General features: G+C 37.0%; 3 protein-coding genes and 1 pseudogene across 3 annotated transcripts; all 4 read right to left on the reverse strand.

Moving 5' to 3' along the window:
- Positions 1 to 13,647: 13,647 nt before the first annotated feature.
- On the reverse strand, positions 13,648 to 14,631 carry LOC147357937 (olfactory receptor 52N4-like). The gene has a single exon (XM_086338166.1). The coding sequence runs from the start codon at positions 14,629 to 14,631 to the stop codon at positions 13,648 to 13,650; it is 984 nt and encodes a 327-aa protein (XP_086194292.1).
- A 14,769-nt stretch (positions 14,632 to 29,400) lies between these two features.
- LOC147357938 (olfactory receptor 52N4) lies at positions 29,401 to 30,366 on the reverse strand. The gene has a single exon (XM_086341995.1). The coding sequence runs from the start codon at positions 30,364 to 30,366 to the stop codon at positions 29,401 to 29,403; it is 966 nt and encodes a 321-aa protein (XP_086198121.1).
- A 15,176-nt stretch (positions 30,367 to 45,542) lies between these two features.
- LOC147357939 (olfactory receptor 56B1-like) lies at positions 45,543 to 46,518 on the reverse strand (annotated as a pseudogene).
- A 16,046-nt stretch (positions 46,519 to 62,564) lies between these two features.
- Positions 62,565 to 63,530, reverse strand: LOC147357940 (olfactory receptor 52N4-like). Its single transcript, XM_086341996.1, has one exon. It carries the CDS (start codon positions 63,528 to 63,530, stop codon positions 62,565 to 62,567), a length of 966 nt encoding a protein of 321 aa, XP_086198122.1.
- Between the last annotated feature and the right edge of the window lie 8,559 nt (positions 63,531 to 72,089).

The raw sequence follows: 72,089 nt of genomic DNA on the forward strand, positions 1-72,089 counted from the left end.
TGGAATTCTATCACCTCCACTAGCTTTGCTGATAGTGATGCTTCCTAAGGCCCATTTGACTTCACATCCAAGATGTCTGGCTCTAGGTGAGTCATCACACCATCGTGGTTATCTGGGGTCGTGAAGATCTTTTTTGTATAGTTCTTCTGAGTATTCTTGCCACCTCTTCTTAATATCTTCTGCTTCTGTTAGGTCCATTCCATTTATGTCCTTCATTGAGCCCATCTTTGCATGAAATGTTCCCTTGGTATCTCTAATTTTCTTGAAGAGAGCTCTAGTCTTTCCCATTCTGTTGTTTTCCTCTATTTCTTTGCATTGATCGCTGAGGAAAGCTTTCTTATCTCTCCTTGCTATTCTTTCGAACTCTGCATTCAAATGGATTCTACTTTGTTTTTTGCTCCTCTTTTTTCTCAGCTATTTGTAAGGTTTCCTCAGACATCCATTTTTGCTTTTTTGCATTTTTTCCCCTTGGGAATGTTCTTGCTCCCTGTCTCTTGTAAAATGTCAGGAACCTCCATCCATAGTTCTTCAGGCACTCTGTCTATCAGATCTAGTCCCTTAAATCTATTTATCACTTCCACTGTATAATTGTATGGGATTTGACTTAGGTCATACCTGAATGGTCTGGTGGTTTTCCCTACTTTCTTCAATTTAAGTCTGACAGCTCCTGGTCTTGTTTTTGCTGACTGTATAGAGCTTCTCCACTTTTGGCTGCAAAGAATATAATCATTCTGATTTCGGTGTTGACATCTAGTGATTTCCATGTGAAGAGTCCTCTTGTATTGTTGAGGGCAACATAACCAGGAGGGGAAGAAAAAAACAAAAAACAAAAAAACCACAGAATACTTGCCTAACTACACTCACAGCAGAGAAGTAGCCCAGATGCTCACATCCACCACTAGCTAGAGGGGGCTGGACAGGGAGGCTCGAGTTGCATGTTTAGGGTAAGAACCGGGCCTGAATGCCCTTAGGACAATCTGAGGGAGCTAGCATGAGTTAGCAACCCAAACTGTCGGATAGCCAGAGATAGAAAAAATAAAATAAAAAAGAGAGACAGAGAACTTTCCCAAGGAAAGTTCTAACCTAAGGTGCATCCTGGCATGCTCACAGAACAAAGGATTGAGTGAATAGCAAAGGAGAGCTAGCCAGCTGCGGACTGGACCCTCCCCCTACCGGATGCAAAGAAGCAGGCATGCGACAGCTCAGAAGGTAAGGGGCAATCCCGGCCCCAGAGACCAGCATCCTCCACCAAACTGCGAGCAGGCTCCCAGTTGCTAACCATCTTTCTGGGATCCTGGATGGTTGACATCTGCCAGGAGGGTCACAGCCAGAGATCAGTTCCCCAGAGGAGACACACGGCACACCTGAGATGGGGCTCTCATGGTGCACCCTGAAAACAAAGCAGCTGGGACTAGCATGATAAATGCCCACCAAACCAAACAAAAGAGGGGGAGATAAGGAGTCTACCTGAAAAAAAATTCAGGATAATGGGATAATGATAGCAAAGATGATCCAAAATCTTGAAAACAAAATGGAGTTACAGGTAAGTAGACTAGAGACAAGGATTGAGAAGATGCAAAAAATGTTTAACAAGGACTTAGAGAAAATAAAAAAAAAAGTCAATCAGTAATGAATAATGCAATAACTGAGTTTAAAAGCAGTCTGGAGGGAAGCAACAGTAGAGTAACTGAAGTAGAAGATAAGATAAGCAAGGTGGAAGATAGAACGATGCAAATAAATGAAGGAGAAAAGAAAAAAGAATTAAAAGAAATGCAGACAACCTCCAAGACCTCTGGGACAATGTTAAACTCCTCAACATTGGAATCATAGGAGTCCCAGAAGAAGAAGACAAAAAGAAAAGGCATGAGAAAACACTTGAGGAGATAATAGTTGAAAACTTCCCTAAAATGGGGAAGGAAATAGCCACCCAAATCCAAGAAACCCAGAGAGTCCCAAAAAGGATAAACCCAAGGCAAAACACCCCAAGACACATATTAATCAAGTTAATGAAGATCAAACTCAAAAAAGCATAGATTAAAAGCAGCAAGGGAAAGCAACAAAAAACCCACAAGGTGATCCCCACAAGGATAACAGCTGATCTTTCAATAGAAACCCTTTAAGCCAGAAGGGTATTGCAGGACATATTTAAAGTGATGAAAGAGAAGAACCTACAACCCAGATTACTATACCCAGCAAAGATCTCATTCAAATATGAAGGAGAAATCAAAAGTTTTACAGACAACCAAAAGCTGAGAGAATTCATCACCACCAAACCAGCTCTTCAACAAATGCTAAAGGATCTTCTCTAGACAGTAAACACAGAAAAGGTTTATAAACTCGAACCTAAATCAACAAATTAAATGGCAATGGGATCACACTTATCAATAATTACCTTAAATGTAAATGGCTTGAATGCCCCAATCAAGAGACAAAGATTGGCTAGATTGAACAAATACAAGACCCCTATATATGCTGTGTATAAGTACCCACCTCAAGCCAAGGGACACATACAGACTGAAAGTGAAGGGCTGGAAAAAGATATTTCATGCAAACGCAACCCAAAAGAAAGCAGGAGTAGCAATACTCATATCAGATAAAATAGACTTTGAAATAAAGGCCATGAAAAGAGACAAAGAAGGACACTACATAATGATCAAAGGCTCAACCCAAGAAGAAGATAAAACAATCATAAATATATATGCACCCAACATAGGAACACCACAACATGTAAGGCAAATGCTGACAAGTATGAAAGGGGAAATTAACAGTAACACAATAATAGTGGGAGACTTTAATACCCCACTCACACCTCTGGATAGATCAACCAAAGAGAAAATTAGCAAGGAAACACAAACTTTAAATGATACAATAGACCAGTTAGGCCTATTGATATCTAGACATTTCACCTAAAAACAATGAATTTCAGCTTTTTCTCAAGTGCACACGGAACATTCTCCAGGATAGATCACATCCTGGGCCATAAATCTAGCTTGGGTAAATTTTAAAAAATTGAAACCATTTCAAGCATCTTTTCTGAGCACAATGCAGTAAGATTAGATGTCAGTTACAGGAAAAAAGCTTTTAAAAATACAAACATATGCGGCCAAACAACATGCTTCTGAATAACCAACAAATCACAGAAGAAATCAAAAAAGAAATCAAAATATGCAAAGAAACAAAGGAAAATGAAAACACTACAACCCCAAACCTATGGGATTCAGTAAGAACAGAGCTAAGGGAAAAGTTCATAGCAATACAAGCCTACCTCAAGAAACAAAAGAAAAATCAAATAAATGGCTGAACTTTACACCTAAAGCAACTAGGGGGAAAAAAAAAAAAAGAAATGAAGAACCCCAGGGTTAGTAGCAGGAAAGAAATCATAAAAATTAGGGCAGAAATAAATGAAGAAGAAAACAAATGAGACTATAGCAAAAATCAACAAAAACTAAAAGCTGGTTCTTTGAGAAGATAAATGAAATAGACAAACCATTAGCCAGATTAGTCAAGGAAAACAAAGATGAGAATCAAATCTACAAAATTAGAAATGAAAATGGAGAAATCATAACAGACAACATGGTAATACAAAGGATCATAAGAGACTACTATCAGCAATTATATGACAATAAAATGGACAACTTGGAAGAAATGGACAAATTATTAGAAAAGTATAACCTTCCAAAACTGAACCAAGAAGAAATAGAAAATCTTAACAGACTTACCACAAACACGGAAATCAAAACTGTAATCAAAAATATTTCAACAAACAAAAGCCCAGGACCAGATGGCTTCACAGCTGAATTCTACCAAAAATTTACAGAAGAGCTAATACCTATCCTACTCAAACTCTTCCAGAAAACTGCAGAGGAAGGTAAACTGCCTAACTCATTCTCTGAGGCCACCATCACCCTAATACCAAAACCTGACAAAGATGCCACAAAAAAAGAAAACTATAGGCCAATATCACTGATGAACATAGATGTAAAATTCCTCAACAAAATTCTAGCAAACAGAATCCACAACATATTTAAAAGACCATACATTATGACTGAGTGGGCTTTATTCCAGGGATGCAAGATTCTTCAGTATTCACAAATCAATCAGTGTGATACACCCCATTAACAAATTGAAAGATGAAAACCATATGTTTATCTCAATAGATTCAGAGACAGCCTTTGACAAAATTCAACATTCATTTATGATAAAAAAAAAAAAAACCCTCCAGAAAGCGGGCATAGAAGGAATACACCTCAACATAATAAAAGCCATATATGACAAACCCACAGCAAGCATTATCCTCAATGGTGAAAAATAGAAAGCATTTCCCCTAAAGTCAGGAACAAGACAAGGGTGCCCACTCTCACCACTACTATTCATCATAGTTTTGGAATTTTTAGCCACAGCAATCAGAGAAGAAAAAGAAGTAAAAACAATCCAGATTGGAAAAGAAGAAGTAAAACTCTCATTGTTTGCAGATGGCATGATCCTCTACATAGATAACCCTAAAGACTCCACCAGAAAATTACTAGAGCTAATCAATGAATATAGTAAAGTTGCAGGATATAAAATTAACACACAGAAATCCCTTGCATTCCTATACACAAACAATGAGAAAACAGAAAGAGAAATTAAGAAAACAATTATATTTACCATTGTGATGAAAATAAAATCAGATCAGATCAGATCAGTCGTGTCCGACTCTTTGTGACCCCATGAATCAAAGCACCCCAGGCCTTCCTGTCCATTACCAGCTCCTGGAGTTCACTCAGACTCACGTCCATCGAGTCAGTGATGCCATCCAGCCATCTCATCCTCTGTCGTCCCCTTCTCCTCTTGCCCCCAATCCCTCCTAGCATCAGAGTCTTTTCCAATGAGTCAACTCTTCACATGAGGTGGCCAAAGTACTGGAGTTTCAGCTTTAACATCATTCCTTCCAAAGAAATCCCAGGGCTGATCTCCTTCAGAATGGACTCATTGGATTTCCTTGAAAATAAAATACTTAGGAATAAATCTACCTAAAGAAACAAAAGACCTACATATAGAAAACTATAAAACACTGGTGAAAGAAAGCAAAGATGACACAAATAGATGGAGAAATATACCATGTTCATGGATCGGAAGAATCAGTATAGTGAAAATGAGTATACTACTCAAAGCAATGTATAGATTCAATGCATACCTATCAAGCTACCAACGGTATTTTTCACAGAGCTAGAACAAATAATCTCACAATTTGTATGAAAATACAAAAAACCTCAAACAGCCAAAGCAATCTTAAGAAAGAAGAATGGAACTGGAGGAATCAACCTGCCTGACTTCAGGCTATATTACAAAGCTACAGTAATCAATACAGTATGGTACTGGCACAAAGACAGAAATATAGATCAATGGAACAAAACAGAAAGCCCAGAGATAAATCCATGCACCTATGGACACCTCACTTTTGACAAAGGAGGCAAGAATATACAATGGAGAAAAGAGGATCTCTTTAACAAGTAGCGCTGAGAAAAGAGGTCAACCACTTGTAAAAGAATGAAACTAGAACACTTTCTAACACCATACACAAAAATAAACTCAAAATGGATTAAAGATCTAAATTTAAGACCAGAAACTATAAAACTCCTAGAGGAAAACATAGGCAAAACACTCTCTGACATAAATCACAGCAAGATCCTCTCTGACCCACCTCCCAGAGTAATGGAAACAAAAGCAAAAATAAACAAATGGGACCTAGTTAAACTTAAAAGCTTTTGCACAACTAAGAAAACTGTAAGCAAGGTGAAAAGACAGACTTCAGAATTGGGGAAAATAATAGCAAATGAAGCAACTGACAAAGTAATAGTGAAGTCACTCAGTCATGTCCAACTCTTTGCAACCCCATGGACTGTAGCCTATCATGCTCCTCCCTCCATGGGATTTTCAAGGCAAGAGTACTGGAGTTGGCTGCCATTACCTTTTCCAGAGTATCTTCCCAACCGAGGTGTTGAACCCAGGTCTCCTGCATTGTAGGCAGATGCTTTACCATTTGAGCCACCAGGGAAGTAAGTGACAAAGAATTAATCTCAAAAATATACAAGCAGCTCATGCAGCTCAATTCCAGAAAAATAAACCACCCAATTAAAAAATGGGCCAAAGAACTAAACAGACATTTCTCCAAAGAAGACATACAGATAGCTAACAAACACATGAAAAAATGCTCAACATCACTCATCATCAGAGAAATGAAAATCAAAACCACAATGAGGTACCATCTCACGCCGGTCAGAATGACTGCTATCAAAAGTCTACAAATAATAAATGCTGGAGAGGGTGTGGAGAAAAGGGAACCCTCTTACAGTGTTGGTGGGAATTCAAACTAGTACACCACTATGGAAAACAGTGTGGAAATTCCTTAAAAAACTGGAAATAGAACTGCCATACAACCCAGCAATCTCACTGCTGGGCATACACATGGAGGAAACCAGAACTGAAAGAGACACGTGTATCCTAATGCTCATTGCAACATTGTTTACAATAGCTAGGACATGGGAGCAACCTAGATGTCCATTGGCAGATGGATGGATAAGGAAGTATTGGTACATATACACAATGGAATATACTCAGCTATAAAAAAGAACACATTTGAGTCAGTTCTAATGAGATGGGTGAAACTGGAGCCTATTATACAGAGTGAAGTAAGTCAGAAAGAAAAACACTAATACAGTATATTAATGCATATATTTGGAATTTAGAAAGATGATAATGATGACCCTACATGCAAGACAGCAAAAGTGACACAGATGTAAAGAACAGAGTTTTGGACCCTGTGGGAAAAGGCAAGGGTGGGATGATTTGAGAGAATAGCATTGAAACATGTATATTACCATATGTGTAATAGATTGCCAGTCCAGGTTTGAAGCATGAGACAGGGCGCTCAGGGCCGGTGCACTGGATGACCCTGAGGGATGGGATATGGAAAGAGGGGGGAGGGAATTTCAGGATGGGAGACAAATGTACACCCAAGGCTGATTCATGTTAATGTATGGCAAAAACCACTACAATATTGTAAACTAATTCGACTATAATTAAATAAATTAATTTAAAAAATTTAAACACAGAATTACCATCAGTTCAGTTCAGTTCAGTCACTCAGTTGTGTCCGGCTCTTTGCAACACCATGAATCACAGCACACTAGGCATCCCTGTCCATCACCAACTCCTGGAGTTCACTCAGACTCACGTCCATTGAGTCAGGGATGCCATCCAGCCATCCAATCCTCTGTCGTTCCCTTCTCCTCCTGTCCCCAATCCCTCCCAGCATCAGAGTCTTTTCCAATGAGTCAACCCTTCCCATGAGGTGGTCAAAGTACTGCAGTTTCAGCTTTAGCATCATTCCTTCCCAAGAAATCCCAGGGCTGATCTCCTTCAGAATGGACTGGTTGGATCTCCTTGCAGTCCAAGGGACTCTCAAGAGTCTTCTCCAACACCACAGTTCAAAGGCAGCAGTTCTTCGGTGCTCAGCCTTCTTCACAGTCCAACTCTCACATCCATACATGACCACAGGAAAAACCATAGCCTTGACTAGATGGACCTTTGTTGGCAAAGTAATGTCTCTGCTTTTGAATATGCTATCTAGGTTGGACATAACTTTCCTTCCAAGGAGTAAGCGTCTTTTAATTTCATGGCTGCAGTCACCATCTGCAGTGATTTTGGAGCCCAGAAAAATAAAGTCTGACACTGTTTCCCCATCTATTTCCCATGAAGTGATGGGACCAGATGCCATGATCTTCATTTTCTGAATGTTGAGCTTTAAGCCAACTTTTTCATTCTCCACTTTCACTTTCATCAAGAGGTTTTTAGTTCCTCCTCACTTCTGCCATAAGGGTGGTGTCATCTGAATATCTGTGGTTATTGATATTTCTCCCAGCAGTCTTGATTCCAGTTTGTGTTTCTTCCAGTCCAGCATTTCTCATGATGTACTCTGCATCTAAGTTAAATAAGCAGGGTGACAATATACAGCCTTGACGTAACTCCTTTTCCTATTTGGAACCAGTCTGTTGTTCCATGTCCAGTTCTAACTGTTGCTTCTTGACCTGCATACAGATTTCTCAAGAGGCAGGTCAGGTGGTCTGGTATTCCCATCTCTTTCAGAATTTTCCACAGTTTATTGTGATCTACACAGTCAAAGGCTTTGGCATAGTCAATAAAGCAGAAATAGATGTTTTTCCAGAACTCTTGCTTTTTCCATGATCCAGTGGATGTTGGCAATTTGATCTCTGGTTCCTCTGCCTTTTCTAAAACCAGCCTGAACATCAGGAAGTTCACAGTTCACATATTGCTGAAGCCTGGCTTGGAGAATTTTGAGCATTACTTTACTAGCATGTGAGATGAGTACAATTGTGCAGTAGTTTGAGCATTCTTTGGCATTGCCTTTCTTTGGGATTGGAATGAAAACTGACTTTTCCAGTCCTGTGGCCACTGCTGAGTTTTCCAAATTTGCTGGCATATTGAGTACAGCACTTTCACAGCATCATCTTTCAGGATTTGATATAGCTCAACTGGAATTCCATCACCTCCACTAGCTTTGTTCGTAGTGATGCTTTCTAAGGTCCACTTGACTTCACATTCCAGGATGTCTGGCTCTAGGTCAGTGATCATACCATCGTGATTATCTGGGTTGTGAAGATCTTTTTTGTACAGTTCTTCCGTGTATTCTTGCCACCTCTTCTTAATATCTTCTGCTTCTCTTAGGTCCATACCATTTTTGTCCTTTATCGAGCCCATCTTTGCATGAAATGTTCCCTTGGTATCTCTGATTTTCTTGAAGAGATCTCTAGTCTTTCCCATTCTGTTGTTTTCCTTTATTTCTTTGCATTGATTGCTGAGGAAGGCTTTCTTATCTCTTGCTATCCTTTGAAACTCTGCATTCAATGCTTATATCTTTCCTTTTCTCCTTTGCTTTTCGCTTCTCTTCTTTTCATAGCTATTTGTAAGGCCTCCCCAGAATTACCATATGATTTAACACTTCCGCTGTGAGATATTGTTTTATTGTTCAGTCGCTCAGTCATGTCTGACTCTTTGCAACACGATGGACTGTAGCATGCCAGGCTTTCCTGTCTTTCACCATCTCCTGGAGCTTGCTCAAACTCATGTCCATTGAGTCAGTGATACCATCCAATCATCTCATCTTCTGTTGTCACCTTCTCCTCCTGCTTGAAAACAAATATTCCCAAAAAATGTATATAAATTTTTATAGCAGAACTTCTCAAAGAGATGCAGTTTGTCTCTCACATTTAACCACTGTCCCCAGCTTCTGTATCTGCTTCTACCCTATGGGATGACTCTTCAGGGCAGGCTGGACCCTTGTGGTTTTTCTGCCTATATGGGGGCACAGATGTGAGTTGTTGTAGAGTGGCTATTGTAGGAAGTCTTGGCTACTTCTGGGGTCCCACTTGGGTAAGTGTCAGCAATGGCCAACACCACCTCACCCAGACTCCGCCCCAGGAATGAGTTGCATCTGCAGCCTGGTCCAATCTTTTCTCTGGTTCTGGCCACCTCAGATTCAGCACCATGTTGCAGCTCAAAATGAGTCAGTCCAGACAGTTCACCAGGCCTGGGACTGGAGAACATGACAAGGCAGTTGCAAAAATCCCAATGGCTGCTAGGACAGACTTTCTGCCCTTCCTGGGGACAAACGTGTAGGCACATGCTTTTCAGGAGCAGAGTCCAGGCTTCTCCAGCCTTTCTACCTATTTCAGTCATTCTCTTATCCAGCCAAGAGGGTTTGTCTCCTCAGCATAGGACCCCAACAAATGACACTGGGAAAACTGGATATTCTCATTTACAAAAAATAAAATTGGACCATTACCTTATTCCATATACAAAAATTACTTTAAAATTAGTTAAATACTGAAACATAAGAACTGAAAAATAAGACATAGGGAACACTCTTCATGATAATTATGTTTGAAAATGGTTTCTTAAATATTACAACAAATAAAATTTAAAAAAAATTACAACAAAAACACAGACAACAAAGCAAAATCTAGAAAAATGGACTATATTAAATCTAAAAACTTGTCTGCAACAAAGAAAACAATAGAGTAAAAAGGAAATCCATGGAATGTGATAAGTTCTGTTATTTGCAAAGCATATATTGATAGGGGATTAATATCAGAATATATGAAGAACACTTTCATCTCAACAAAAAAAGACAATCTAATTTTAAAATTGTTAAAAAAAAAAAACCTTGAAAAACGTTTCTCCAGAGAAGATATACAAATAAACAGCAAGCACACAAAAATATGCTCAACATCATTGATTGTTGTTGTTCAGTCGCCAAGTCACGTCCAACTCTCTGCAACCCCATGTACTGCAGCAGGCCAGGTTTCCCTGTCCTTCAATATCTCCCTGAGTTTTCTCAAACTCATGTCCATTGAGTCAGTGGTGCCATCCAACCATCTCATCTTCTGTCCCTTCCTTCTCCTCTTGCCCTCAATTTTCCCCAGCAACAGAGTCTTTTGGAGTAAATTGGCTCTTTGCATCAGGTGGCCAAAATATTGGAACTTCAGCTTCATTATCAATCCTTCCAATGAATATTTAAGGCTGATTTCCTTTAGAATTGACTGATTTAATCTCCTTTCTGTCCAAGGGACGCTCAAGAGTCTTCCCCAGCACTGGAGTTTGAAAGCATCAGTTCTTGATTAGGAAAATACAAATCCAAACCACAATATGATACCACTTCACACATGGTATAGTGGCCAATATAAAAAACTAACAAACGTAAAATAACTAGTGCTGGTGAAGATGTGGAGAAATTGATACCCTCATGTATTCTTGTTGAAATGTAAAAGGGTGTGGCATCCATGGCAAAAGAAGAGATTTCCTCCAAAAGTTAACAATAGGATTAATATGTAATTCAGTAATCACAGTTCTGGATGTATATCCAAAAGAAGTAAAAACAAGATCTTGAAGAGATATTTGCACAGCAATGTTCATTTCATCACTATTAACATTAGCCAAAAAGTGGAAGCAAGCTAAATGTCAGTAGACCACTGAAAGAATAAATAAAATATGGTATATACATACAATAGGATGTTATTCAATCTTAAAAAAGGAAGAAATCATATCATATGTCACAACATGAATGAACCATGAGGACATTATGCTGTGTGAAAAAAGATAGTCATAAAAAGACACACAAGAATTATACATATATGAGGCATCTATAATGATGAGACTCATAGAAACAGAAAGTAGAATGTTGGTACAAAGAGATGAGAAGAGAAAGAAATGGAAAAACTGCTGTTCACTCTGTAAAGAGTTTCTTCTTTGTAAGAAGAACAAGTACTAGAGTTCTGCTCTACAGCATTGTAAATACATTCAACTCTGCTTAAATGTACCCGTAAAAATGGTTTATATGGTAAATCTTATGTTGTGTGTATTTACTACCCTTAAAATAATTTGTTTAACAACCAAACTGTTAGAAAGGGAAAATAGAATGGTGGTTACCAGAGATGTGGAGAAGGAATAAAAGGGAATAGTTCAATAGGTATATAGTGTTGGTGTTGCAAGATAAAAGAAAGTTCTAGAGATATGTATACAGCAATGTGCATATAGTCAATACTACTGTGTGTGTACGTGTGTGTGTGTGATCAGTTGTGTCCAACTCTTTGCAACCTCATGGACTGTAGCCTGCCAGGCTCATCTATCTATGGAATTTTTCAGGCAAGAATAATGGAGTGGGTTGTCATTTCTTCCTCCAGTGGATTTTCCTGACCTAGGGTTCCAAACCACGTCTTCTGGGTCTGCAAATTTAAAAACCCTTTAAATGATCATTTTTATGTTATCTTTCTTTACCACATAAATATAAAAGAATGGGTTTAAATTTTGTCATCCTTTTCCCTTAACAATTGTATGATAACATGATGGTTATTATTTAACCTGTTAATGTGGTTGATTGTTGAATACTGAAACAATCTTGAATGCTGAGAATAAAATCCACTGGACTAATTATTTAATAATGGTATATAATTTTTGTGCATTTTTGAATTTTATTTGTTGGGTATTTTTTAGGAATTTTTCCATCTAGAGTCATGAGAGATATTGTTTTATAGATTTTGTTGCTGTTGTTCTGTCTTTCTCCAGTTTGGGTATCAGAATAACACTAACTTAATAGAAAGAATTGTGAAGTATTCCCTTCTTTTCTATTTTCTAGAAGATATTGCATAGAATTGGTGTTAATACTTCAAGAATTCTCCAATGAAAATACAAGGCTCTGGAGATTACTTTTTTAATAAAAATTCAATGGCATTAATGGTAACAGAGCTATTGAAATTGTATTTTTCATATTGAGTATATTTTGGTGTGTTTTCTGAGCAATTGTCAAGATTTTGTGTAGTGTAGTATTTCCACGTTACCCTTTCATTTTTTCAGAGTCCAACATGATATTCTGTTTCATTCCTGGCATTGTGTATTTGTTTCTTCTCTTTTTCTCCCTATTAATATTGATAGAAGTTAGTCAGTTTAATAGTCAAGTTAGTTAATGATATTTTCAAGTAGCAAACTATATGCTTCATTGATTTTAACTTTATTTTTCTGATTTTAATTTCATTATCTTCTCCTCTTTATCATTCCCTTTCTTCTACTAATGAAATAGTAGTCATTGTAGGAGTTATCAGTTCAGTTCAGTTCAGTTGCTCAGTCATGTCCAACTCTTTGCAACCCCATGGACTGCAATACACCTAGCTTCCCTGTCCATCACCAACTCCTGGAGCTTACTATCATTCTTTTTCTAGATTTGGAATATTGCTTGGATATTTTTTCTCTTTTCTAATGTATGTATTGAGTGCTCTAAGTTACCCTTTCAACAATACTTCAGTGTGTTCCAGAAATTATGATACATTGAATTCTATTTTTAGTCAATGTATTTTTTTAATTTTCCTTTAGACTTCCTCTCTGACTCATGGATTATTTACAAGTGTCTTGCTTACTTTCCAAATGTTTGTAGGTTTTCCTGTCCTTTTAAAATTTTTTATTTATTGTCAGATTCTGTTGTAGTTGGAAAATACACAGTATATGCTTTGGATCTTTTTGAAATATTTAGGTTTTTTTTATGGCTCAGGATAATTCTTGTTATAGGTATATGTTTCATGTACACATTAAAAAAAGAATGCGTATTCTAGTATTGTTGGGGAAATTGTTTTATAAAGATCTATTAGATACTGTTGATTGAACTTCTGTTGGGTTTTATATTCTTGTTGGTTTTCTGTATAGTTGTTCTATCCATTGTTGAGAGAGGTATGTTAAGGTTTCCAACTGAAATTTTCAATCACTATTTGAAAAGAAGACCAGTATCTATGGCAGATATCTGTTCCTTATTCATTTTTTAATAATTATTCTGATTTCCACTACGTTTTTTTTTTTTTTTTCCATTGTAACTTGGGCTAATGTGGAGACTAGTCTTTCACAGAGGTGAGGAGATAAAAAATTCGTAAGACAGTGTGTGTGCGCATGGGGCAGGGGTGTGTCAAGGCTTTGGGCATTCTGAAAACATTGCCTCAATCAGCACCTTCACTTGTTGTGACCCAAATGTTACATTTAAAAAGATAGTTTTAGATCCTGACCAAACATCCAACAGAAGTATCACTTTGTTTCTTTCCCTTTGGCCTTTCATCTTTTCCCTGAAAGATATGGGATATAGGATTTTGTATTCTTAGAGCCTGAAAGGATCCTTAGGACACAATCTCGTATCTGCTTGGTTTTCACCCCGTAGACAATAGGGTTCATAGTGGGAGGTAGGAGCAGGTAAATATTGGCCACAATGATGTGACACGATGAAGGAATTGTATGGCTTCCAAAGCGATCAAAAAAGAAACAGAAGAAGGCTGGGCTGTAGGAGAAAACTATAGCACAGATGTGGGCAGTGCAGGTGCTGAAGGCCTTCCGCCGAGCTTCTGTTGATGATAGACTGACCACTGCCCGGAGGATCATGGTGTAGGAAATGGCGATGCACAGAATGTCAAAGCCTCCAATTAGGAAGGCAGCCATCAGACCATAGATAACATTGATCTTGATATTTCCACAAGATAGCTTGGCCACAGATAGCTGGTCACAGTAGGTATGGTGTATTAGGTTGCCTCTGCAGTAGGGTAGTTGCTTGGTGAAGAAAACCAAGGGAATGATAAGAAATACTGCTCTCAGGAAAGTGGCAACCCCAACTCTTGCAATGACAGGATTGGTGAGGATAGTTGAATAGCGCAGGGGGTAGCAGATGGCCACATAGCAGTCCAGGGCCATAAGCATGAGCACGCCAGATTCCATCCCTGTGAAGGTGTGAATAAAGAACATCTGGACCAAACATTCTTCAAAGCTGATTTCCTTGAGTTGAAACCAGAAGATGCAAAGAGCTTTAGGGGTGGTACTAGAGCACATGACAAGGTCAGTTAGGGAAAGCATGGCCAAGAAGTAATACATGGGTCTGTGTAGTGAGTCCTCATAGCGAATGAGGTAGAGGAGTCCACAGTTCCCTACCATAGCTACAACATACATGGAGCAGAATGGGAAGGAAATCCACATGTGCATGTCCTCCAGTCCTGGGATCCCATTAAGAATAAAACAGGATGGTGTCACATCTGTTTGGTTCAGCATTATCATGATCAGGCTGGTATAGTCACTAAGAAGCTTATATGGTTTCACTTTTATTTTTTGTTTTGCTTTGCTTTTTGACCCTCCTAGATTTGGAAAAAAGAAAAAGAAATCTCAGTTGCGGTTCCTCTATCTGTCTGTGTTAAGTTTGCATTTTAAATCAAAGAATCAAACATTTTAATGCCAGGAAATATTTATTTACACATAGCTTAAGCCAGGTATATAGTTTTTGTTAATTTTTAAATGATCAATTCATTCAACAAATATATATGTATCACCTATTATATGCCAGGCACTATCACATATATTGCAATAACATTATTTTAAACAAAATAAAAAATTCCTATAATTGATAAATAAGAATCTCAAAATAGATAAATCTTCATAAAATTTTAATTAATTGGTTGCAGTCTTTCTAATTAATTTTTTGTTTAATCCTACATAAATGTTAATTATTGTACACATCTCCTTTTGGGTGTTTTCTTAAAGAAAATCTCATTAATTATTTATCAGTGACACAATAGATGTGTTTAGGATGCATTTAATATTGCTCTTATTTCTAACAGAGTTCATATATATGCTTACTGTAAACCAAGCACAGTTCTAGGATTTTATAAAAATTAACTCATTTAGTCTTCACTACAAGCTCAGAAAGTAATCTTTTATTAATCTGTACTTTGCTGCTGTTGTTGTTCAGACTCTAAGTCGTGTCGCTTTGTGACCCAATGAACTGCAGCACGCCAGGCTTCCCTGTCTTTCACTAAACCCTGAGTTTGATCAAAATCACATCCACTGAGTTGATGATACCATCCAATCATCTCATTCTCTGTCAACCCCTTCTCCTCCTGCCCTCAATCTTTCCTAGCATCAGGGTCTTTCCCAATGAGTGGGCTCTTTGCATCAGGTGGTCAAAGTTTTGGAGCTTCAACTTCAGCATCAGTCCTTCCTATGAATATTCAGGGTTGATTTCCTTTACGATTGACTGGCTTGATCCCCTTGCTGTCCAAGGGACACTCAAGAGTCTTCTCCAGCACCAGAATTCAAAAGCATCAGTTCTTTGGCTCTTAGTCTTTTTAATGGTCTGCACTTTATAAATGAGTAAATGGAAACCCTTGGTAGAAATTTTCTTCATACATAAATGTCATAGGTTTTTCCAAATTCTAGCCTCAGGTATAGATATTAAGAAGATTTTGATCCTTTTGACACTACCTCTCCTTCCTTTGTTTTTCTTCATTTATTTGCTTTCTGGCTTTGAAATAGTTAAGAAAATTTTATAGTGTCTGTGCTTTCAAGTTTAATGCTGATAATGGTGATGATAGATGAATAAAGGGAATATTTCATGCAAAGATGAGCAGAATAAAGGACAGAAATGGTATGGACCTAACAGAAGCAGAAGATATTAAGAACAGTTGGCAAGAATACAGAAGAATTATACAAAAGAGATCTTCCTGACCCAGATAACCACGATGGTGTGATCTCTCAACTAGAGCCAGACATCCTGGAATGCAAAGTCAAGGGGGCCTTAGAAAGCATCACTATGAACAAAGCTAGTGGAGGTTATGGAATTTCAGTTGAGCTATTTCAAATTCTAAAAGATGATGCTATTAAATTATGGCACTCAATATGCCAGCAAATTTGAAAAATGCAGCAGTGGCCACAGGACTGGAAAAGGTCAGTTTTCTTTCCAATCCCAAAGAAAGTCAATGCCAAAGAATGCTCAAACTACTGCACAGTTGCACTTATCTCACACACTAGCAAATTTATACTCAAAATTTTCCAAGCCAGGCTTCAGCAATACATGAACTGTGAACTTCCAGATGTTCAAGGTGGATTTAGAAAAAGCAGAGGAACCAGAAATCAAATTGCCAACATCCGTTGTATCATCGAAAAAGTAAGAGAGTTCCAGAAAAACATCTACTTTTGCTTTATTGACTATGCCTAAGCCTTTGACGGTGTGAATCACAACAAACTGTGAAAGAGATGGGAATACAAGACTACCTGAACTACCTCCTGAGAAACCTGTATGCAGATCAGGAAGCAACAGTTAGAACTGGATGTGAAACAACAGACTGGTTCCAAATTGGGAAAAAGTACGTCAAGGCTGTATATTGTCACCCTGCTTATTTAACTTCGATGCAGAGTACATCATGCAAAATGCCAGGCTGGAAGAAGCACAAGCTGGAATCAAGATTGCCAGGAGAAATATCAATCACTTCAGATATGCAGATTACACCACCCTTATGGCAGAAAGCGAGGAAGAACTAAAGAGCCTCTTGATGAAAGTGAAAGTGGGGAGTGAAAAAGTTGGCTTAAAGCTCAACATTCAGAAAACGAAGATCATGGCAATTGGTCCCATCACTTCATGGCAAATAGATGGTGAAACAGATGAAACAGTGGCAGACTTTATTTTGGGGGGGGGTCCAAAATCACTTCAAATGGTGACTGCAGCCATGAAATTAAAAAAGATGCTTGCTCCTTGGAAGAAAAGCTATGACCAACCCAGACAGCAGATTAAAAAGCAAAGACATTACTTTACTGACAAAGGTCCATCTAGTCAAAGCTATGGTTTTTCCAGTAGTCATGTATGGATGTGAGAGTTGGACTATAAAGAAAGCTGAGCACCAAAGAGTTGATGTTTCTGAACTGTGGTGTTGGAGAAGACTCTTGAGAGTCCCTTAGACTTCAAGGAGATCCAACCAGTCCATCCTAAAGGAAATGAATCCTGAATATTTATTGGAGGGACTGATGCTGAAGCTGAAACTCCAATACTTTGGCCACCTGATGGGAAGAACTGACTCATTTGAAAAGATCCTGATGCTGGAAAGATTGAAGGTGGGAGGAGAAGGGGATGACAGAGGATGAGATGGTTGGATGGCATCATCAACTCAATGGACATGAGTTTGAGTAGGCTCCAGGAGTTGGTCCTGGATAGGGAATCCTGGAATGCTGTAATCCATGGGGTCCTAAAGGGTCAGACATGACTGAGCTACTGAACTGAACTGACTGATATCTTGTTTTGTGAAGTCATTTACTGGGCATTGTGAATCTGGAAATCTATGGCCATGAGCTTTCATTTTGGAAATTTTCTTCTATTAACTTTTGATCATTTCTTCCCGTCCATGGTCCTTGTTATTTTACTACAATTACTTTTTGCCAGATATTGAATCTTCTGGGCTTTTTCTTCTTTTTGTGTTTAAAAATTTTCTCATCTTGAATCAATTCATTTTTTTGATTCATTTTCTAGAAAATTCAACTATGTTTTCCTAAATCACACTAACACTACACCCCTGTGTAGCGCTGTTGTTGATGGATTTTACAAGATCTTACTTTCTCTGAATTTTGTGACTCTGAGAACAATATTTTTATATATACTTAATACACATATGTTATATATGTGTATATTATATATATATATGCTTCAAATGTATTATTTCAATAATGCCTGTCTCAATTTTTATTTTTATTTTTTAAATTTTATTTTATTTTTAAACTTTACAATATTGTGTTAGTTTTGCCAAATATCGAAATGAATCCAATTTTTATTTTTAAAGATTTTTTGCCTTTCATTTGAAAGTGTTACTGAAATATATGATAACCATTGACTATTAATTTATGCTTAAGAAAGAGGTTATAGAAAGTTTCTGATTCTAAATACCAGTGATTGGTGAGTCTCATCAACTGGTAGCATTTATTTTGAGTCCTCAGGTTGGAACCTCTGCTTCATTGAAGACAGTTATCAGGTTCATAGCTTTTTTCCTGAGGAGCTTTCATGTTTTGCTGAAAAAAATCCAGTAATCTACATCCTGGAGGGTTACATAACAGGCTGCCAGTGATCTTAGAGTGACATAGTGGAAAGACTGAGGATCTTACACTTAAATGTGAATATGAGATTCAACCTTCCCATATTTAATGATGCTTCATTCTTGACCTTTGTCACACCTGAAATATATGCATTTATATTACCTGTTAAACTTTCTTCCCAGAATAAACTTCCAGTCACCATAAAATAAAAGTACCATTGTTTAAAATGGTAGATGTATTAGAGCTATCAGATTGTTCCTTAGTCAGTTTTTCTACCTACATTTTGGTTGTATCTTCATGTATTTATACTGAGGATGGCAGGTTAAACCACTGCAAAAGGAAAGTTTTTGGAAATAGTAAAGCAATATAGGATAATCATGTTTCTTAAAGCACTCTTTAAATTACTCTTCCTATGCCATTGTGAAAACCTTCAGTTCAATTCAGTCTCTCAGTTGTGTCCCAATCTTTGCAACCCCGAGGAGGACTGCAGCACGCCAGGCCTCCCTGTCCATTGCCAACTCCTGGAGTTTACTCAAACATGAAAACCTTACACTAATATAAGAGCACATAGAAATGAAAACTAAGTGAACTTAGAGTTACATCAAGAAAACTTTCTAGGAGAAATGGACAATTTATCTCAGACCTGAAGCAAGCTTATATTTCTGGCAGACCAAACAGGTAGAGCAATATTTTCTCTTTGCTTTTGCTTTTTCCTATTCAAATCATACTGACATTTTTAGCTTTGTGAATTTACAGTCTTCTCTCCTTTTTTCTAATCCCCCATCCTTTCCAAAATAACCTCTATATTACATTTTTCACGAAAATTCAACTCTTGGACAGGTTAGAGTGCCAATCTCTAAAGCTTCTTAATATAATAGCAAAATACTTGGCTTATAGTCACAGAATAAATTTGTAGATGAAATAATTTTTTCCACTAGCTTAATATCATGATATTATAAAATCTTATTATATTTTTGAATCATACACAATATAATAAAATCCTTAATACTAAGATTTTACTTCATACCTGCATTGTATAGCAAGACACTTAGTACATATTAGATGTCAATAAATATTTTTCTTTTTTTTTTTTTTTTTTAAATTTGGAGCGAGGACGGCGCTCGGTCCTCCACCCGCCGCCGCCGCCGCCTTCTTCTCCGCCTCCGACTCCTCCCCCGCCCAACGCCTAGATGTCAATAAATATTTTTTAATGAATTAACAGATTATGAATTATACTTTCATACTTGAGTTTAAACATTGTTAAACTAAATGCTGTAGTCGAAACATTATTATTTGGAAGATATAAAGCAACCACCAGAAGAAACAAAATATAATATGTATCTAATGTGAGTAAGGTCGATCAGTCGTGTCCGACTCTTTGTGATCCCATGGACTGTAGTCTATCAGGCTTCTCTGTCCATGGGATTTTCCAGACAAGAGTACTGGAGTGGGTTGCCATTTCCTTCTCCAATATGTATCTAATAAATCACCAGAAATTGTACATGCCCAAAAAATACATAATAAGGTGGAGAAAACAAAAGAAATCTCAAGAAAGCAAGAAAAATAATGTGATAGACAAAGTAAACATATTTGTTTGCAAATAGGATCAATTGTTTAAACTAAAGCTTTATTTTTTAAGATATATATATTAAAAAAGAGGTATGTCAGAAAGAAAATCACGCTGAAAGTATGCACAAAAGTTTTATGGGAAATAGAAAACACCAAAATAATATAAACACATCAAGAAATTTGGGAGGAAATACTGATTTCAGGCAATGCCAAAATGTAAGCAAGAAAATGTTGGATTAAGAGCACTTTTGAGAAAAATAGACAAAGGCTTGATATGCAGCAGTTAATGTATCAAACTGTTCCCTCTTGAGATACTAAAATAAATTCTCCTGCTCAGTTTGTTGAGCCACAGGTGAAGTTTCAAAATTGGGCATCATTTAAATCATGTCACAGCTTATTAGCTGATCCTCCATTTCTTATTTTAGTGCCACTGATGTTGCTTTAAATTATTAAGACCAAGAGTAGCAAAAGCTTTACACGTCACACTTTGGAAATAAAGAATACTGTGGATTTACAATGTAAGAGTTGTGTTTCCATGAATACCAAAATTGCAATCAACTTTCTTTCTGTCAGGCTTGTAAAAGTACATTTTATGTTTGAATACGACATTATATTTTTCAGATTACTTTCACAGATGTTACTAAAAGAAATAAGAATGCTATAAAATCATAGGTATGTATATATGTCCATATGTTTATGCATATATATAATAAGCATTGAAATAAATTAGACACTGAAATTTGTTTTTGATAAACATGTAGCTGCTGCTGCTGCTGCTAAGCCACTTCAGTCGTGTCCAACTCTGTGCGACCCCATAGACGGCAGCCCACCAGGGTCCCCCATCCCTGGGATTCTCCAGGCAAGAACACTGGAGTGGGTTGCCATTTCCTTCTCCAATGCATGAAAGTGAAAAGTGAAAGTGAAGTCGCTCAGTCATGTCCGACTCTTAGAGACCCCATGGACTGTGGTCCACCAGTCACCTCCGTCCATGGGATTTTCCAGTGCTGGAGTGAGGTGCCATTGCTAGTGTGTACTAAATTGCTATAAATTGTTGGAAAAATAGTATCAACATTCATTTCTGTTTCTTAACACATTTGAACAGTAGAGACATCAGGAAAAGTATAAATATTCATAACTGAAAAATAAACAGTATATTACTGATGCTGTATTCTGAAGAATATTTTTCCTAAATATTAGGTAAATATCCCGTTTTAACTTTTGTGTGTTCTTTATAAAGATATGTGTTTTTAATTACTAAAAACTTTCTTGTTACAATTAAAAATTGAATCCTGTCTTCAATACATTTGCAACACTGTCAGATTCATACTTATATCAAAGTAATATAATATTAGCCACAAACTAAATAAGACATTTTCCAAAACAAATATTAAATTATTTCAAGCATCATAATTTATTTTTCCTCACAAGGAAAATTAACTAATATTACGCTGTGAATGTAGACAGATTATTGATAGTAACTTAGCACATGAATACCTGTTGTTTCTTCTCTATCCCAAACCCTGTAGACAGTTAGATTGCTTTCTCACTAGCTAGTCCTCAATCTTTAAAACTCTTGTTTTCTCTCCCTATGACAGTGGACTCTTCCAGGCAAATGTTGTTATCTAAAATGGTTGAAATATAGTCATAACTAGGTCTTTCTAAAAATGAACCAAGAAAAATTAGATGTTCATTTGAGAACGAGGGGAGAGAAGATAAAAAGCTAGACTGTTCTGACCATGACTGAGTAATACTCTCAACCTATTTCCCTATTTCTTCTTGTTGTGAGGATGATTTATACCTGATTTCTAGTGCAACTGAACAAATCATTCCTATAGATTAGCTATTCATAAACATGATGGAAATTTACATTGAAGTGCAATCTGAGAATTGGAAAAATAAACATTTTCCAACCTCCCAACTTTCAATGTAATTCTGCCTTCAAATATTGTTATCTGCATTTCTAAAAGTATCATAAACCATTTATATGCATTCAAAACTCTCTCCACTTTATCTTATTATCCTAATAATATCCTATCACTACTCCCACTGTTTATTTCCTTAAATACCTTAGCTCTGGATAGCAGAACAGTGAACTGAATATGAACTAGTCCAGGTGTTCAGAATCCTGGTTAAAAAATATCATGACTGTACAATATATGTACATGCATAGTCTTCAACTTCTAAATCCCTTGATATCTATACTATTGAACTGGGCGTTTAAGAAAAATATGTGTTATATGTCTCAAGGGGATATTTCAGAACATTGAAGGCACAGATGCTTGTATAGCAATCAAGCTAACCTAATGGGAGGAGGAAAAGAGTAAAAGTTTTCCACTCTTCTAGCTACACGATAATAAATAAAGGATTTATTCCATAGATTTGTATCTATGCATGTGTTTATGTATAAGAATGTATTCAATGGAGAGGAATTACAATGAACATAAATCAGTTTTAGTAAAAGTGAATGATTTCAGTATTGTTTCTTTCCCTGGAAGTCATTCTAAGACACAGATCGAAAGCTCTTCAATACAGAATGTTTCAACTACTCACATATTCATTAATTTATTCTTTTATTTGTTTTATTTTGTCATGTCTAAACCATGATGAGCATCTAGTACTCCCCAAATCATACTGGGAACTCTGCAAGAATCAGAGAACATGCACCCTAATTTTCAAGAAGTTTACTTTCAACTGAATTTGTTGTCCAGTTGCTAAGTCATGTCTGATTCTCTGTGACCTCATGGACTACAGTATACCAGGCTTCCCTGTCGTTCATCATCTCTCAGAGTTTGCTCAAACTCACGTCCATTGAGTTGGTGATACTGAAAGTGATGAATATTATGGCTTTCTAAAATGACATCAAAAGTTCTGGCTTGTTATGCATATGTGTTAGGTTAGGAATAATTAAGTATAAAAATGATGATGATTTTGGACTCTGTGGGAGAGGGAGAGGGTGAGATGATTGGGAGAATGGCATTGAAATATGTATAATATTATATATGAAATGAGTCGCCAGTCCAGGTTCGATGCACGATGCTGGATGCTTGGGGCTGGTGCACTGGGATGACCCGGAGGGATGGTATGGGGAGGGAGGGGGGAAGAGGGTTCGGGATGGGGAACACATGTATGCCTGTGGTGGATTCATTTAGATATATGGCAGAACCAATACAATATTGTAAAGTTTAAAAATAAAATAATATTTTAAAAAAATGATGATTAAGATTGTAGCAATAATAAAATACAATTGATTCTAGATTTACATTCCTTCAATTAGATAATAAAGGTAATATCCATATATTTTGATTAATATGTAAAAATAAAATGACTTTGGAAGTAGATTAAAAACACCATTAAATGCTGTAAAGTGAAGGTAACATATTACTCTTCTGATAAATATTTCTCTATGAAACTTCTTAATATACATTAGTCTGTGTTTTTAACAAAAACTTGGCTGACAGCTTATGACATATAAACACTGCTATTTTCTTGGGCAACTAAGATTTTTTTATACAAGAAATGATAATATTAAATATACATAGAAAAAATATTTTGCTCAATGTTTTTACTTTTATTTTTTGAGATGAAACACATAAAATGAATTATTTTGATAATTTGAAAATGGACAATTCAGCATTTGTTAGTACATTCACAATGATGTGTAACCGCTACCTCTCTACCTAATTGTAGAATATTTCCATTACATTAAAAGCAAGGCCTATACTCTTTAAGCATCATTTTCTATTGCCTCTTCCCTTCAGAATAGGACAAACACTAATAGGCATTCATTTCTATGACTTTTATTCTAGCCATTTCATGTACATGGAATGACAAAATATGAACTATTTTTATCTGACTTTTTTCACTTAGGATGTTTCAAAATTCATATTTTGCATGTGTTAATTCCTTTCATTGCGGTGTTTCATTTTATGTGTCAAAATGATTGCCATGGTGTGCCTAGATTAAACGTTACTTCTGGGTGTGTTTGGAGATTGCACTAAGTGGTTAGCTAAGCTGCCTCATAGTATCTCTGCCTCTGCATCCATTTGTTTGGTTGTGGTGTCCTCACAGTAACACTACATCCCCATGTGGTTACATGCCCTAGATAACTGCTCACCAAGTCAAAAACAATTGTAAGTTCCTATTGTGATTTTTCCAAAAGCCCTGTGACCAAATCTCTCCCACTTCTCAGGACCTGCCACTGTTCACCCTTAGATAAGACCCCTGTAGAGCTACAAAACTTATTCTTTATGGTAAAAATTGACTGATATATGCATCTGCATATTATTTTGGAAAGAATTGATATCTTCACATTCATGAGCACTGTATATTTTTTCATTTAAATATTTATAATTTATTTCATCAGTACCACATAGTTCTTTATATATTATAGTATATATATTATTATATGATAGCAATCATTGCAGATGGTGATTGCAGCTATTAAATTAAAAGACACTTGCTCCTTGGAAGAAAAGCTATGACAAATCTAGTCCACTTAGTCCACCAGGCTCCTCTGTCCATGGGATTCTCCAGGCAAGAATACTGGAGTGGGTTGCCATTTCCTTCTCCAGGGGATCTTCCTGACCCAGGAATTGAACCAGGGTTTCCTGCATGCCAAAGTAGATAGCATATTAAAAATCAGAGACATTACTTTGCCAACAAAGGTCTGTCTAGTCAAGGCTATGGTTTTTCCAGTAGTCATGTATGGATGTGAGAGTTGGACTGTGAAGAAAGCTGAGTGCCGAAGAATTGATGCTTTTGAACCGTGGTGTTGGAGAAGACTCTTGAGAGTCCCTTGGATTGCAAGGAGATCCAACCAGTCCATTCTGAAGGAGATCAGTCCTGGGTGTTCTTTGGAAGGAATGATGCTAGAGCTGAAACTCCAGTACTTTGGCCACCTAATGCAAAGAGTTGATTCACTGGAAAAGACTCTGATGCTGGGAGGGATTGGGGTCAGGAAGAGAAGGGGATGACAGAGGATGAGATGGCTGGATGGCATCACGGACTCAATGGACATGAGTTTGAATGGACAGGGAGGCCTGGTGTGCTGCAATTCACGGGGTCACAAAGAGTTGGACACAACTGAGCGACTAAACTGAACTGAACTCCTGCATTGCAGGCAGATTCTTTACCAACTGAGCCACCAGGGAAGCCCATGACAAACCTAAACAGCATATTAAAAGCAAAAAAACATAGACAACACATTGCCAACAAAGGTCCATAGAGTCAAAGCTATAGTTTTTCCAGTAGTCATGTACAGATGTGAGAGTTGGAGCATAAAGAAAGTTGAGCACCAAAGAATTGATGCTTTCGAACTGTGGTGCTGGAGAAGACTCTTGAGAGTTCCTTGTACAGATCAAACTAGTCAATCCTAAAGGAAATCAATCCTGAATATTCACTGGAAGGATTGATTCTGAAGCTGAAGCTCCAGTACTTTGACCACCTGATGAGAAGAGCTGACTCATTGGTAAAGACAGCTGATGCTAGGAAAGATTGAAGGCAGGAGGAGAAGGGGATGACAGGGGATGAGATGGTTGGATGGCATCATCACTTCAATGGACATGAATTTGAGCAAACTCCAGGAAATGCCGAAGGACAGGAAAGCCTGGCATGCTGCAATCCATGGGGTCTTAAAGAGTGAGTCATGACTTAGTGACTGAAAAACAACATATGATCATAACATATAAGCATAACCACCATTCTACTTTCAGATTCTATGGGAAGTACATTAGGTACTTCATATAGTGGAATCATGGTTTTCCTGGTGGCTCAGATGGTAAAGAATCTGCCTACAACACAGGAGACCTGGGTTCGACTCCTGGGTCAATATATCCCCCGGAGAAAGGAAGATTCCCTGGAGAAGAAAATGGCTACCCACTCCAGTATTCCTGCCTGGAGAATTCCATGGATAGAGGAGCCTGGTGGGCTACAATCTATGGAGTCACAAAGAGTTAGTTACAACTAACAAGGGCTTCCCTAGTGATTCAGATGGTAAAGAAATGGCCTGAAATACAGGAGACATGGGTTCAATCCCTGGGTTGAGAAGATCCCTTGGAGAAGGGAATAAATACCCACTCCAGTATTCTGGCCTGGAGAATTCTATGGACAGAGGAGCCTGGCAGGCTATAGTTCATGGGGTTGCAACGAGTTGGACATAACTGAGGTACTAACTCATTTTTTAACATAGTAGAATCATATTTGTCCTTCTGTGACTGGCTTGCATTTATGCCTGATTATTTCATCATGTATATAAACTACATTGTTTGTTTGTGTTTTTGTTTGTTTGTATTTAAATTTTTATTTAAGTATAGTTGGTTTACTTAATGTTGGTTTACTTAATGTTTACTTAATGTTGTACTAGTTTCAAGTGTACAGGAAAGTGAATCAGTTATATATATGTGTGTGTGTATGTGTGTGTATATATATATATATGTATGTATACATGTGTGTGTGTATGTATGTATATATATAGGCTTCCCCTGGGGCTCAGCTGGTAAAGAATCTGCCTGCAAAGCAGGAAACCTGGGTTGGGAGGATCCCCTGGAAAAGGAAAAGGCTACCTACTCCAGTCTGACCTGGAGAATTACATGGACTGTATAGTCCATGGGGCCACAAACAGTCAGACATGACTGAGTTAATTTCACTTTCATATATTTATATTTATATATATGTGTGTGTGTGTGTGTGAATTCTTTTTCAGATTCTTTTCCCATGTAGATTTTTTATAGAATATTGAGTATAATCATGAGTAGAGTTCCCTGTGCTATACATAAGTCCTTGGTAGTTATCTATTTTATGCATACTGAAATGAAGTCGCTCAGTCTTGTCCAACTCTTTGCAACCCTATGGACTGTGTAGCCCACCAGGCTCCTCCATCCATGCAATTTTCCAGGCAAGAATACTGGAGTGGGTTGCCATTTCCTTCTCCAGGGGATCTTCCCGACCCAGGGATTGAACCTGGGTCTCCCACATTGCAGGCAAACACTTTACCATCTGAACCACCAGGGAAGCCCATTTTATATACATAGCAGTGTGTATATGTTAATTCCAATCTCCTAATTTATCACTTCCCCCTATATTTCCCCTTTGGTAACCAGAAGTTTGGTTTTGAGATACGTGAGTCTGTTTTTATTTTGTAAATAAGTTCATTTGTACAGTTTTTATTAGATTCCACATGCAAGTGATATCATATGATATTTTACTTTCTCAGTCTGACTTACATAACTTAGCATGATAGTCTCTAAGACCATGCATATTGCCACAAATGGCATTTTGTTCTTTTCTTTATGGCTGAGGCATTTCATATAGTGAAATCATATTTGCCCTTCTGACTATCTTTTTTCACTTAACATAATTTTTTAAGGTCTGTCTATGATGCAATCTCTGACAGGATGTCTTCTTTTCATGTATACAAACCATATTTCCTTACTTAGGCATACATCCATGTACATTTAGCTTTTTATTCACATCTTAGATACTGTGAATATTCAGTGATGAACATGAAAGTGTATATATCCCACTGAGATCCTATTGTCAGTTTTGGGGGGTAAATAACCAGAACTGGGATTGTTCTACCATTCAATAACTCTATTTTTAATTTTTTGAGGAACCTACTCTTTCCATAGTGGCTACACAATTTTATATTCTCACAGATGAGTTTACAAGAGTTCCAATTTCTTGACATCCTCACTAACAAATGTTTGCTAATTTTTATGATTGCCATCCTAACAGGATGTGAAAAGATATCTCATTGTGATTTTGATCTGTCTTTTCTGATAATTAGTGACATTGAGCAATTTCTTATATATCTGTTGACCATTTTTATGTCTTCCTTCCCAGGAGTGAAGAAAATCATAACATATATTGTGCATTTGTAGTTTTAAAATGGCAGTTTTTAAAATTAATTTATTTATTTTAATTGGAGTCTAATTGCTTTACAATACTGTAGTGGTTTTCACCATACCTCAACATGAATCAGGGTGTACAGGGTGTGGTGTTTCAAGATACTGGAAATGCAGAATTGCATTCTTTATTCCTGAGAGGTAGCATTAGATGAACCCATAAGGAACTTTATTTGTTATTGTGGAAGTCCTTAGTGAGGTTGACAGAAGCAATTTCAGTTAATGGAAGGGATGACAGAAAGAAAAGCTAGGGAAAGAGTGATTTCAAGTTGAGGGGGAAAAATGGAGAGAATGTTGAAAACTCGTTTTAGAAGTTTTGAGGTCAAGGCGAACAGAGAAATGAGATGATACAGGGAGTATAATTGCAGTTTAGGGGGGTAGAGTTGTTCTGTAGGATTTTACAAGATAGTAAAGAAAAACAATTAAATAATTTAATGCAATTTTGTGTGTGTGGTTAACTGAATTGGGGAGAGTCAATGTATGCTTTTTTTAGTTGAAAAGAGAGATAAAAGTAAAAATTCAGTTTTCTCTAAAATTCTTATATATAGTTGACTAAGTTCTGAAGAAACTAATAAAAAGTACCATTTCCTTTAGTCCCTCACTTGCTTATTAATTTGGAATAATCTTAATGATTAGTCCCTCACTTGTTTATCAGAATTTTAATTATCTGAAAGATTTCATTTATTAGTTTAACAATTGGAGATAAGATGAAAAAAAGTCAATTTTGATCCAATCTCATGCCATACTTATAAAAATAAGTTATGCTCTTTTTGTAGATTTGCTTGACACTTATCTACCTCACCTTCCAGATTGTATGCTTTCAGATACACTTTCAAAGGAAAATGAACACCAGATTAGTCTGTAGTACAATAGTGTGTGTAGTCTGGCTAAGAGAGACCTATTCAGTGTAAGTGAAGTGAAGTGAAGTGAAGTGAAGTCGCTCAGTCGTGTCTGACTCTGCGACCCAACGGATTGTAGCCTACCAGGCTCCTCCGTCCATGGGATTTTCCAGGCATTTTATTCAGTGTCAAGTAAGATTCTAATAAAATTCCCAGAACCTTAAAATTCATCATAGGATACTTTCTACCTGTTCCTTGGAAAGAAAGAGATATTTTGTTAGTGATTAAAAGTAGAGAGTATATATTTTCAGGGGAAAGTCACAACTGGCTATCTGATTATTAAATTCACTATTTAAAACAAAATCATGTCCTCCCATTTTATTCACCTTTTTATGAAAAATGGTCTAACTTGTTTGTGTTCCAGAAAACTTGGGTTAGGTATTAGATTAATCTTTCACAGCAATGAGAAATAAGAAATTCTTAGAAAGATTGGTGGGTGTGGAGGTGATACTGAGATTCTCATGACAGGACATGCATTTGGAGATGCACTTACTACTAGGTAAGTCCCATTTTAGGGGCCAAAATAGAACTTGCAAAGATTTTGCCAACTCCCGCCTAAACAGGTAACTAAAAGTCATCTTTCTCTTTTCTTTCCTGGGAATGCCCACTCATATGTTTTGGGATTTGGTATTCTTAGAACCTGAAAGGATTCCTAAAACACAGTCTCTTATCTGCTTGGTTTTCACCCCATACACAATAGGATTCATAGTTGGAGGCAACAGTAGATAAATATTGGCCACAATGATGTGACAAGAGGGAGGGACTGTATGGGCCCCAAAGCGATGGGAAAAGAAGGAGAAGAAGGCTGGGCTGTAGGAGAAAACTATAGCACAGATGTGAGCAGTGCAGGTGCTGAAGGCCTTCCGCCGAGCTTCTGCTGAGGAGAGGCTGACCACTGCCCTCAGGATCATTGTGTAGGAGACTGTGATGCACAGGATGTCAAAACCTCCAATCAGGAGGGCAACAATCAGACCATAGATGGCATTGACCTTGATATTTCCACAAGACAACTTGGCCACAGACATGTGGTCACAATAAGTGTGGGGGATTACGTTGCCTCTGCAGTAGGGCAGGCGCTTGGTGAGGAAAGGGAAGGGAATGATGAGCAACATCCCTCTGAGAAAGGTGGAGAGACCCACCTTTGCAATGATGGGATTTGTGAGGATAGTTGAGTAGCGCAGAGGGTAGCAGATGGCCACGTAGCGGTCCAGGGCCATGAGCATGAGCACCCCAGCCTCCATCCCTGTGAAGGTGTGGACGAAGAACATCTGGATCAGGCATCCATCAAAGCCAATTTTCTTGAGATGAAACCAGAAGATGGAGAGGGCTTTAGGGACTGTGCTAGAGCACATGACAAGATCAGTTAGGGAAAGCATGGCCAAGAAGTAATACATAGGTTTGTGCAAGGAGTCCTCACAGTAGATGAGGTAGAGGAGTCCACAATTCCCTGCCATAGCTACAACATACATGGAGCAGAATGGGAAGGAAATCCAAATATGCACATCTTCCAGTCCTGGGACTCCATTCAGAATGAATGAGGGTGGGACCCACTCCGTTTTATTCAGCATTAGCATGATCAAATAGACTTAAACTTTATGTGACTTTTCCTAGAGTAAGATAAAGATAAGAGAAAATATAGTTTATGGTTACTTTATCTTTTTCTATGTTTTAAAATTCTGTAGTTTATTTGATTAAACAGTCAACTTTACTGAGTGACAGTGAGTATATCTTCTGTTTGTTTACTGATTATTTCATTTATTCACTCAATAAATTTTTATTAAGCAATTTCAAGTTCACATCACAGACACTAATTCAAAATTGTTTTTTAAAACTAGTTTTTCACCTTCAGATTTATAATAAAAAGTAATTCTGTTGTATCTTCTCTAAAGAGATTTTGGATAGAAAATTTCATTTGTTAATAAATATATAGATCTCCCTGTGGGTGTGATCTTAGCATCCTTTGGTCACTATACCCATGAACCAAAAGATATGAGGACTTTAAAAATTCTTATTCTTGCTTAATAGCTGATTGTTGATATTTAATTATTAAGGCACTGTATGAAACCTTTTGTAAATATTAAATTATGTATTTCTCAATGGAGATCGGGGTCTCACAAATCAGAAAAATTGTGTTTGGTCCTTTCACATTTAAACTGACTCATTTTTGCCTTTTCTTATTATGGTCTATGTGCATTTATTAGAATGCTTTTAATTTCTAATCAGAATAAGCTTTCAGTAATAGGTTGTAAGTGGCTAAAATTGTTTGGGATGCATAAATATATCAATGGTAATGAATCTTTTTTTTTTTTTTTATGTTTCTACCAGTCTTTCTACTTTACCTTTAAACATTGTCCTCTGAGATTATCTGGTGTTTATAGCAAAAACAAAACAAATTAGTTTTACATTATTATACTTCACTAAAAGAATTTATGTTCTTTGCCTTGATTATGTTTGTTACTCTAGTAATATTTATCATTCAATAAATACACTGACATCTCTAATTTTTATTGTTTTCTCATTGGTTGTCTCTGATCTTTTGAATGTACATTTTTATATATTTCACAACGGAACACATGTTAGTCGAGTTCTAGTAGGAGACAATACAAATAAATTCAACTTTACATTTGATATTTCTTCATTTCAGGTCAGTCACTCAGTTGTGTCCGACTCTTTGCGACCCCATGAATCGCAGCATGCCAGGCCTCCCTGTCCATCACCAACTCCTGTAATTCACTCAGACTCACATCCATCAACTTGGTGATGCCATCCAGCCATCTCATCCTCTGTCGTCCCCTTCTCCTCCTGCCCCCAGTCCCTCCCAGCATCAGAGTCCTTTCCAATGAGTCAACTTTTCACATGAGGTGGCCAAAGTACTGGAGTTTCAGCTTTAGCATCATTCCTTCCAAAGAAATCCCAGGGCTGATCTCCTTCAGAATGGACTGGTTGGATCTCCTCGCAGTCCAATGGACTCTCAAGAGTCTTCTCCAACACCACAGTTCAAAAGCATCAGTTCTTCGGCACTCAGCCTTCTTCACAGTCCAACTCTCACATCCATACATGACCACTGGAAAAACCATAGCCTTGACTAGATGGACCTTTGTTTGCAAAGTAATGTCTCTGCTTTTCAATATGCTGTCTAAGTTGGTCATAACTTTTCTTCCAAGGAGTAAGCATCTTTTAATTTCATGGCTGCAGTCACCATCTGCAGTGATTTTGGAGCCCCCAAAAAATAAAGTCTGACACTGTTTCCACTGTTTCCCCATCTATTTCCCATGAAGTAATGGGACCAGAAGCCATGATCTTCATTTTCTGAATGTTGAGCTTCAAGCCAACTTTTTCACTGTCCACTTTCACTTTCATCAAGAGGCTTTTTAGTTCTTCTTCACTTTCTTACCACACATAAAATTTATTTCTCATTTAAGAGCAAAATTAATTAATTTCAAATTCCATGCTTGTGGCTAAATCTCATTTTCAATTTAAGGATTTGGGATAAGTAAATGCTACCTTATGCTTTTATTAATCTTTTAATTTCTCATATATATGTACTGAACATCTAAAATTTGACAATGTTGGGAACAAGGGTTTCACTCATTAAGGACATCAGAGTTAGTGGACAAAGATGCAAATAATTTATCATAGTAAATGTAATAAGAATTAAAATAAAAGTATGTGCAACCTCCTAAATGAGCACTAGACTATTAAACTGGATGTTTATTGTTGTTGATGGGGTGTTGAAGGAGGAATTGGTGATTATAAAGAAAGACTATGTTGAAGAGAAGGTGTTTGATACCTATTCAGAAGGGAAAACATGCTGTAAAGGAGACACATTTATAAAAGGAATTCCAGAGAAAAGAATCAATAAGCCAAAGTATGGAAATCAAATGATCAAGTCTGTGAGAAGTCACTGGGGTTGAGGGGACAAGTGATAATTTAGATGCTTGGCCAGGAAGTAAACCACAAAAAATCTTGCGATTATCAGATAATAGGAACTTCACTGATGCTAAATAATAAGTGATAAATAATTCATAAATATCCAGAGAGCCATTAGTTAACTTCATGGTTCTTGGAAAGCGTTTGGCAGTGAAGAAGCTAGAATCCTCTCCTACCTCTCCCTTAAGAAATACGATCTGCAGTGTCTAGGAGTTAGGTCAGAAGAAGGAAGGAAAAAATTTAGTGCTATTGTGGTCTCTGCTAAACAGGTAAGAAAAATGAGCTGCATGCAAGCCTAAGGCTGATTGCAAACAACAGATAATAATTTAGCCAGTGGGCTCTAAATCACCAAAAATGGATGTAAGCTTTATACTTAGAACGAAAATAATTCTGTGACCTATTTCCCAAGAAAAAAAATTTGTTTTATTAAACACCTTCTTAATAACCCTATAATTACCAGAATATGAAAGTTTATCTGATTTTTCATAGAAACATGGTCAACTATCATAATGAAAATCCCACCAATTTATAGGGTAGAAAATTGGATTCTATAATTGATTTTTGGAGTTCACTTAATCTCCTTGAGATTTTATTACATCTCAATTTTTCCAAGATCAGGTAGTACAAGAAGAGCAGTATAGAAGAGAAATATATAGATTTTAACCTTATCTGTCTATTTCTTAAAGATATGCCTGAGGATGATTTCTATAACTTCCTTAAAAAACAAATTACTCATCCCTTTAAATGTGATTAAAAATACTACATAAGAAGTACAGAATCCAGAAACCAAATTCTGAAATACATGTTAAGCCATTTAATTTATGACAAAGGAAACACTATAGCCCAGCTCTCACAACCGTACATGACCACTGGGAAGACCATAGCCTTGACTATACGGACCTTTGTTTGCAGAGTAATGCCTCTGCTTTTCAACACACTGACAAGAAGCAATCATCTTCTGATTTCATGGCTGCAGCCACCATCTACAGTGATTTTGGAGCCCCAAAAGAGGAAATCTGTCAGTACTTCTGCCTTTTCCCCTTCTGTTTGCCATGCAGTAATGGGGCTGGATACCACAATCTTAGTTGTTTAATATTTAGCCTTAAGCTGGCTCTTTCACTCTCCTCCTTCACCCTCATCAAGAGGTTCTTTAGTTCCTCTTCACTTTCTGCCATTAGAGTGGTATCATCTGCATATCTGAGGTTGTTGATATTTCTCCCTCCTGTCTTGATTCTAGCCTATAACTCATCCAGCCCAGCATTTCTCATGATATCCTCAGCATATAGGTTAAACAAACAGGGTGACAGCAGTCAGCCCTGTCGTGCTCTTTTCTGGATCTTAAACCAATCTGTTGTTCCATACAGGGTTCTAACTCTTCCTTCTTGATCTGCATACAGGTTGATCAGGAGACAAAGAATATGGTCTGGTATTCCCATCTCTCTAAGAGCTTTCCACAGTTTGTCGTGATCCACACAGTCAAAGGCTTTAGCATAGTTGATGAAACAGAGAGATTTTTTTTCCCCTGAAATTCCATTGCTTTCTCTATAATCCAGCAAATGTTGACCATTTGGTCTCTAGTTTCTCTTCCTTTTCTAAACCCAGCTTGGACATCTGGAAATTCTTGGTTCGCATAACACTGAAGCCTAGCCTGCAAGATTTTATGCATCTCCTTATTAGCATGAGAGATGAGTGTGATAGTCTGATGGTGAGCACATTCTTTGATACTACCCTTCTTGGGAATTGGGATGAGGACTGACCTTTTCCAGCTCTGTGGCCACTGCTAGGTCCTCCAGATTTGCTGACATAATAAATGAAAAACTTTGAACTGTATATTGCATTGTAAATAGTAGTGCATAATGCAACATTGCAGCTTCTCTTGGAGTAAAAGGGTCTCTTGACAAGAATTAACAATGTCAATTCAGTGCCTTAATAATTTCTCTGCAGAAAGAATAATTACCTGTGTTAAAGAAAATAGGGTACTGGGGTGTGGTCAGAGTTACTGGAGTAATAATACAAACACAGGACTATGGCCACTTATAAAATACATCTTTAATATATCTATTGCTTATATTCATCCTTAAACTTAATAGGTAATAGATGTACTTTCATTAGACCAGTTTAATCCTTGGATTCATATTTTTCTTTTCATTTGAGGGTTGTTTATTCCATGTAATTTTTTCTATCCAAAATCAATGAAACAAAAGTCATAGGTCTGTCTCTGTAGTACATAATCAAGGCAAATTACATTATGATTTTGAGGAATAAGAAAAGAATCAGGGAAAAACAAGAGCATTTTTACCATCAGACTGAGATGGTAAAAATCAGACATTATGATTTTGAGGAATAAGAAAAGAATCAGGGAAAAACAAGAGCATTTTTACCATCAGATTAATTTTACCATCAGATTGAGAACCACTTTTCTAACTATTCCCCTATTTCTCTTTGTCATGGGAGTGATTTACTTCTAATTTCTCTTTGGATAGAGAAATTACAGAAATAATCATAACCACAATGTTACACTTGGGGAAATGCACATTTTTCATAAATGCCCAATATCATACAACACTTCTTCCTTAAAATTGTGTGACTAGAATCAAAGATTTATTTCTGGAAAAATAATAAGCAATTGCTATGTACCTATGGACCTTCTCCACTTTGTCTTACTGTTTACAAGAAAAAAAGAGAGAAAAGTAATCCTGTCATTATCCTTTCTTTTGTATATATTCATTACCTTATGCTTTGCTTTCACAGCAAAACAGTGAGATGAAGGCAATCTGGTCCAAGTATTCAGGGTCTTGGTTAAAAAAAGTTCAAATCTTAGAATAAATGTGTTTACATAGCAAGCAACCTCTTGCTTCCTTGCTATCTGTACTATCAAACTGAGCCTTTAAAGGAAAACGTGTGTTAAATGTCCCAAAGGGATATTTCAGAATATCAAGACACAAGCGTTGATGTGAGAATCAAAACATCCTTTATAGAAGGAAGAAACAGAGTAAACACTTTCCACTTTCAGTGCTGAAATAATGATATACAAATATGTGAATACTCTCATATGTGTGTTTGTGCATTAGCATGTATATTTGTTAGGGGAGAGATTGAAAGTAAACACAAGTTATTTTAATGAAAACTAGGATTAAATATTTTCTTTTAAATATTTTATCTCAAATGTATATTTCCCTTTTGGGTTTTCCTGGTGACTCAGCAGTAAAGAAGAGCCTGCAATGCAGGAGACACAGGAGACATGGGTTCAATTCCTGGGCCAGGAGGATCCCCTGGGGGAAGAAATGGCAACCCACCCCAGTATTCTTGACTGTGAAGTTCTATGGACAGAGGACCGTGGTGGGCTACAGTCCCTGGGGTCACAAAAGAGTCTAACACAGCTTAGTAACTAAACAGCAAGCAATATTTCCCTTTTACCCACTGCCCTTTGGAAAACATATCAAAAGCAATTGAGTATGGACTCTCTTTCATTCACACCTTGATTTATTCTTTAAAATTTCTTCTTTTATTCATGCATTAGTTCATCTCCCCATTTAATAACGTTTATTGAGAATTTTCTACTCTCCAAACAAAGCTAGGAAGTATATGAACACGGCCCCTGGTTTATAAAGTTTACTTTCAAGTAAGGGAAGTGATAAACATTATGGTGGTCTAGAAAATAAAGTCTTCAACAGTTTAAGCTTATTATTCTTACATATTAAGTTAGGAAAAATTAGATTAATATATGTCCTTAGCAGAGAAAGCAATGGCACCCCACTCCAGTACTCCTGCCTGGAAAATCACATGGACGGAGGAGCCTGGTAGGCTGCAGTCCATGGGGTTGCTAAGAGTCGGACATGACTGAGCAACTTCACTTTTCACTTTCACGCATTGGAGAAGGAAATGGCAACCCACTCCAGTGTTCTTGCTTTGAGAACCCCAGGGACGGGTGGGTTGCCGTCTCTGGGGTCGCACAGAGTCGGACACGACTGAAGTGACTTAGCAGCAGCAGCATGTCCTTAGAATAATAATCATGATAATAGCAGTAATTTTAAAGATAACTGATTCAATTTTTACCTACTTAAAATAGATAATAAAAGTAATGTCACCATATATTGAATAATTTGGAAAAACAGGAGGTATTTTAAAAAGATATTAAAAAGCACCCATAGTCTACAACTTAGAGGAAACTTCTTATGTATTTTATCCTGATTTTTAAAAAATGCATGCATAAAATATAATTATATATATATTTATTATCTATGTTTTAACAAAAAATCATAATATGCTACAGTATACACTGGTATTTTTATTTAACATTTATGAGTCCATTTTCATCTGAATTATTATAATTGAATAAAAGTTCATAATTTACTTAAAGATACCATAATCTCATATTATAGATTCTTTTAAAAAACTCTATAGCAATTGACCCATATGTGAAACTTTTGCATTTCTGACCTGATTATTTCCTCAGGACAAATTCCAATTTTGTATTGGAGTTCTCCTCTTCCATTCCAAAAGTTATGTGCCAATTTGATAAGAAACTGCTGTCTTATTGTCGTTTAATTATACTCTTGGTTACTTATTAAAAATGCTATTTTAAAATTTTATATTACTAGTTTTGATTCACTGTGATGAGAGTTGCTTCTTTTATTTCTCTCTACAGGGCTTGCTGATGGGATTGTGTAATCTCCTTTACAAGAGCATGATATTTTGTTAATTTTTCACATGTCCCTGAGAAGAATGAGTATTGTCTGTTATTGGGGTATATGTTTATAAATATCTCATTTATTGGGCTTACTTTTCGTGTGTACTCTTGATTTGTCTTGGAAAAAAAATAGTGTATTCACATCTTCCACTTTTAGTTTTTCTGTTTATTTCTTCCTGCAATTAAGGAATTGTGTTAAGCTAGAAAATAAAATGCAATCATGATAGTTATTTAATCCTCAAGAAGGCAAAGAAAAGAAGAAGAAGCAAAGGTAACAAAGAACACATGATAAATAAATAAAGCAAGCAAGATGATAGACTAAAGTTAACCATTTCAATAGTCTTTTTTTTTTTTTAATAGGCTACAGTCATTGACACAGAACACAGAGCATCGTAGTTTCTTTTTTTTAAAGAAGCTTTCAAACATATCGAAAAAGAAAGAATTATTTGAAGATAAGGGGAACTATCTCAATTAGTTGTAACTATCTTCTCAACACTTCCTCAAATACTTTAAGGTCAGAAGAAACTCTCTGAGAAGCTGGACTAGCTTGCATGAAACTATGCTCACAACTACAAAAACACCACCACACTTTATTTTTACATACGCCATTTAAAAAAATGATCAAATGACATTTCATTTCCAACTTAATTTTCATGATTAATGCAATTTTCTTTAGGGAGTGCTTATTTTTTTCTCAAATGGTACTGTCCTTGGGTATTTGCTAATAATTTATAATAAGGGATGCTTCTTTTTTTTTTGTCATGTATGGATGTGAGAGTTGGACTGTGAAGAAGGCTGAGGGCCAAAGAATTGATGCTTTTGAACTGTGGTGTTGGAGAAGACTCTTGAGAGTCCCTTGGACTGCAAGGAGATCCAGCCAGTCCATTCTGAAGGAGATCAGCCCTGGGATTTTTTTTTTTTTTTTTTTACTTTTTTAATAAGTCAGAGTGTATCCATAGGAATTTTAAATAAAGAAAAGAGGGCGTCAAAGTACCAGAGTTCAATTGTGTTAAGCTAGAAAATAAAATGCAATCATGATAGTTATTTAATCCTCAAGAAGGCAAAAAAAAGAAGAAGAAGCAAAGGTAACAAAGAACACATGGTAAATAAATAAAGCAAGTAAAAGATGATAGACTAAAGTTAACCATTTCAATAGTCATTTTTAATAGTTAATGTTGAAGTAAAAAGACACAAATAGGTTAAAAGTTAAAGGATGAAAAAAGTTACACAATGCTAGCACTAGTCAAAAGGGCTTCCTAGGTAGCGCAGTGGTAAAGAGTCTGCCTGCCAAGCAGGAGATGCAGGTTTGATCCCTGGATTGAAAGGACTCCCTGGAGAAGGAAATGGCAACCCACTCCAAAATTCTTTCCTGAGAAATCCCATAGACAGAGGAGCCTGGCGGGCTACAGTCCATGGAGTTGCAAAGAGTCAGACATGACTTAGCAACTAAAACAACAACAACAACACTAGTCAAAAGATAGCTGAAGTGACTATTTTAATATCAAATACTCTTAGAGAAAATAATTTTACCAAGGGGATAAAGAAGGTCAATTTCATAATGTTTATGAGTCTAATAAGAGAAATTCAGAATGTATGGAGTAAAAACATACAGATCTGCCAGAAAAATAGACAAATCCAAAAATACAAATGAAAATTTCAATTTCCTCTTTCTGTAATGGATAGAACAAGTACACACAAAATCATCAAGAATGTAGTAAACTTGTAAAATAATACAAACCATTCCAACCCTGGAGAAAGCTCTAAATGAGTACAGTTGCATTTTCCACTTGAATCATTACTATTTCTGACCCCCTCCTTTTTTAAATTAAAATAGTAAATAATTCATTTACCAGATCAGTTGCTGCATAGCATGTACCTGGGACTTAATTAACCTGTTCTAACATGTATACAACCTCAGACCCTGCAATTGTAACTGCAGCTCCTGCTTGATCGAACTTTCAGTAGCCTACAGCCATTCTCCAGGATCTATCTTTTTTTCTGCAAGGGCTAGACTGGAGACTTAAACCAAAATAGGATAGGGACAAGGTAATGGCACCCTACTCCAGTACTCTTGTCTGGAAAATCCCATGGACAGAGGAGCCTGGTGGTCTGCCGTCTATGGGGTCGCACAGAGTTGGACACGACTGAAGTGACCTAGCAGCAGCAGCAGCAGCAGGATAGGGACAATCACTAATTTTAGGTACTTTAGATCTTTAGTGCAGCTCTGAGAATGTCTCAACCAGGCTACAAGGGAGTCCACAAGCAAAGTTGGATCATTAAAAAAGCTCCATTTTTGGCAGGAAGGACCTAGCTCAAGTTCCTCTACTTTGTTCAGTCTTGTCTTGGAACAGCCAAGGGAAGCATGACCTTGGTGTGAGTGTCATGGCACATTCCAAGGTGCAGCAGTCAGCTGACATCAACAGGGCTACACAAATCAGCTTCTCTTGAAGGCACATGTCCAGGGCCACCACACTAATTATGAGAAAACATCAGTCAATCCCAAAGCTAGGGATGTTTTGCAAATGCCTACCATATCTCTTATAAAATATAAAGATCCAAAGTAAGGTGAGGAAATCTTATATCAAAATGAAAACCAGAGAAATTAACTAAAATATTAGGGATTTTATCCCAAACCTAGAAAGATTTGCTACAAGACCATTGACAAAATTTGGATGTGTACTGTGGATTAGATTATTGTAAAGTATCAGCATAATTTACCTGATTCTGTTGTATGTGTTATGGTTATGCAAGTAAATGTCTTTATTCTTAGAAATACACACTAAAATTTGTAAAAGTAAGCAGTCATAGTCTCTCCAACTTACTGCAAAACTGCTCAGAAAAAAAAAAAAGTATATAAATATACACACATACAAATGGAAAGAGAGAAAAAAAAATTGGTGCAAAATGCAACCTGTTGGTGAATCTGTGAAAGAATATGCAGAACTTGTTTTACTTCTACAACTACTCTATAAATATGAAATTATATCAGTAAAATGTATATCTAAATATTGCTATTGATATTTACCTGGTAATAATTATATTTTTCAAGAATCTGTAGTATATGTGGAATTTCAGCTATTAAATTTGTGTTACTAATTCTTTCTTAATTCTAAGTAAATATTTATTTTGTGGTTAATTTTTAAATGGATCCTTAAATTTGCATGTAGTCCAGAATCTGCTGCTGCTAAGTTGCTTCAGTCATGTCCAACTCCGTGCGACCCCATAGACGGCAGCCCAACAGGTTCCCCTGTCCCTGGGATTCTCCAGGCAAGAACACTGGAGTGGGTTTCCATGTCCTTCTCCAATGCATGAAAGTGAAAAGTGAAAGTGAAGTTGCTTGGTTATGTCCGACTCTTAGCGACCCCATGGACTGCAGCCTACTAGGCTCCTCTGTCCGTGGGATTTTCCAGGCAAGAGTACTAGATTGGGTTGCCATTGCCTTCTCCAGCTTCAAAATCTAGAAAACCTGAATGTACCCCTGGCCACACTCATAGAGAAGTAGAGAAAACTGACCTACATGAAGAGAAAATTGGGCCAGTTCTCTTTCTATGTCTCTCTCATAGGCACAGAGAAGGTAAGAGACCATACTGCTTAAAGGCAGAAAATACTTAATACGGGAATTCAAATTTCTGTATTGGGAAGCCCAGTTTCACTTTCTCCCTGGCTTCTGTGATAAGCCTCTGTACCCTCCTAAGTCACATACTTTTGGCTGATGTTGGTTTAAGGGAGATTGTGCTTCCTAAAACCAAAAGAAACCCTCTTGATTTCCAGTCTCAAGAGTCTACATTTGTATAGAATAAATGTTCATTATATCTTTAATGCATTTGCTTGACTTTCTTTTCTTTATTACATAAATCCTTTATTTTGAAGTAATGCATTGCTACAAAGTTACCTCAGTATTTAGAGTTAGAGTAACATCATGATTTTGAAAACCACAGCTAACAGCTTGACAATGCAAGAGTACATTAGGTCCTACTTATACCAGGTGGCTCAGATGGTAAAGAATCTGCCTGCAGTGTGTGAGACCCGGGTTAGATCCCTGGCCAGGAAGATAACCTGGAGTAGAAAATGGCAACCCACAGCAGTATTCTTGCCTGGGGAATTCCATGGACAGTGTAGTCCATGGGGTTGCAGAATCAGGCATAACTGAAGCAACTGAGCACATATGTACATGCAGCATACTTGACTGCTGTACCATGTTTGAGTTTGAGCATAGTCTTGCTTCAAAAGAGTCATGTTCAACACCATTTCAAATTTGAACAGAGTTTGATGACAAAGTTTTAAAATGAATAAGCATGTATTAAATCAAGTATTTTGGAGAAATTATGTCAATTATTTACACTTTGGGTATGAGAGGAAAATGCACATTTAAGGTACTCTTTTTTCTCTATAACATACATTTTTACTTACTTTTTACATGCCATGCCAAGTTGCTTCTGTTATGTCCGACTCTTTGTGATCCCATGGACTGAGCCCGCCAGGCTTCTCTGTCCATGGAATTCTCCAGGCAAGAATACTGGAGTGTGTGGCCATGTCCTCCTCCAACTTCTTACATAATTGTATGCTTTTACTTATTTACTTTTCCCTTTTAAAAAGTAGAAAAATCTGTACTTATTTAATGTAACAAAATATTGTTAAAGGAACAAAAAGGATCAGGCAGATAGAATATTGTAAAAATCCACTGATTTTAAGAATTAAAGACTATAAAGAGCTTGCATTATATTCTTCATAGTTAGTGACATTGGCAAATTTTTACTGCTATAACAATAAGCAAAGGACACTCATATCCACATACCCTCTGATCAGGGTTCTCAAGTGAAAAATATAACACTGTATGGCAATCAAAATTGCTGTCTAATAATATTCATATCTAATCATCTAAACAAGCTCCAAGAGATGGACATTCTAACAGGGAAAATGATACACAGAGATAAAATGCAGGCCAATGTAAAGGGCAGCTATTTAGAAGGAGAGCATAAACTTATTCCTTCACTGGCAGCTCTGAAGATCCTGAGTGCAAATCCATTCTTCCCTGTTAATTGCTTTGTGGGAGATGTTGTCAATTATCACTACTGTTTATCCCTTGGAAAATATAAATAAATTTGTCAAAACATATCTTCCCATAGTTATTCAAAAAGTTGCTATCCAACATAGAATTTTGCATAATTTCTCTCATTTAATATCCTGGTATGGCATATTGGCTTCTTTCAGCTTAAGGAGTTCATAGTCACAAATGAATCCATTGCTATTGAGGTCAACTACTGCAAATGACTCTTCAAGTGCATCAAATCTGAGTGGGAATCATCTTGCCCATTTTAAGAAGATCTATGATATTGAAATGCCACCAAAGATGAACAACTCTGTGGATAAGTTGGGTAAAAACAACTTTCAGAACTGCTCAGGATGTAGTATTACAGAGTACCAGTTCTGGCCCAGCAGCCTCTGACCAATGCACCAAGACAACTCCTGCTGCTCAAAATCTCTGCAGCTGATTGATTTTCTTTTTTGTAATAAAGTTAATGGGTTATTTTGAAAATTCATGGTCTGCACTTCTTACTGCTTCTCATAAATTTTTCTTCATTTTTTAAATGTCTTTGGAAATTCTCACTGTTACTCTTGCATAAATTCTTGACATTTAAATTCTGTTAGACTGTAATGTGTAGGTTATCTCTGTTGGAATGACATGTAATTTTTGTTTTCTTTCATTGCACTTTGATGGTGTCATGGTTATTTAGTAGAAATACCATCTTCTTGCATCTTTATTGAAAATATCAAGCATGTGTTTACTTAAATTATTTTAATGCTCTGAAATATGTTATTATTAAAGAATGTAGTTTTATGAATGCATGGAACATTGGGTTTTCTCTTTGTCAGACTCTAAATGAATATAAATAAATGCAAGTTTGTGTGAAAAGCCAGATTAATAATGAAAAATACTCTATGCTGTTTTCAGAATACCCGAGAACTGACAGAATTTACTTTTTAATTCTAGCTATAAAATGAGTGACTATAATCAATGTGAAATAGAATTACTAACATCTGGTGGGCCTGCATACAAATTAGACCTCATTTTCAAGTGGTGAAACATATCTCACAACATATCTCAGCAAGTTAAGTAAACATTCTAAGCATGGGCCCAATCTAAACCAGTGCAGATCACAATAAAATACATGATGCAAAGAGCCATTTCACTGGAAAAGACTGTGATATTGGAAAAGATTGAAGGCAAAAAGAGAAGGGGGTGACAGAAGATTAGATTATTAGACAGCAAAAGAAGAAGGGGATGAAACAGGATGAGTTGGTTGGATGGCCTCACCGACTCAGTGCACATGAATTTGAACAAACTCCAGGAGACAGTGGAGGACAGAGGATCCTGGCATGCTTCAGTCTACGGTGTTGCAAAGAGTCAGACAGAACTTGGCAACTGAACAACAATAATAGCAAGCATGAGCTCAGTGTAAACCAGCCCAGAATGTAATGAAATATATGACACTAATAGCCTAAGCTTTGTTTCTGCTATTCTTTGGTTTTAAGATCATGAAAAAAAAAAAAAAATTCAGGGCAAGATTTTTCACTGGGATGAAAATTCTGCATCTGCTTCCTGCCTTACAGATATTTCTAGTTTGATCATCTATAAATTCCTCTCTTACTCAAGCAGCCTATATCTTTGTGTGACTGTTGTCATAGAGGCTGAGAAGTAGCTTGTAGCAGAGGTGTGGTGATGGAGGTAAAGCTGATGAATCAGTCTCAAAAATAAACAAAAGACTCACAAACAATGTGAATCAGAAAAGAATTCAATGAAGTTGATATTAACAGAGTTGTAGGAGGGAGTAAGGAAACAAAAAAACAAATGTTGAGAAAACAATAAATACTGGACTGTTGTTCAGTTGCTCAGTCGTGTTTGACTCTTTGCGATCCATGGACTGCAGCTCACAGCACACAGTCCCGCACCATCTCCCAGAGCTTGCTCAACTCATGTTCATCGGGTCAGTGATGCCATCCAACCATCTTGTCCTCTGTTGTCCCCTTATACTGCCTTCAGTCTTTCCCAGCATCAGGGTCTTTTCCAATAAGTTGGCTCTTCGTATCAGGTGCCCAAAGTATTGGGGCTTCAGCTTCAGAATCAGTCTTTCCAGTGGATATTCAGGGTTGATTTCCTTTAGGATTGACTGGTTGGGTATCCAGAGACTAAGATCATAAGAACTTAATCACTCCCTTGCCCTTAAGGGGAAAAGAGAGGAAAAAAAAGTGTTCTTGAGTAAAAACCATAAGAACTGTAGCCGCAAGCAGATGGTCGGCAAGGCAAGACCTTAAGGGACGCATCAGAGCCCTGATGTCAAAGCAGGCTAAGAGTAAAAGAAAAACAAAACAAAACAGAAAACCCAAACTCTTTCAACTCGTGGACAGTAATCTCCTGCCAGTGAGCTCAATCCAACTGAATGCTAGACAACAAAGGACACTTGGTCATATGGTATATGAGCTTCAGACTTCTAGGGCACAGAACAGTGTAGAAAGGGCAGAGAGCAGATGTGGAGAAACAAATGGAGCAAGATAATGATCCTTCTGAATATTTCTCTCTCTCTCCCATGCATTTATCTACTGATCTACAACTTTCTCCTCGGTCTGGTCATCTAGCCATATTTTCCCCAAACCTCATTATAGTACAGTTGGGCTTTGCTCATCTGAAGTATTTTCTACCACTGCATCTGCGTTCATATTACTGGAATGATGCTTGTTCAGCCAGATTGACTTTGCTACCAAGTCACAGCTATCAGCAAATAGGCAATATTTGTAATTCACATCCCATTCACTTTTATTTATTTGATTGCAAATGTGTATGCATGTGTATACCATTATTATATCCTATTTTTTATATGGGGAAGAGCTAAATCATTAATTACAGTTTTTTATTCTGTTTGATTTGTTTGTTAGAAAGTGTTTCCTTTCCTCACATATATTTAGCTCTTGTCCATAATTTGGAGCTACCGTGAAGCTTTCTTTTTTTTTCTTTCAAGTAATTTCATGGTTGTTTATATGAAAATGTGAGAAAGGTATCTCAAAGGCATTCACATTTCCCATCATCTCTGAATGTCTAATATCTACTCTTAAAGATGTTGAAGTACCTATACATCATGGAGAAGGTCTTGGGTGCCTTACTTTCTTTTCTAAACTCAAATGAACCTCCTTTTGGAAGCCTGCCCTAAGTTTCTTAGTCCTAAGTAAATACACCATAGGGTTGAGGGAAGCGGGCATAATATTGTGCAGCACATTTAGCAGAACTGGAATCAAAGTAGCTTTTGTCTCTGCCAGGTGAGTTACTCAAATCACTACAACAACTGTATAAAAGAAGAGGATGAGGATGAGATGAGAGCTACAAGTGCTCAATGCTTTAGATGCAGCTTCAGTTGAGTTCAGTCTAAGTACAGAGTACAAATCAAAGTCTATGACAATATTATAAGACTTAGATCATTCCCCATTCCAAATGCCAAAACCATTTGGCAAATGCTGTTTGGCCTCCTGCCATCACAAGCCAGGCTAGTGACCACAAGATTAGAGCATAGGCAATGCTCAGTCTCATTCTTGGAGCAATAATTATGCTGGGCAGCAAGCACAGGTACTGGAATGACAAGCAAGCCATTCTGAAGCACCATGAACAAGGTAGATCTGAAGATTAAGGACTGGTGACAATGGGATAGTGAAGAGGGTGACAAATAGCTATGTATCTATCAAAAGCCAGGCAGAGGAAGATACCAGACTCCATTCCAACAAAGCAGTGAAAGGCATAAATTTGAGCAAAACACTTAGGGAGGCTAATGACCTTGGACTCAAACCAGAAAATGGCTAGAATCTTGAGCATGACAGTCGTGGCCAGACCCATGTCCAACACAAACAGGATGCCTAAGAAGTGGTACACAGGCTGCTGAAGAGCAGAGTCCTGGCAGCTGGTGATGAGGATGAGGATATTAGCGCCACCCGCTGAGAGGTAGAGTAATGCCAATGGTAAAGAAAGCCAGTGTTGCCAACTGTGAATTCCTGGGAATCGCATCAGGATGAACTCAGAGATATGAAATTTAGAGCTACTGGAGACTTTAGGAGATGCAGACATATTTTCCTAAGAGTAAAACAAATATATTTTTAAAGTTGGATTCTCTGAGCCTAATTATACTGAACATCATTTTGAAATGGTCTCTGCATAACATAGTTTGTAGTTTGCTATTAATGAAATGATTCTGTAGTCCATCTCACAATAAATTACAATGAAGTTCTAGGACTTTAGAAGTGGAAAAGTGAAAGTGAAAGTGTTAGTCGCTTAGTGGCACCTGACTCTTTGTGATCCTATGGACTGTATCCTGCCAGGCTACTCTGTCCGTGGAATTCTCCAGGCAAGAATACTGGAGTGGCTAGCCATGCTCTTTTCTGGGGTATCTTCCTGACTCAGGAATCAAAGTGGAAAGTAAACATAAAAATAGCAATTATCAATATTGGTTACTCAGAGAAAATTCTTCATGAATCTCAAATTTTTATGTACATTGTCCTCAGTTGTTTCAGATTCCAGTTATTTCAGATTCAGGGACCAACACATAAATATAGTTCTAGGGTTTGATGTTGGTGTTGTTGCTGATTTGATTTTTAAATCTTTCATTTCCTTTTCAAAAATTCTGTGAAATCAAGCAAATGTGTTTGTTTTCTTCATATTTATCTTTCTTGTTTCAGACTATCATTAAGTGACATTAAGTAGATTTTGTAAATTCAGATTTATTTCCTTTATGTACTTTTTGGAACATTAGCTATGTTTTCTTACTGTACCACTTGAACTTGTAACCGATATTCATTAATATTTTATATACCATTCCAATAATTTGGTATTACAGACTTTTTTCTTTTTTTTTTAATTTTAATTGGAGGCTAATTACTTTACAGTATTTTATTGGTTTTGCCATACATCAACATGAATCCACCACGGGTGTACACATGTTCCCCATCCTGAACCCCCCACCCACCTCCCTCCCCAGTGTACCAGCCCCAAGCATCCTGTATCCTGCATCAAACCTGGACTGGCTATTCATTTCTTATATGATATTATACAAGTTTCAATGCCATTCTGCCAAATCATCCTCCCCCTCCCTCTCACAGAGTCCAAAAGACTGTTCTATACATCTGTGTCTCTTTTGCTGTCTCGCATACAGGGTTATCATTACCATCTTTCTAAATTCCATATATATGCGTTCAGTTCAGTTCAGTTCAGTTCAGTCACTCAGTCGTGTCCGAGTCTTTGCAACCCCATGAATCGCAGCACACCAGGCCTCCCTGTCCATCATCAACTCCCGGAGTTCACTCAGACTCACATCCATCAAGTCAGTGATGCCATCCAGCCATCTCATCCTCTGTCATCCCCTTCTCCTTCTGCCCCTAATCCCTCCCAGCATCAGAGTCTTACTGTATTGGTGTTTTTCTTTCTGGCTTACTTCACTCTGTATAATCGACTCCAGTTTCATCCACCTCATTAGAACTGATTCAAATGTATTCTTTTTAATGGCTGAGTAATACTCCATTGTGTATATGTACCACAGCTTTCTTATCCATTCATCTGCTGATGGACACCTAGGTTGCTTCCATGTCCTGGCTATTATAAACAGTGCTGCGATGAACATTGGGGTACACATGTCTCTTTCAATTCTGGTTTCCTCAGTGTGTATGCCCAGCAGAGGGGTTGCTAGGTCATAAGGCAGTTCTATTTCCAGTTTTTAAAGGAATCTCCACACTGTTCTCCATAGTGGCTGTACTAGTTTGCATTCCCACCAACAGTGTAAGAGGGTTCCCTTTTCTCCACATCCTCTCCAGCATTTATTATTTGTAGACTTTTGGATCGCAGCCATTCTGACTGGCATAAAATGGTACCTCATTGTGGTTTTGATTTGCATTTCTCTGATAATGAGTGATGTTGAGCATCTTTTCATGTGTTTGTTAGCCATCTGTATGTCTTCTTTGGAGAAATGTCTATTTAGTTCTTTGGCCCATTTTTTGATTGTGTCGTTTATTTTTCTGGAATTGAGCTGCAGGAGTTGCTTGTATATTTTTGAGATTAGTTGTTTGTCAGTTGCTTCATTTGCTATTATTTTCTCCCATTCTGAAGGCTGTCTTTTCACCTTGCTTATAGTTTCTTTTGTTGTGCAGAAGCTTTGAATTTTAATTAGATCCCATTTGTTTATTTTTGCTTTTTTTTCCAATATTCTGGGAGGTGGGTCATAGAGGATCCTGCTGTGATTTACGTCGGAGAGTGTTTTGCCTATGTTCTCCTCAAAGAGTTTTATAGTTTCTGGACTTACGTTTAGATCTTTAATCAAATTTTGAGTTCATTTTTGTGTATGGTGTTAGAAAGTGTTCTAGTTTCATTCTTTTACAAGTGGTTGACCAGTTTTCCCAGCACCACTTGTTAAAGAGATTGTCTTTAATCCATTGTATATTCTTGCCTCCTTTGTCAAAGATAAGGTGTCCATAGGTGTGTGGGTTTATCTCTGGGCTTTCTATTTTGTTCCATTGGTCTATATTTCTGTCTTTGTGCCAGTACCATACTGTCTTGATGACTGTGGCTTTGTAGTAGAGCCTGAAGTCAGGCAGGTTGATTCCTCCAGTTCTGTTCTTCTTTTTCAAGATTGCTTTGGCTATTTGAGGTTTTTTGTATTTCCATACAAATTGTGAGATTATTTGTTCTAGCTCTGTGAAAAATACCGTTGGTAGCTTGATGGGGATTGCATTGAATCTATAGATTGCTTTGGGTAGTATACTCATTTTCACTATATTGATTCTTCCGATCCATGAACACGGTATATTTCTCCATCTATTAGTGTCCTCTTTGATTTCTTTCATCAGTGTTTTATAGTTTTCTATACATAGGTCTTTAGTTTCTTTAGGTAGATATATTCCTAAGTATTTTATTCTTTTCGTTGCAATGGTGAATGCAATTGTTTCCTTAATTTCTCTTTCTATTTTCTCATTATTAGTGTATAGGAATGCAAGGGATTTCTGTGTGTTGATTTTATATCCTGCACCTTTACTATATTCATTGATTAGCTTTAGTAATTTTCTGGTGGAGTCTTTAGGGTTTTCTATGTAGAGGATCATGTCATCTGCAAATAGTAAGAGTTTTACTTCTTTTCCAATTTGGATTCTTTTTATTTCTTTTTCTGCTCTGATTGCTGTGGCCAAAACTTCCAAAACTATGTTGAATAGTAATGGTGAAAGTGGGCATCCTTTTCTTGTTCCTGTATTCCTCCACCATCTTAGGACCGCCTCGGTATTACAGACTTTTAAAGATTTGTAGACATAAAGCATGTTGCAGATTGATAGGGGAAAGCTTTCTTTGATGTTTGACTTTGTATGGACTTCTGAGGTGGCCACAGAAGAATAGTTTAAAAGAAGTTAAATGATAATGATTAAATTTGTTAATATAAGTATTCATATAGGAAGCAACCTTAGCAAATTATTATTTTTTAGTTGAATCTTAAAGAACATACGAAGACATGTAAAACAGGATTTAGGGGCAGGGAATAAGGTGCTTTTGATTTTACTTAATGAATAAGAATGATTTGTCTTCACAGTGGCCACTGTAGATTTAGCATCACGTTCAAAACTAGACTCATTGGCTTTTCTCAGACTCTATTGTTTTTCACGTACTTTAAAAAAATTGGAGTATAATTGCTTTTCAATGTTGTTTTAGTTTCTACTGTTCAACAGCATGAATCAGCTATATGTATACATATATACCCTTCCTCTAGAGCCTCCCCCCCATCGCCCCTCTACCCCACCCCTTTAGGTCATCACAGAACACTGAACTGAGCTCCCTGTGCTATACAGCAGCTTCCCACAGTCTATCTCTTTTACACATGGTAGTGTGTATATATATATATATATATATATATTATATATATATATATATCAATGCTACTCTCTCAATTAATTTCTGCCCTCTCCTTCCTGCTGTGTTTTCTATGTCTACATCATGCCTACCACAGAGTTCTAAAGAAAAGCCCTGCCAGGACTGATCCTCATGAACTTTTATTCTGTCCAAGGGCCCAACTAGACAAGCTTAAAATTTACTAACTGGGCTTTCCTTTCCACAAATAATTGCTTCCTTACTCTGTTGTTGATGTCTTTCTTTTGTTTCACTCATACACCCCTTCTCTTCAGTATTATTGCTTCTATCATCTCACCTGGTCACACCTTCTCTCCCCATGCTTCTCTCTTTTTGTCAACAATCTTACCTTTCTAAAATTGATATTCCCTTGCTTAAAACAATGTATGCCCTTGCATTGTCTTTCAAATATAATTCAAATTCCTTTATAGTGCAGAATGCACTCTCTGACATGAATGAGTCAACTGAGATCAACTCTTGGTTTTACCTCTTTGTATCTTATACTTCAGACAAAATATTTGCTTTTAACTAAAATTTTTTTATTTTGCAACACATTCAATTATCAATATTTGACCATGTGAAATGCTATTTCAGATTTATGAGTAAAAAAACAGAGACTGGAAAATTATGTTTTAAAACATTGTATGAGAAAGTTTTGAAATAAAATATTTAAAGTAATTTTAGTTAACCATTTGGGCTTCCCAAGCGGTGCTAGTAGTAAAGAACCCACCTGCCAATGCAAGAGGCATAGGAGACATGGGTTCGATTAGGAAGATCTCCTGGAAGAGGGCAGAGATTCCCACTCCAATATTTTTGCCTGGAGAATCCTATGGACAGAGGAATCTGGTGGACTACAGTCCATTGGGTGGCAAAAAGTTGGACATGACTGAAGCGACTTTGCAGTACGCATTAACAATTTAAATTACCTATACGTTTATTCTTGACACAATTGCTTTTAAATCAGAAAAAAAATTCTAAAAAGAAATTAAAATTCCCCTTCTGGCATTACCAGCAAAAGAAGATTCATATTAAAAACTAGATGAATTATTTTCAGATGTTTTTGCTACTTCTCTGAATAAGCACGCATGTCCTAATAATGATACAAATCACCCTTTTTAAATGATGGCTATGATTTGATGAACATTAAAATCATCTAAATTTTTTTTCAGCAAATTTTAATGGATATGACAAGTAGATTTGGAGATAAAACTAGTTTGACTGTGGATTTTTAGATGAGAGTTCTGAAGGATCCCAGTACAATACCTCCATTATGAGAGTTTGGAGGTTTGTAGCCCATTTGGTGGTTCAAAGTCTGGTATTTTTGTCAAACACTCATTTATTACCATGCATTCTTGTAATCATTCTTGTAGCTTTGACATTTTTCCCATTTTCCTTAAAATTTTTCCTTTGATTGATATTTGCTTGCATAGTACATTTAAGAGAAGGAACGAGTCTGAGATCACAAAAAGAAAATAATTTTTTCAAAAAATTTTCAGCAATTTGAGGTTAGCAGTTAATATATGAATCTTGAAGATAATCTGGCAATAGTTTTTAGAAGAGGTAGTTTCTAGAGCAACCATTGTTCAGTCTCTAGGTCGTGTCCGACTCTTTGTAACCCCTGCTGCCCCCACCTCCCCCCGCCATGGATTGTAGCCCATCAGGCTCCGCAGTCCATGGGATTTCCTAGGCAAGAATACTGGAGTGGGTTGCCACTTTCTGCTCCAGGGGATCTTTCTGACACATTGCAGGAGGATTCTTTACCACTGCACCAAGGGGGGGGGGGGGCAACCACACAAACTTAATGTTTTCTAACTCTAGCTCTCAGTTCAGTTCAGTTCAGTTGCTCAGTTGTATCTGACTCTTTGCAACCCCATGGAGTGCAGCATACCAGGCTTCCCTGTCCATCACCAACTACCAGAGTTTACTCAAACTCATGTCCATTGAGTTGGTGATGCCATCCAACCATCTCATCCCTTGTTGTCCCCTTCTCCTCTTGCCTTCAATCTTTCCCAGCATCAGGATCTTTTCAAGTGAGTCAGTTCTTCACATCAGGTGGCCAAAGTATTGGAGTTTCATGTACAACATCAGTTCTTCCAATGAATATTCAGGACTGATTTCCTTTAGGATGGACTGGTTGGATCTCCTTGCAGTCCAGGGACTCTCAAGAGTCTTCTCTAACACTGCAGTCCAAAAGCATCAATTCTTCAGTGCTCAGCTTTCTTTATCATCTCTCACATCCATGCACGACTACTGGAAAAACCATAGCCTTGACTAAACAGACTTTGTTGGCAAAGTAATGTCTCAGCTTTTTAATACACTGTCTAGGTTGGTCATAACTTTCCTTCCAAGGAGTAAGCGTCTTTTAATTTCATGGCTGCAGTCACCGTCTGCAGTGATTTTGGAGCCCCAAAAATAAAGTCTGCCACTGTTTCCACTGTTTCCCCATCTATTTCCCATGAAGTGGTGGGACCAGATGCCATGATCTTAGTTTTCTGAATGTTGAGCTTTAAGCCGACTTTTTCACTCTCCTCTTTCACTTTCATCAAGAGGCTCTTTAGTTCTTCACTTTCTGCCTTAAAGATGGTGTCATCTGCATATCTGAAGTTATTGATATTTTCCCAGCAATCTTGATTCCAGCTTGTGCTTCATCCAGTCCACCATTTCTCATGAGATACTCTGCATATAAGTTAAATAAACAGGGTAGCAATATACAGCCTTGATGTACTCCTTTTCCTATTTGGAACCAGTCTGTTGTTCCATGTCCAGTTCTAACTATTGCTTCCTTACCTGCAGATAGATTTCTCAAGAGGAAGGTCAGGTGGTCTGTTATCCCCATCTCTTTAAAAATTTTCTACGGTTCACACTGATCCACACAAAGGCTTTGGCATAGTCAATAAAGCAGAAATAGATTTTTTTCTGGAACTCTCTTCATTTTTCAGTGATCCAACAGATGTTGGCAATTTGATCTCTGGTTCCTCTGCCTTTTCTAAATCCAACTTGAACATCTAGAAGTTCACGGTTCATGTACTACTGAAGCCTGGCTTGGAGAATTTTGAGCATTAATTTACTAGTGTGAGAGATACGTGCAATTGTGTGGTAGTTTGAGCATTCTTTGGCATTGCCTTTCTTTGGGATTGGAATGAAAACTGACCTCTTCCAGTCCTGTCGTCACTGCTCAATTTTCCAATATTTGCTGGTATATTGAGTGCAGCACTTTCACAGCATCATCTTTTAGGATTTGAAAGAGCTCAACTGGAATTTCATCACCTCCACTAGCTTTGTTTGAAGTGATGCTTTCTAAAGCCCACTTGACTTCACATTCCAGGATGTCTGGCTCTAAGTGAGTGATCACACCATCATGATTATCTGGGTCATCAAGTTTTTTTTGTATAGTTCTTCTGAGTATTCTTGCCACCTCCTCTTAATATCTTCTGCTTCTGTTAGGTCCATACCATTTCTGTCCTTTTTTGAGCCCATTTGCATGAAATGTTCTGTTGGTATCTTTAATTTTCTTGAAGAGATCTCTAGTTTTTCCCATTCTGTTGTTTTCCTCTATTTATTTTCAGTGATCAATGAGGAAGGCTTTCTTATCGCTCCTTGCTATTCTTTGGAACTCTGTATTCAGATGGGTGTATCTTTTCTTTTCTCTTTTGCTTTTCCCTTCTCTTCTTTTCACAACTATTTGTAAGACCCCTCAGACAGCCATTTTGCTTTTTTGTATTTCTTTTTCTTGGGGATGCTCTTGACTCCTGTCTCCTGTACAATGTCATGAACCTCTGTCCACAGTTCATCAGGCACTCTGTCTATCAGATCTAGGCCCTTAAATCTATTTCTCATTTCCACTGTATAATCGTAAGGGATTTGATTTAGGTCATACTTGAATGGCCTAGTTTTCCCTACTGTCCTCAATTTAAGTCTGAATTTGGAAATAAAGAGTTCATGAACTGAGCTACAGTCAGCTCCCAGTCTTGTTTTTTCTGACTGTATAGAGCTTCTCTACCTTTGGCTGCAAAGAATATAATCAATCTGATTTTGGTGTTGACCATCTGGTGATGTCCATGTATAGAGTCTTCTCTTGTGTTATTGGAAGAGGGCGTTTGCTATTCCCAGTGCATTCTCTTGGCAAAACTCTATTAGCCTTTGCCCTGCTTCATTCCATATTCCAAGGCCAAATTTTTCTGTTACCCCAGATATTTCTTGACTTCCTATTTTTGCATTCCAGTCCCCTATAATGAAAAGGACATCTTTTTTTGGATGTTAGTTCTAAAAGGTCTTGTAGGTCTTCATAGAACTGTTCAACTTCAGCTTCTTCAGCATTACTGGTTGGGACATAGACTTGGATTACTGTGACATTGAATGGTTTGCCTTGGAAATGAACAGAGATCATTCTGTCATTTTTGAGATTGCATCCAAGTACTGCATTTCAGACTCTTTTGTTGACTATGATGGCTACTCCATTTCTTCTAAGGGATTCCTCTCACAGCAGTAGATATAATAGTCATCTGAGTTAAATTCACCCATTCCAGTCCATTTTAGTTCGCTGATTCCTAGAATGTCGACGTTCACTCTTGCCATCTCCTGTTTGACCACTTCCAATTTGCCTTGATTCTTGGACCTAACATTCCAGGTTCCTATGCAATATTGCTCTTTACAGCATCAGACCTTGCTTCCATCACCAGTCACATCCACAACTGAGTGTTGTTTTTGCTTTGGCTCTGTCTATTCATTCTTTCTGGAGTTATTTCTCCACTGATCTCCAGTAGCGTATCAGGCATCTACCAAGCTGGGGAGTTCATATTTCGGTGTCCCATCTTTTTGCCTTTTCATACTGTTTATGGTGTTCTCAGAGCAAGAATACTGAAGTGGTTTGCCATTCCCTTCTCCAGTGGACCACATTTTGTCAAAACTCTCCACCATGACCCGTCTGTCTTGGTGGCCCTACACAGCGTGGCTCATAGTTTCATTGCGTTAGACAAGGCTGTTGTCCATGTGATTAGATTGGTTAGTTTTCTGTGATTGTGGGTTCCATTCTGTCTGCCCTCTGATGAAGAAGGATAAGAGGCTTATGTAAGCTTCCTGATGGTGAGACTGACTGAGGGGGAAACTGGGTCTTGTTCTGATTGTCAGGGCCATGCTCAGTAAATCTTTGATCTGATTTTCTGTTAATGGGTGGAGCTATGTTCCCCCCCTGCTATTTACCTGGTCCAAACTATCCTGGAGGTAATGAAAATAATGGCATTGCCCTAAAAATATCCCATGCATTTATGGCTATACTCAGTGCCCCAACCCTGCAGTAGGCCACCACTGACCCACGCCTCTGCTGGAAACTCCTGGACACTCACAGGCAAGTCTGGATCAGTCTCTTATGGGGTCACTGCTTCTTTCTCCTGGGTCTTGGTGCACACAAGGTTCTGTTTGTGTCCTCCAAGAGTCTAGCTCTATGATGGGGTTAATGGTGACCTCCTCCAAGAGGGCTTTTGCCATACCCAGGTCTGCTGCACCCAGAACCCCTGTCCCTGTGGCAGTCCACTGCTGATGCATACTTCCACAGGAGACATTCAAAAATAATTCTAGCCATAATTCCCTTGAATAGGTTCTCCAAGCTTCTATGTCCTCCTGGGGTAGAAGCAAGGGTCACTTTCTTGTCCACAGTATTTCCAAAAACAGAATAAGAAAAGGTTAATAATAGCCATGGAATGCTCTGGTATTTAACCAATGTGACTATGTCAAGGCTTAGTACTTACTGTGGTTATATCCTGAGACTCACAGTCTAAGTTCCTAGGAAGAGGAGAGGTTAACAGCAGTAAGGGAAAAAGCACAACTATTTAAAAAAGATTTCACATAAGATGAAAAAATGTTCTCAGGTGACTCACAGCACAGAAATTATGAGTTTCTGGAATTTATGGGAGGTAGTACTAGCTTAGTGACCTAAGGATAATGAATCTCCTTTGGAGACTTGAGAAGAGAATGGCCCATAGAGAAACTGAATTCCCAAGATATTAAATCCTGAAAGGTTGGAAAGGAGATTAACTTAGCGAGGTTCCCAGTAACTTAACCTGAGAACTTCCATAAGCAAACAAACAAACAAAATCTTCATTGATGAAGCCAAGATGATTCTATAGAGGTTGGTAATTTTATTAGAGTGTCTGAATTGTTGAGTACAAAAATTCACATGTTCCTAAATTCTGTAGTTAGGATGTTGCACTCAAAAGAAAAAAATAATCTTAAAGTAGAAAGTACTCATTGACCCCAAAATAGATACTGAGTTGCTATTTTACTGAAAATGCATGGTTTTGGAGAAGATGCTTGAGAGTCCCTTGGACTGCATGGAGATCCAACCAGTCCATCCTAAAGGAAATCAGTCCTGAATATTTATTGGAAGGACTGATGCTAAAGCTGAAACTCCAATACTTTGGCCACCTGATATGAAGAACTGACTCATTTGAAAAGACCCTGGTGCTGGGAAAGATTGAAGGTTGGGGGAGAAGGGGACAATGGAGGATGAGATGGTTGGATGGCATCACTGACTCAATGGACATGAGTTTGAGAAAACTCTGGGAGTTGGTGATGGCCGTGGAGGCTTGGGATACTGGAGTCCATGGGGTCACAGAGTTGAAGATGACTGAGTGACTGAACTGAACTGAAAATGCATGGTAGGGATAAAATGACCAATAAACCTCTCATAGTCCCTGTTCTCATGGAAATTGTGATCTAGCTGGGACCTAAGGATAAAATGTTAGGTAAATAATGAAGCAAATATTATTTAGATTAAAGAAGTGCTTTGAAACAAAAGTACCCAGAGATCTGAGAACTTAAAATGAAAAGAATTAACTTAGTTTTGGTGTCAGAGAAGGATTTCCTGAAGCAATACCAATTTATGTTGATGACAAATATTTCAATGTGAGTTTAAAATGGCATGTTTTTAGTGGGAGAAAAAGGAAACAGATGAAATATTCTAGGAAGTTTCAGATTCCCAAATGAGAAGGATCTTGGCATATTTAATGTAATAAAAGAGGATAAATATGGCATTAGCTCTGAGATATAGTGGAGAATGAGATACAGTGGGAAATAGTACTTTTAAGATAACAGAGGGCAGAAACTTACAAGCAAATTAATGTTAAAACAAAACTAATACAATTATGTAAAGTTTAAAAATAAAATAAAATTGGAAGAATAAAAAAAAAAATAAAATAAAATAGTAAGGGACCACTGAAAGTGGAGGTTTAACAGTAGCAGCAGTGTGAAGATGAGATTAAATGTAACAGGGATACAGATTAGATAGGCAACAGTAATCCAAGGGAGAGATGACTGTGTCTTGAACCAGGATAGGGGAAGTGAAAATGAACAAAAGCAGATAGATTTGGAAGATATGTTAGAGATAAAATTGATCATTTTTATACCTGAAGGGCACTTCCCAGGTGGCACTAGTGGTAAAGAATTTGCCTGCAATGCAAGATATGCAGCAGACGTGGGCAACAATTCTAATTTCTTGGTATATGCAGTGGGATGACAGGTGATGCTATTCACATTCTTAAAGAAGACTGGAAAAAGAGCAAGTTACAGGGCAAGAGAGAGTTCAAATTACGTTATGTCAAGCATGAGGTGCCTCTGAAGCATCCACGTGAAAACTGTTTAGCCAGCACATGAAAAGTGGTCCCACAAATGGAGAAAGTAGCATGGAAACATATACACTAACATATGTAAAATAGATAGCCAGTAGGAATTTGCTGTATGACTCAGGGAACTCAAACTGGGGCTCTGTGACAATCTAGAAGGGTGGGGTGGGGTGGGAGGGAGGTTCAAGAGGGAGAGACCGTATGTATACCTATGGCTGATCCATGTTGATGTACGGCAAAAACCAACACAATATTGTAATTATCCTTCAATTAACATTTTTTCAAAACAGTGGTCCCAGAGACCAAAGAAGCAATTTGAATCTAAAACAATAAATGGTCTGTATATTATTTGATCATCTAGCTTATACAATTTGTTGGCATATAATTGTTCATAGTTATTTTTTATGATTCTGTGTATTTTGGTGATATCAGTTGTGATAGCTCTTTCTTTTAGGATTTTACTTTTTTGAGTCCTCCCTCTTTTTTTTTAGTCTAGCTAAAGATTTGTCAATTTTGTATATCTATTCAAAAACTTAGTTTTGGTTTCTCATGTTTTTTTCTGGTTTCCATTTTATATATTCCACTATGATTTTTGTTATTTTATCCCTTCTGCTAACTTTGCATTTAATTTTTTTCTTCTGCTGGTTCCTGGAAATATACAGTTAGGTTGTTTATTTGAGATCTTCTTTTTAATCTCTGAATTTATTGCTATAATCTTTCCTCTTAGGACTGCTTTCACAGCATCCCCTAGGTTTCAGTGTGCTGTGTTTCCATTTTCATTTGTTTCATGTCTTTGAATATCAAATGTATTTTATTTCCTTTATTTTGTTCTATTGCTTGAACTCTAGTACAATGTTGGATAGAAGAGTGAACAATTGATGTTTTTGTCTTAGCATCCTTGTGGAGAATGATTTTAACATTTTATCAATAATAGGATGTTAGCTACAGGGATTTTTTAGTATCAAGTTAAGGAAATTCCTTTCCAAATTTAGCTTACTTTGTTTTTATCAAGAATGGATGTTTAACTGAACAATTTCTTCTTTGTCTATTGAAATAATCTTATGATTTTTTTTCTCTTTTAATTCTAAATTGAAAACATTTTGTGTTCTCACTAACCTTGAATTCCTAGAATAAATCCTACTTGGTTTTAATTTATTATCATATAACCCTTGGTACATACATGTACACACACACAAACACAAATGCTTATGGGGATTTTTATGTAACTGATTAAATTTCTTGATAGGTCTATAACTACTATGACTTTACACTTCTTCTTAGATCAGTTGTATTGTTTTAAGTATATATTTATTTCATCTACATTTTAAAGAGCATTGGCATAAATTAGTTTCTAATATTCTATTACTGTTTATTTTGGCAAATGTATTTGCATTTAAGAAATAAAAACTACTTTAGAACTATTGTATATTATTTTCTGTATTGACCAATTGGTTTAAGATGCTTATTTTCTTCAGACCTTCTGCAGCCATTTAGAGCTTTCTAGCTCTTTGTTCTTCACATACTGAGAGCGTATATTGAAAGATCTAATCCACAATTTCACTGTGGATTAGTGATTTCTCCTTCTAGTTCTAACAGTTTCTTCTATGTGTGTGTATATAAGCATAGATGTCTGTAATTATATTAAGTATTTGTGAATTTAGTTATTTTATGTTTTCCTGTTGAATTGTTACTATAAATATTACAGGATGCTCCACTTTATCACACCTAATATTTATTGTGTTAAAATCTACTTTGCTATAGCCACACAAACTTGTCCTGTATTTATACATACATGTTTTTAAGTCATATATATTTTTATTGAGGATATTTTCTTATCTTTCATTTCATTTTCTTTCAATTGTTTAGTCAAAGTACATTATTGTAATTGTTGCCTTTTGTTTTCAAATGTACTGGTGTACCATGCTCCCACTGTTTTAATTTAGTCTCACCTGTGTTCTTTCTCCTTTGTTCTTCCTGCTACTTTTGGACCAATGAAACAGGTGTTATTATTTTTATTGTTGCAATTTTCTCCAAGTTTGGTTTTTGTTATGTATTCCTTTATGTTGGTGCAAAGATTAACTTAGACTTTGCAATATACATCTTTTAATTATCAATGTATGTTAAAACAGTACACTTAACATTTTAACTGTGTTAGCATATATCAAGATTTTAATTCCATTAACCTCTTTCCTGCCATTTGTTTAATTATTACTATATATATTTTACCTCTGCATTTGTTTAGACTTTATGTGTTATTTTCCCCATTTTAAAGAGTATATGTTCTTCAAATTACTCTCACTTTTTCTGGTGGTTTTATTAAATTCTGTCATTCTGTCTTCCATGAGTAATCACTATTCTATGTTCTGAATAACATACTTTCATCTATATTAATAAACATTTATCTTCTTTTAGAAGGGTATTTTCATCATATTATAATTTTAAATTGAAAATGATTTTTCAGTACTCCAGAAATATAATTTCATTGTTTTCTGGATTCCATAATTTTTATTGAAAAGATGGCCACCAATCTAAAGACTGCTTCATTAAAGGCAATGTGCAGAGATTATGATAGGAAAACCCACTTTTCTGCAAATATTTGAAATAAAATATCACATTCCATGTTTCACAAATATGTACACATGTGTATACATGTGTGATATATGTGTGCATGTGAGAAAAATGTTCATCATAGCATTATTTCTGCTGACAGAGAGAAGAAAAAAGCTTAGATATCCATAGTCAGGAAATGATTAAGAAAATAGTGTTGGTTGCATGTTATGAAAATCTATAATTAGAAGCAAGAAATGAAGTACAGATAATAGCAAAAGTACATTTCAAAAATTCAGTTAAAAGTAAGTCGTGACGTTTAATACAGTAAAAATGGATATGTTTCTAAAATAAACATTCAGTAAATGGCTGATTTGTAAGTCATTTACAAATCAAAGAACATGTCAAACACGCCATAGTGATTTCTGTGATTGACAGGCCTGAGGATTAGGACTGAAATAAGCACATTAAAGTAAAAACAAAACAGGAAATGGTCCCAGAAATGACACAGTTAATGTGCCATGAATAAAAAGGTATCATGAAGCTTACTTAACCTGAACACACACCTGAGCTTTAATAAATTTATTAATGAGTCTATCAACTCGGGAGTCATCAGCATGCAATGATATTTATAGCCAATTATACTGAAAGGCCTAGGGAAAGAGTGCAAAGTGGAGAGACCTGAAACCATGGTAAGTCCAGAAGAAAAGAACAGGCAAATGACACGGTTGAAAATGTTCAGTGATAATGAAGAACGACCTGGGTGGGATGTGTGGCACTTGAGAAATCAAGCAAAGAAAGTGTTTCTAGACAAAGAGATCAATCAATTATATTCAGTAGAGGTGAAAACTATGACAAGGTTGACACAGAGAAAGACCTACTTGGTTTAATATAAAATCACTGGAGAAACTGACAAACACAATTTCATTGAATTCTGGAGAAAGCCAGAGGTTGGGAAGAATATTTTGGGATGAGCAACTGGAGAGAATGAATACTGGCAATCTTTAATACATTTTACTATCCAGATGAACACAGAAATTAAATATACAAATAGGATGATTTTGTATAAGTTTTTTTACACATTTATAAAAAGAAAAATAATAAAAGATCAATTAGAGAATGGAAATAAATTAGTGTAAGTTAGTAGCATCAGGGGAAAGTAATGTAGAATTTTGGAAGTTGGTTAAGGAGAATCAACTTTGAAATTCTTTTTATAATATCTGTGACAATGCTATAAAAATATATTCATAATATCTCACTTTCATTTTAATTTAGGAAGACATTGAATACTTTCCAGAAAATGTTCAACTAATTTTATTGTTCAGTGTCATTTTATTTCAGCTCAAAAGCAAAGAGGTAAACATTGCTGTGCATAACCCTATACTCATAGAAATACATTTATTATAATATATTATAAATCTCATTACTCTACTTCTCCTTCCAATGTGTGCAAACTTTTAAAGTGTTTTTGAAAAAAGAGACAAAACATTTACTGAGAAGCAAGCAATTATGAGAAAAACTCATACAAGAAGATAGCTGGTCAGATTCCAGGTCACTATGTTTCTCATAAGACACAGAAAGGCTTACAACATAATATTATTGACCCTGTGGTATATACTTTACAGTCTTGTCTTTAAGAAGTTGTTGAGAAAACAGAAGACTTTATGGAATAAAGTAAATATACTGTGATTTTTCCACAGTTAAATCAGTTATTATATTGAAACTTCATTCACAATTAAAAACAGCAGTTTCAGTCATCTGGTTCCAGATCATTGCTTTTGCCTAATTCAGTTTACTGAATAATTGCACCAGTTTCCATTAGTATTTTTTCATTCTTGGAACTTGACATTATTGAGATCTGAGTTATACAGAGAACCTAGACGTGAAAAACTCATGTGGATGGTGATTTGACATGAAAAATTTTGGAATTCTGCAAAAAAGCAAAAAAAATAAGGAGATGGATTATTATCCACTCACTTGGCAAATTCAGATACATATTCTTGGAAAGCTTTCTCCTTAGACAAACAGACAGGATCATTCTTTCCTTTCACATCTCATCATAGGCAAACAGCTTTTTCATATACTATGGGATTTGATAAACTTGGAACCTGAAAGAATCCTTATGACGCAATCTCGTATCTGCTTAGTTTTCACCCCGTAGACAACAGGATTCATAGTGGGGGGTAGGAGCAGATAAATGTTGGCCACAATGATGTGGCATGAAGGAGAAATCCTGTGACCCCCAAAGCGGTGGGAAAAGAATGAAAAGAAAGCTGGACTATAGGAGAAAACAATGGAACAGATGTGAGCAGTGCACGTGCTGAAGGCCTTCTGCCGAGCATCTGCAGAGGAGAGGCTGACCACTGCCCTCAGGATCATGGTGTAGGAGACTGTGATGCATAGGATGTCAAAGCCCCCAATCAGGAGGGCTACCATCAGACCATAGATAACATTGACCTTGATGTTGCCACGAGACAACTTGGCCACAGACATGTGATCACAGTAAGTATGGGGGATTACATTGCCTCTGCAGTAGGGCAGGCGCTTGGTGAGGAAAGTGAAGGGAATGATGAGCAACACCCCTCTGAGAAAGGTGGAGAGACCCGCCTTTGCAATGACAGGATTTGTGAGGATAGTTGAGTAGCGCAGAGGGTAGCAGATGGCCACATAGCAGTCCAGGGCCATGAGCATGAGCACCCCAGACTCCATCTCTGTTAAGGTGTGGACGAAGAACATCTGGATCAGGCATCCATCAAAGCTGATTTCCTTGAAATGGAACCAGAAGATGCTGAGGGCTTTGGGGATTGTACTAGAGCTAATGAAAAGGCCAGTTAGGAAAAGCATGGCCAAAAAGTAGTACATGGGTCTGTGCAGGGCATCCTCACAGTAGATGAGGTAGAGGAGACCACAGTTCCCTACAACAGCCACAGCATACATGGAGCAGAACGGGAGAGAAATCCACACGTGCATGTCCTCCAGTCCTGGGATCCCATTAAGAATGAAGGAGGCTGGTGTCACGTCTGTTTGGTTCAGCATTATCATGATCAGGCTGGTGGAGTCATTAAGAAAATTGTATGTTTTTAGTTTTATGCCTGTATTGCTTTTTTTTTTTTAACCCTCCTAGATTTGGAAAAACAGAAAATTTGTGGATCTTCTCTCTGTGTCTCTTATCTTTGTTCAGTATTGCACTTTAAATCACAGAACCCAAAAATTTAAATGTCAGGAATTTACAATAGAAACATAGTTTAAACACATTCTTGGTTCATACTCATGCTTAATATACACCAAGCACAGCCTTAGAATTTCATAAATATTAACTCATTTAATCCTCACCACCAACCTAGATAGCATATTCAAAAGCAGAGACATTACTTTGCCAACAAAGGTCCGTCTAGTCAAGGCTATGGTTTTTCCTGTGGTCATGTATGGATGTGAGAGTTGGACTGTGAAGAAGGCTGAGCACCGAAGAATTGATGCTTTTGAACTGCGGTGTTGGAGAAGACACTTGAGAGTCCCTTGGACTGCAAAGAGATCCAACCAGTCCATTCTGAAGGAGATCAGCCCTGGGATTTCTTTGGAAGGAATGATGCTAAAGCTGAAACTCCAGTACTTTGGCCACCTCATGTGAAGAGTTGACTCATTGGAAAAGACTCTGATGCTGGGAGGGATTGGGGGAAGCAGGAGAAGGGGATGACAGAGGATGAGATGGCTGGATGGCATCACTGACTCGATAGACGTGAGTCTGGGTGAACTCCGGGGGTTGGTGATGGACAGGGAGGCCTGGCGTGCTGTGATTCATGGGGTTGCAAAGAGTCAGACACGACTGAGTGACTGAACTGAACTGAACAAGATCATGAAGTCTTTTTTCTATTAATCTGCACTCTGTAATTGAGTAAATGGAGATCCAATGTATATGAGGTTTCTTCATGTACAACTTTCAAAGGCTTTCTCAATCTCTTGGCCTCAGTTAGAGCTATTAAGAAGACCATTCCAATTTTGATCCTTTTAAACTATTCTTTTTTTTTTATTTTTAATGCAGGCTAATTACTTTACAATATTGTAATGGTTTTTGCCATACGTTGACATGAATCAGCCATGGGTGTACATGTGTCTCCCATCCTGAAATCCCCTCCCACCTCCCTCCTCATCCCATCCCTCAGGGTTATCCCAGTGCACCGGCCCTGAGCGCCCTCTCTCATGCATTGAACCTGGACTGGTGATCTATTTCACATATGGTAAATACATGTTTCAATGCTATTATCTCATATCATTCCATCCTCGCCTTCTCCCACAGAGTCCAAAAGTCTGTTCTTTACATCTGTGTCGCTTTTGCTGTCTCGCATGTAAGGTCATCATTATCATCTTTTAAAATTCCATATATGTGCATTAATATACTGCATTGGTGTTTTTCTTTCTGACTTACTTCACTCTGTATAATAGGCTCCAGTTTCACCCACCTCATTAGAACTGATTCAAGTGCATTCTTTTTAATAGCTGAGTAATATTCCATTGTGTATATATACCACAACTTCCTTATCCATTCATCTGCCAATGGACATCTAGGTTGCTTCCATGTCCTAGCTATCGTAAAGTGCTGCAACGAACAATGGGGTACACGTGTCTCTTCCAATTCTGGTTTCCTTGGTGTGTATGCCCAACAGTGGGATTGCTAGGTCGTATGACAGTTCTATTTCCAGTTTTTTAAGGAATCTCCACACTGTTCTCCATAGTGGCTGTGCTAGTTTGAATTTCTACCAACAGTGTAAGAATGTTCTCTTTTCTCCATACCCTCTTCAGCATTTATTGCTTGTAGACTTTTTGATAGCAGCCATTCTGACCGGTGTGAGATGGTATCTCATTGTGGTTTTGATTTGCATTTCTCTGATAATGAGTGATGTTGAGCATCTATTCATGCATTTGTTAGCCATCTGTATGTCTTCTTTGGAGAAATGTCTGTTTAATTCTTTGGCCCATTTTTTGATTGGGTCATTTATTTTTCTGGTATTGAGCTGCATGAGCTGCTTGTACATTTTTGAGATTAATTCTTTGTCAGTGCTTCATTTGCTATTGTTTTTTCCCATTCTGAAGGCTGTCTTTTCACCTTGCTTATAGTTTCCTCCGTTGTGCAAAGGCTTTTAAGTTTAATCTCCTTATGCTATTTACTTTTTGACTCTGGAAATATCTAATACTATTTTAAAATGTCTATGCTTTCAAGATTAGTGCTGATGATGGTGATGATAGAGATATAAATATGCATTGGCATCTTTTATTGTACAGGTACTTACTGGGAATTTTGAATCTGGAACTCTATGATCTTTGGTTTTGGAAATTTTCTTCTGTTAACTTTGGATTATTTCTTCCCAACTGCGGTCCTTGTTATTTTCTTATATTTATTTTTAGCCAGATACTGTCTATTCTGTTTTATTTTTTTTTTTCCTGCTGGTTTCTTTAAAAAAATTTTCCCCTTGAACCTCATCTCTCTATTTTTTTTGGCTTCTTTTTCTTAAAAATTCATCAATCATATCTTCCAAATATATTAGCATTTTTAAAGTCTGATCTTAAATCTATTTGACCTTATTTTCCCTGAAATTTGTAAATTGACAATAATATATAATTATACATATATATTACACAAATGTGTGCTTTATATATATTATTTTATATTGTAGAAGTTTCAATGTTTTATTTTTATATCTTTTTGTAATCTTTTACTTTGGAGTTATTTCTCAAATGTATGGTAACACTTGGCTAGACTATTACTTTACACTTATGTGTGTTAGTCACTCAGTTGTGTCCGACTCTTTGTGACCCCATGGACTGTAGCCCACCAGGCTCCTCTGTCTATGGAATTCTGAAGGCAAGAACCCTGGAGTGGGTTGCAGGGACTTCCCTGGTAACTCAGCTTGTAAAGAATCCACCTGCAACAAGGGAGACCTGGGTTCCAATCCCTGGGTTGGGAAGATTCCCTGGAGGAAGGCATGACAACCCACTCCAATATTCTTGCTTGGAAGAATCTCATAGACAGGGAAGCTTGGTGGGCTACAGTCCATGAGTTCCATGGGGTCACAAAGAGTTGGACATGACTGAACGACTAAGTACAGCACAGCAAGAGACTATAGGGACTTTCCATGTAGAGCTTAAGAATTGGCCTGTCAATGCAGAAGATGTGAGACACAGGTTCAAGCCCTAGGTCTGGAAGATACCCTGGAAGAGGGCACAGCAACCTATTCTTGTATTCTTGCCTGGAGAATCTCTTGGACAGAGGAGCCTGGTGGGATAAAGTCCATAGGGTCACAAAGAGCTGGACACAACTGAAGCGACTTATCACGTGCGTGTGCACGCGCGCACACACACACATAAGAGACTACAGAAAAGTAATTCAAAATTCCAGGTGATGAGTGAACCTCATCAATTGGTTTCATTTACTTTGAGTGCTCAAGTAGGGACCTCTGCCTCTTTCGAGGCATTTTAGGTATCAGATTCAAAGTTAGTTTTTCTTTTTACTTCTCTGGGAAGGAAAAATACAATAATCTGTATCCTAAAGGATTATATAATTAGTTGCCTGTGTTTTTGGAGATAAGTAGTAGGCTACTGAAGATCTCACACTTGAATATGAATACTGGATCCAGCCTTCACATATTTAATGATGCTGATCTTTGACCTTTGTCACACTCTGTATATATGTATTCATCAGTTCAGTTCAGTTCAGTCTCTCAGTCATGTCCGACTCTTTGCAACCCCATGAATCGCAGCACGCCAGGCCTCCCTGTCCATCACCAGTTCCTGCAGTTGACCCAGACTCATGTCCATTGAGTCAGCGATGCCATCCAGCCATCTCACCCTCTGTCATCCCCTTCTCCTGCTGCCCCCAATCCCTCCCAGCATCAGAGTCTTTTCCAATGAGTCAGCTCTTCACATGAGGTGGCCAAAGTACTGGAGTATTCATAGAACATGTTAAAATTTCTTCCCAGGATAAATTTCCAGTCAGTATAAGAGGAGAAGTAATATTTAGAATAATGTGTTAATCAGAGGTATCAAATATTTCCTTAGTCAGTTTTTCTGCCTGTGTCTTGGTTTTATTTTCATGTATTTGCACATAGGATGACAGATTAAATATTGCAAAAGGAAACTTTTTTGGAAACGGTAAAGCAACATGGAATAAACATCTTCATAATAGAGTTCTTCAAAGACCTCTTCTTATGCCATTACAGAAATCTTAGAATCAAATAGGAGCAGGTAGAAATGAAAACTAAGTAAATATTGAGTTATATTAGGAAAATTTTCTAAAAGAAATTTACCATTTCTCTTAGATCTGAATCATGCTTATATTCCTCCAGACCAAAATAAGCAGAGCAGTGTTCTTTCTTGTTGCTGTTCACTATTTCCTACTCAAATCATACTAACATTTTTTGCTTTGTGAATTTGCAATCTTTTCTCCTTTGTTGACATTCACCTTGTCACAGCCAAAATAGCCTCTAGAATAACATTTTTTCAGTAAAATTCCAGTCTCTTGATCAGGTTAGAGTGCCAACCTCTAAGTTCATATAATATATATTTGTTATATACACATATATTTTCTAATTTCATATGATTAGCAAAGTACCAGACTTGTTTAAGGAATAGATTTGTTGATGAAATCAATTTTGTCACTATTTTACCTATAGGGTATTATGAAAATACTGTTATATCCTTAAATCATCCAGTTTAATAAAATTCTTAATTTTAGAACAATTTGTATTTTAAACCTGAAGTATATAGCAAGACACCTACTAAATATGACATGCCTGTAAGTATTTTTCAAAGAATGAACAGGTTAATGAATTAGACTTTTTATACTTTAAGCATTATTAAATTAAACACTGTGGTCTAAATATTTTTACTTGGAAAACACAAAGGAACCACCAGAAGAAATGAAACCATAATTTATAGCTCATAAATCACTAGATATTCTAAATTTCAAAGAAGACTCATCATAAAGAAAAGAAAATAATCTCAAGAAAGTAGAAAAAATAAGATAGTAGGCAAAAGAAAAATACATTGATTTGGTAAATAGGATCAATTATTTGGTAAATAGGATCAATGATACCATTTTGTTGTTGTTGTTGTTTAGCTGCTAAGTTATGTTCAACTCTTTGCAACCCCATGGACTGCAGCATGCCAGGCCTCCTTGACCCTCACAATTATACTATAAATTTATCTTAATTCAGAGTCATTTTTAAAAACATGTGCATCACAATAAAAAAGTGTATCAGAAAGAAAAACCATGCTCAAAGTAGGTAGAAATATTTTCATGCTGAACAGAAAACACCAAAATGGAAACATACCAAATATTAATTTCAGACAAGTCAGAAATAAAAGCAAGAAAAATTTGGATCAAGTTCACATTTGGGAAAAATAAAAGAAGGTATAATGAAGTGCAAATAAGTTGCTGTACCAAACAGTTCCATTTCTAGGCTTGGCAAAGATTCTTCACAACCAGCACATTAGGGAGTACAGAAATAAGTTCTCTTACTCACCTTGTTGGTCCACAGTAGAAGTTTTAAAATGGTACAATTCCTGAAATTACATTGCAGCTTATTAGCTGATTCCCAATTATATTTTAACGTCATTGGTATTGCTTTAAAGTAGTAATCAAAAGGTTAACAAAAACCTTAAATTTTGCATGTTGAAAAAAAGAATACTTTGGATTTACAATTTTGCAGTTGTTTTTCCATGAATACCAAAATTGTCAACAACTGTCTTTCTGGCTTCCCTGGTGGCTCAGATAGTAAAGAACCTGCCACGAATGCTTGAGACCTGAGTTCAGTCCTTCGGTAGGGATGATTTCCTGGGGTTGCAAAGAGCTGGACACGACTGAGCAACTAACACTTAACACTCTTTCAGTCAGGCTTGTAAAGGTACAATTCTTTGAATACATTCTGTTTTTCAAGTTACTTTCACAGAGGTACTGAAAGAAATAAAAACACTATAAAAATCGTACATATGTATATATATAAATATAAAAGTACCATTAAAATTGAAATTGATTTTTGATAAATATGGCTGTGTTATTCAGTTGCCCAGTCGTGTCATTTGCCACCACATGGGCTACAGCATGCCAGGCCTCCCTGTCCCTCACCACCTCCAGAGGTCTGCCCAAGTTCATGTCCATTGCATCGGTGATGTCAAATGTTTGGATAGTGTATACTATAATTGTTATTAATTGTTGCAAAAATGGTATCACTACTCATTTATTCTTAATACATTTGAACACTCAACTCTTAACTCCGTGTAATCAGTTAAAGAAATCAAGAAAAGTATAGGTATTTATGATTTAAAAACAAACAACAAATTTCAAAGTGCTGCATTCTGAAAAATATCTTTCCTAAATACCAAATAAATATCCTATTTATACTTTTGTGCTTTTAAAGATATTTTTTAATTACTAAAACTGATTTTCTTGTTATATAATAATTTTAGGTCCCATTTTCAACACATTTGCAGCACTGTCAGAGCTCCATTCTTATACCACACAATAACACATTTTCTAAAACAAATTGAAAATCATTCAAGTACATTATAATTTAATTTTTATTACAGGGAAAATTAATTAATATTATGCTCTGAATGTGGAAAGCACATATTGGAATAGTAACATTAACACATGAATATCATCCTTTATAAAGCACTATTTTGACATCATCTGTTATATATTTTTCCTAAACCCTGTAGACAACAAGCTTGTTTTCTCACAGCTGCTGCTGCTAAGTTGCTTCAGTAGTGTCCGACTCTATGCGACTCCATAGACGACAGCCCACCAGGCTCCCCCTTCCCTGGGATTCTCCAGGCAAGAACACTGGAGTGGGTTGCCATTTCCTTCTCCAATGCATGAAAGTGAAAAGTGAAAGAGAAGTCACTCAGTCGTGTCCGACTCTCTGCGACCCCATGGACTACAGCCTACCAGGTTCCTCCGTCCATGAGATTTTCCAGGCAAGAGTACTGGAGTGGGGTGCCATTACCTTCTCCAATAGTCATAACTACATCTCTCTAAAAATGAACCAATAAAAATTAGACTGTCATTTGAGAACAGTTAAGGGAGGGCAGTTAAAAGGCAAGAATATTCTGACCATAACAGAAATATTCTCTAACTCTCCCCCTATTTCTTCTTGTCATGGGGGTGATTTGTATCTGACTTCTACCACAACTGAACCAATCATTCCAATAGGAAATAAAATAGCTATTCATAATCAAGATGGGAATTTACATTGAAATGCAATCTGAGAATTGAAGAAATAAGCATTTTCCAACCTCCTAAATTCCCAGTACATTTCTGCCTTCAAACATAATTGATGAACTCAAAGCTACATTTCTGAAAAATATCATAAACAGTTCATATGCATTCAAAACCTCTCTCCACATTATCTTACTGCCCTAATAATTCTATCACTACTGCACTTTTTATTTCCTTAAATACCTTAGCTTCTGGATAGAAGAACAGTGAGCTGAATGTGATCTGGTCTAGGTGTTCAGAATCTTGATCAGAAACTATCACGCTTCTACAATATATGTACATGCGTAGTCCTCAACTTCTAAATCCCTTGATATCTGTACTATTGAATATGTATTTACAGAAAATCTGTGTCACATATGTCAAGGGGATAATTCAGAAGATAAAAGACATAGATGCTTGTACAGCCATCAGGTTAACCTCATGGGAAAAAGAAAGGAACAAGCCTTCCACACTTAACTGCTGTATGATAATACTTAAATAAGTAAATTATTCCATATTTTGGCATCTATGAATGTACTTGTGTATGTACATGTATTCAAAGGAGAGAAATTTAAATGAATACAAACTAATTTTAGTAAAAGTGAATGTTTTTAGTATTTATTGCAGAGTATTGTCTTTCCATGGGAGGCATTCTGAGACAAAAGTCAAAAGCTCTCAAATAAGAATGTTTCAATTACTCAAATATCCATCAAACTTTTATTTTGTCATGTCTGTAAATAACATCATAGTGTACTTAGTGCCTTCCAAATCATATTAGGAAATGTGTAGAGGATAGATACCATTGGACTTGTTATTCAAGAAGTTTACTTTCAACTGAAGTAGATAATGCATATTATGGCATTCTAAAAAGTCATCAAAAATTCAGGTTTGTCATGCATACATATTAAGTTAAGAATAATTAGATGCCTGAACCTTTATGTGATGATGATGACTATGAAAGAAGCAATAATTAAATTCAACAACTGATTCTAGTGGTATGGGTGCACAGTATTGTGAGTGTACGAAAAGTCACAGAATTGTACATTTAAAATTGTACCTTTAAAATGCTTTAAAGAGCAAATTTTATATTATATGAGTTTTACAACATTTAAAAAAATGCCATATACCTCTCTTACTGTGTGCATGCTAAGTCGCTTCAGTTGTGTCCAACTCTCTGTGGCCCCATGGACTGTAGCCCACCAGACTCCTCTGTCTATGGGATTCTCCAGGCAAGAGTATTGGAGTGGGTTGCCATGCCCTCCTCCAGGGATCTTCCCAACCCAGGCATCAAATCCATATGTCTTACATCTCCTGCCTTGGCAGACGGGTTCTTTACCACTAGCACCACCTGG

The sequence above is a fragment of the Bos grunniens genome, chromosome 15, assembly GCF_055505025.1.
Source record: "Bos grunniens cultivar Pamir isolate PY7600 chromosome 15, Bosgru_T2T1.0, whole genome shotgun sequence".
Taxonomy (NCBI): domain Eukaryota; kingdom Metazoa; phylum Chordata; class Mammalia; order Artiodactyla; family Bovidae; genus Bos; species Bos grunniens.

Bases quoted from the DNA above. Each gene is read 5' to 3' on its own strand.
- LOC147357937 (XM_086338166.1), bottom strand. From the start codon at position 14,631: ATGATAATGCTGAACCAAACAGATGTGACACCATCCTGTTTTATTCTT.
- LOC147357938 (XM_086341995.1), bottom strand. From the start codon at position 30,366: ATGCTAATGCTGAATAAAACGGAGTGGGTCCCACCCTCATTCATTCTG.
- LOC147357940 (XM_086341996.1), bottom strand. From the start codon at position 63,530: ATGATAATGCTGAACCAAACAGACGTGACACCAGCCTCCTTCATTCTT.